At 36.0% G+C, this 72,089-nt stretch overlaps 2 protein-coding genes across 3 annotated transcripts; both read right to left on the bottom strand.

Annotated features, from left to right (window-relative positions):
* Positions 1 to 12,391: 12,391 nt before the first annotated feature.
* Positions 12,392 to 39,487, bottom strand: ywhae1 (tyrosine 3-monooxygenase/tryptophan 5-monooxygenase activation protein, epsilon polypeptide 1). Of its 2 annotated transcripts, XM_059330575.1 has the most exons (7): positions 39,265 to 39,487; positions 28,767 to 28,966; positions 27,373 to 27,479; positions 26,366 to 26,572; positions 24,738 to 24,874; positions 19,706 to 19,757; positions 12,392 to 13,573 (listed from the first exon to the last, which is right to left on the bottom strand). In XM_059330575.1, the coding sequence occupies exons 1-6, from the start codon at positions 39,326 to 39,328 to the stop codon at positions 19,750 to 19,752; spliced, it is 723 nt and encodes a 240-aa protein (XP_059186558.1). In that variant the 5' UTR covers positions 39,329 to 39,487; the 3' UTR covers positions 12,392 to 13,573; positions 19,706 to 19,749. The 2 variants fall into 2 exon arrangements, with proteins under 2 accessions (XP_059186558.1, XP_059186557.1); XM_059330574.1 differs by lacking the exon at positions 19,706 to 19,757 and having other exon boundaries at positions 39,265 to 39,484.
* Positions 39,488 to 42,643: 3,156 nt separating this feature from the next.
* On the bottom strand, positions 42,644 to 60,668 carry crk (v-crk avian sarcoma virus CT10 oncogene homolog). Its single transcript, XM_059330572.1, has 3 exons — positions 60,126 to 60,668; positions 58,236 to 58,822; positions 42,644 to 47,749 (listed from the first exon to the last, which is right to left on the bottom strand). The coding sequence occupies exons 1-3, from the start codon at positions 60,343 to 60,345 to the stop codon at positions 47,612 to 47,614; spliced, it is 945 nt and encodes a 314-aa protein (XP_059186555.1). The 5' UTR covers positions 60,346 to 60,668; the 3' UTR covers positions 42,644 to 47,611.
* Positions 60,669 to 72,089: the final 11,421 nt, after the last annotated feature.

Below are 72,089 nucleotides of genomic sequence, written 5' to 3'. Positions count from 1 at the left end.
TGGAAACATTGCCAAACAAATAGCCAATATTATTCATGTTCATCATATCAACATAAAATAGGGTGACATTAAAGTTTCATTCATGACTTTCCCCTCATGTTTCATGATGTTAATCTGTTTGTCAAACTTTCAAGATTCTACCCATTAAATTATGAAGACAGTAAATAATAACAACAATAATAAAAAAAGTAAAAATAATATATCACATTAGATATCGGTATAAAAGTTGTGTTCGGCTGTATGTAGAACTGGATCACTTACAGAGCTAAGTTCATTTATATAGCATATTTCAGCACGGTGATACATTAGATATCAAAAGCATCCCGACAAAAGGGCAGAAAACACATTTAAAAAAGGACATTAAAATGAAATTAAAACAAAACAAAACCTAACCCTTAAGAAAGACAAAAAAAGAAAAGAAAAAGAAAAAAAGAAAAAAAAAAGGCGAGGACTAACTTAGCTCAAAATGTTCCACACTGTTAGATCTATAGACAAATAAATAAATAAATAAACCAATCCAACCATTAACCCTCTATGGTACGCATTATGATGCCATTTAGGAAAAAAATGTTTTTTTGTCTTAAAATAGACTAAATAATCATAATCTTATACATTTTGTTGTCCGTAGGGAACATTGTACCTGTTTTGCACATTGTAGTGTGCACAATAGAAAGTTTTTAAAATTAATTTAACATTATTTATTTAGTAAACATGTGTAAAAGATTCAGTAGCTTCAACAGGGTACAGTACATAACATTTTAAGGAACTTTTTAAACCGGTTTCTTGTCAGGTTTCTTGAATGTTGCCTTGACAACATTGTGCCATTGAACCAACGACCCATTGAAATGAATGTCTTGTACTTGAAGTGTATGAAACTATCAAAAATGAAGGTTTACTCACCTATCAGTAGGAATATATTCTTTTCCAGATGGAAAAGGGCCAGGAAATGACGATTTTTTTGTGGAACAAAACTGTTTCCTTTGGGAAAAGTCTGCAAAAAAGGGTTTCAATATGGCCTCCTAGAGATCATGTGACAAATTAAAGCATTGCTATTGGTTCCCTATACTCTTCCCTCTTTTTTAAAGTATCCCATCACTCAGAAACATGCATTGTAGAAATTTAACAGGCCAACAATGGGTATGTTGCCTGAGGGCAACACCGTACTATAGAGGGTTAAAAAATTAATATCTGGGAGCCTTATATTGGCCAATATGTTTCCGTGACAGTTAAACATGAACCTATTCTTAGATATAATACATAAGAACACGAAAAATCAATCTTTCTACAAAGGTTATGAGGCTACATAATATTTCTCTATGACAGCAGTGAGTTCTTTAACCTCATTGTAAAGAAACATCCTCATGTTGTGACCTGCAGAGGGCGCTACAGCTGCTGCAGAACCAACTCTCATAGCTGTATAAGGAGAGAAATATATTATATATATGAAACTTACTGTCTCATTGTTTCAGTAAGTCTCTGCTCTATGCATGGACTGCTTCATGTCTCTAATATTCTCTTTTAATGTCACTGACCCATCAACTTCTAACAGACTGTCAGATTACAGATATGACGGTTCAGGGAAATGCTGAAATGTGTTGAAGAACCATGAAGGAGACCAAGAGTCCAAGTTCAAAGTTGAAAGCAAAAAAGACAAAAAATGAGAAGACAGAATAACCAAAAAAACCCCACAGAAGACACAAAATGACAAAAAGACACAAAATGACAAAAAAAGGACAAAAAATAACTAAAAAAAAGACACAACAACAGACATAAAATTACCAAAAAGACCCAAAAAAGACACATAATGACTAAAAAAAAGACACAAAAAGACACATAATAACTAAAAAAAGACACAAAATGACCAAAAAACACAAAAAATGAGAAGACAGAATAACCAAAAAAACCCCACAGAAGACACAAAATGACAAAAAGACACAAAATATCTAAAAAAAACACAACAACAGACACAACATGACCAAAAAAAGACACAGAATAGACACAAATAACCAAAAAAGACACAAAATGACAAAAAAAAGACAACATAACTAAAAAAGACACAACAACAGGCATAAAATTACCAAAAAAGACACAAAAAAGACACAGAATGACTTACAAAGACACGAAGAGACATGAAAAGGATTCGAGAAACAACTGCACAAATTATAATATGGTCCAAAGCAAAATGAGTCCCTTGGTTTCGAAAAGGTGATGTGAGAATAAAACTCCCCACAGCCAGATACTGATTCTATCTAAATCAGGGGTCTCAAACTCGCGGCCCGCGGGCCAATTGTGGCCCTTTTGACGATATTTTGCGGCCCTCGCCTTGATATGAAAGTTTAATGTGAGTTTTTTATGAATGGCGCTTTACCGTGTTGTGTGTGGAAGGTCCCTTTATTGCAGGTTGGAGCTTTGTTTCACTTGTTTCTATGACAACGTTAAAATTATTTAAAAAAAGACACAAAATTACAAAAAAAAAGACACAAAATGACATTCCATAACATTTCCACTTCTTGCGGTAACAACAACACGGCAGATAATAAACGGTCCGGTAGCAGCTGCCTTTCTTTTTGTTGTTTTTATTGGTAATTTTGTGTATTTTTTAAGTATTTGAGTTTTTTTCTGTCATTTTGTGTCTTTTTTTTGTAATTTTGTGTCTTTTTTTGGTAATTTTGTGTCTTTTTTGGTAATTTTGTGTCTTTTTTAAAATAATTTAGTTTTTTTCTGTCATTTGTATCTTTCTTTTTTAGAAATTTTCTATCTTTTTTGGTAATTTTGTGTCTTTTTTAAATTCATTTTGTGTTTTTTCAGTCATTTTGTGCCTTTTTTTAGTCATTTTGTGTCTTTTTTGTAATTGTGTGTCTTTTTTTGGTAATTTTGTGTCTTTTTTAGTCATTTTGTGTCTTTTTTTGTAATTTTGTGTCTTTTTTTGTAATTTTGTCTTTTTTTGTAATTTTGTGTGTTTTTTTAAAGTAATTTAGTGTTTTTTCAGTCATTTTGTGTCTTTTTTTAGTTATTTTGTGTCTTTTTTAAGTAATTTAGTTTTTTTCTGTCATTTGGTGTCTTTTTTTTTGTCATTTTGTGTCTTTTTAAAGTCATTTAGTTTTTCTCTGTCATTTTGTGTCTTTTTTTGGTCATTTTGATACTGCCTCCAGCGGCCCCCAGGTAATTTGAGTTTGAGACCCCTGATCTAAATGATACACAAACAAAAGAAATAGACCCAGAAAACAAAGGTGAAGTGGGAGTCAGTGGACAGGAGGCGGATAAAGTACATGTTAAGTGGTTAAAAGAAAAGAATCACACGTTTCACTCAAACAGTAACCACAGAAAGCCAACTGATGGTGTTGACTCTCTCTTATATAGAGAGCTGAGGGATGACATCACAGGTGCACCAACAGCTCCTGATGACCTCGAGCAAAAATGGGAAAATCTCTGTCAACAGAAGTTTTCTTGTGCTGTTTTTCATGTGTGTGGTTCTAGCTCTGCAAAGATAAGTACAAAGTATTAATATAATATCAGAAATCTCAACAGAAATAGCATTGTTAAGTTAAAATCATGAACACATGAAATGAGGAATTCAACTAACAGGATGCACACAGCATGCACTGTAAAAAAAAAAAAAGTTGTTAAAAAACGGCAGCTGTGGTTGCCAGAACTTTACCGTAATAAATACGGTACAACTTTTTGTATTATTACAGTAAAATTATTTTAGCACTGTTGATTTCACGTTTAAGATTGCCATTTTATTCCATATTTTACCATGAAAAATAAAACGTTTTTCCATCAAAAGAAACGCTATTCTGCCATATAATTGACAAGAAAATACTTTAAAAATGCTGCATGAATTAAATGTGTTTTACCATTAAATATTACAGTATATTTTTGTTAGAGATATGGTTTTTACTACATTTAACAGTGAGAAAAAGTATTTTTTACAGAAAATAAATACAAAAATGATGGCTTGTATATATATATTACAGTATATTTTTTGCTACAAACACGGTGCCAGTGTATTTTACAGTGGGGTAATGTATTTAAAAAATAAATAAAAATGTAAAAAATACTGTTTTGGCTGATATATACATTTACGGTGTTTCATTGTGACTGAAACTGAATTAACCCATTTATCATTTTACGGTCTTTTACTGTCATGGTTTAGCAGTTTTTGACCGTAAAATCTACAGACATTTTTTACAGTGTGGTTGAGGTGAAAAGGCCAGATTTGTTCTGTATGTCCCTCTCAGGCCATTTTCTCATAGACTTTTATACAATCTGACATCTTTTTACAACCCGTGGTGTCGCCCCCTGCTGGACATCAGAACTAATGCAGGTTTTCTGCATTGGCCTCACTTTTCAGGCTCAGAAGTTGCTGCATAGTGACTTGTAAAAATTATCCTAAAAAAATGTTCTCTCACCTGTTTTAGAGAAAATTAAAGAACTTAAAGAAGATTATCCTGGCAAATATTTTTTTCACCTGTTCAATACTAAAACAATGTTCATATCAGGCTGAGAAGCCAGTTCACCAGAACTGTTTGCCTTTCTGGCCTCCACACCAAGGTTATAATAGTTGACGAAAACTCTCGAAATAATAATGAAAACTAGAATTGAAAAAACATTTTGGTTAACTGAAATAACAATAAAAACGAACTTATAAAAAAACGATAACTAACTGAAACTGTATTGTGTGGTAACAAAACTAACAAAAACTAAATAAAATTCATCCTTCGTTTTCATCTTTGTCAACTTTTTTCATACGTAAACCTTTTTGGTTGATATGAAATCTATTTAATCTATCTGGTTTTATGACTTAATAAACTTATTGGGGCTGAGATGGATCAGACAAAGGAAATAAAGGAAACATTTATTGGGACCTTTTTGGATCTGGCACCCAACAAATACCCCATTACAAAAAAACTAAAACTAAAACTATTAAAAACTAAACTAAAACTAAAACTAATAAAAACTAAACTAAAACTAAAACTAATAAAAACTAAACTAAAACTAAAACTAATAAAAACTAAAACTAAAACTATTAAAAACTAAAGTAAAACTAAAACTAATAAAAACTAAAACTAAAACTATTAAAAACTAAACTAAAACTATTAAAAACTAAAACTATGAAAAACTAAACTAAAACTAAAACTATTAAAAACTAACACTAAAACTAATAAAAACTAAAACTAAAACTATTAAAAACTAAAACTATGAAAAACTAAACTAAAACTAAAACTATTAAAAACTAACACTAAAACTAATAAAAACTAAAACTAAAACTATTAAAAACTAAAACTATGAAAAACTAAACTAAAACTAAAACTATTAAAAACTAACACTAAAACTAATAAAAACTAAAACTAAAACTATTAAAAACTAAACTAAAACTATTAAGAACTAAAACTATGAAAAACTAAACTAAAACTAAAACTAATAAAAACTAAAACTAAAACTATTAAAAACTAAACTAAAACTAAAACTAATAACTAAACTAAAACTAAAACTAATAAAAACTAAAACTAAAACTATTAAAAACTAAAACTATTAAAAACTAACACTAAAACTAATAAAAACTAAACCAAAACTAAGCATTTTCCAAAAAATAAAAACTAATTAAAACTAGCAAACTCACTCTAAAAACTAATTAAAACTAACTGAATTTGAAAAAAAAAATCACAATGAATTAAAACTAAATCTAATGAAAAATCCAAAACTATTCTATCCTTGGTTCACACTGACTTACACTAGAGAAAACTCTGATCTGATGTGTTGATCAGCTGCAGTCAGTGACTCTGCAGGCAGGAAATCCTTCTGACTGGCTGCTGCTTGCAGCCTGCTCTCTGTGACGGTCTACTCCACTTTCACCTGTGAGTCTAAATTTAGAGCGGGCATTGAGCTCAGGCTGTTATTATGGATGATGTAACAGTAGCAAAAGTTGCAACTGCTGCAGAGGTTACAAGCAGCTGAAAGGTCACGGCCTTACAGAACGATCAATGAGGCCTGGAAGAAGAAATGGTGCCAGAGATTGGACAACATGTCAAATGATGGTTTCAGTCCTTAACCCAGGGGTGTCAAACTCAAATACACAATGGGCCAAAATGTAAAACTTGAATAAAATCGCGGGCCAACATTGAACAAATAAACCTTTTAATATATACCAAACATGTTTTGCTTTAACATTAAATATGGAACCAGCAACGCTTATAAACATACAATATATAACTAAATAGTGCAGACATGCAAAATCAAATTTCAAATAAAAAACACATCAATGTCATTAATTTATTAAATAAAAAATAAATAAAAATCGTATGCCTCTTTTCTATTTGCATCCTTCTGATATAAATATAGTATAAGTATAAATAAGTATAGTATATAGTATATAGTAAGTATAAATAAGTATTAGCGGTAAATGAGCCGTATAATACCGGCGGGTCAGCTTTTATAGTACAATAATAATATAATAATTTGATATTGGCTCACGGGCCAAATAAAATTACACTGTGGACACCCCTGGGATACGGCCTTACAGAATGATCAATGAGGCCTGGAAGAAGAAATGGAGCCAGAGATTGGACAACATGTCAAATGATGGTTTCAGTCCTTAACCCAGGGGTGTCAAACTCTGGCCCGTGGGCCAAATTTGGCCCGCAGTGTAATTTTATTTGGCCCGCGAGGCAATACCAAATTATTATATTATTATTGTACTATAAAAGCTGACCTGCCAGTATTATACGGCGCATTTACCGCTAATACTAGATTTATTATTGTTATTTTATTTTTAAATGTATCAACCTGTTGAAAAACTTTATTTTGATATTTAAATCAGAAGGATGCAAATAGAAAAGAGGCATACGATTTTTATTTATTTTTTATTTAATAAAATAATGACATTGATGTGTTTTTTATTTGAAATTTGATTTTGCATGTCTGCACTATTTAGTTATATATTGTATGTTTATAAGCGTTGCTGGTTCCATATTTAATGTTAAAGCAAAACATGTTTGGTATATATTAAAAGGTTTATTTGTTCAATGTTGGCCCGCGATTTTATTCAAGTTTTACATTTTGGCCCATTGTGTATTTGAATTTGACACCCCTGGGTTAACCCATAAAAACCCAGAGCCAGTAATCCTTAAAAAGGAAAATGATGGGGGATATACCACAGACCAAGTGGTTCTTATGATATATCTTATTTTAAAATGAATAAACTGGACACCTTTTCCGCTTACAGAAACACAAATCTGCCTTTTTCTTTGCATCTCCACAACATTTATCAAAATTGTGATATTGACAGTGCTGTTTAACAATAAATTATTTTTTAGATTTGTTTTTAAGTAACAAAATAATATTAAATCAATAATAAATAAAAACAAATAACCATCTGCCTTTTTTGTTTTCACCTCCATAACATGTATCAAAATTGTGACTTTAATAGTGCTGTTAGACAACAACTTCCATTTCAGATTTGTTTTTAAGTAACAAAATAATAATAAATCGAGAATAAATAAATATAAATAACACGGCCTTATTGGACGGCTTCTCAATAAGCTACTGTAGCTGTAGAACACAAAAACGTTTGTACTCGAGAAAACATACATGGACATTACTAGAACATAAAATGTTTGTGACACCCATGTCACCGTGCACTCAAAAAAATGATTCTTGGCCCTAATAAACATGAAACAATGTTTTTAAGTAAAATGTAACTGAAAATACAAAATCTAAATTTAAATAAAGAAAAATAAATAAACATTATGTGAATGTACTTAGTATAAACTGAATGTAAACAAATTAAATAAACTTTATGTGACTGATCACGTAAGGCAGCTATGTGCATCACACTCCAGCACAGTAGGTGGCGGTAGTGCTGGAAGGGGTAGAGAAAGACCGACGTTACCCCTTGGATTTTGTTAGGGAAACCCCGCCACCTAACGCGTACGCAGAAAAGAACATGGACATGAACCTAGTCAAGGAGCGGGACTGCTACACTATCAAGTAACAGCATTTTGGTAAGTTTTTCAACCATTTTCCATCCGTTGTGTGACACTACGGCGATATTATTTGATATGTACATCGAATTAAAACGTGTTTGATAATTTACTTAAGCGAATATGATGGTTTTGCTGTATAAGATATTGGTGAATTTAGGTTAGCACATTTATGTGCTAGCTGCCTCGTGTCCTGCTAGTGAACGTTAATGCTAGCTAAGTAGCGCCTATGGTGTTAACCGCGAGCTAGCAGCTACAGCCAGTAGTCATGGTTGTTGTGAAATATATCTGAGACAAAGGAAGGTTAATACAGTGGACATTAATTTTAGGTATTTTCTTTTAATGCCACAACTATCTATTAAGAAATTAACATTAAACTCAAAACTCATGATTGAAATAGCTATTTCTTTAATTTACATATTGATATTGCATTTAGTCCAGCATTATTTTTTGTACATTACTGATGAGTCAATGAAGTATTCATTAATTTATTCTTTTTTATGTATTTTGTCATAGAAATGTATGTACTTTTGCCATAAAGCTAACGCTTTATACACCCGTTCTTATGTGTTAATCTATGATAAATGATGGCGGCAACACACCGTCTGTCTGAGCCGCACAGAAACATTTGTGCATGTCACCAGACTGTCTGACGCTCCATCAGCTGCCTGCACAGAAGCAGCAGCAGCAGAGACAGTCACAGCAGAAACCACACGCATTAAGATTGCATTTGTCTCCCAAACACTATAAATAGAACATATAAATTTATGATTATGCTTAAGTTGCCAACTCAGATTCCAGCAGCAACATCTGCTGTGTGGTAACTCTGTGTTACAGCTCATCTCCTTTGGAAAGCCAGTACACGCATTGAATTTTTTAAATTCACAAGAAACATCTGTGCTTATTTATAATTAACTTAGAGTGTTGTTTCTGAACAGCTCCATGGATTGTATTTTGTGTTCTTATTCTATACTGTGTATCGTGATATATGCAGTCATTTAGGTATTTTTATGTATACAATGCATGTTTATTTATGTATGTATATAATGTCTTTTTTTTTTTTTTTTTACATCTTTGTAATTTGTAATTTGTATTTCACTGAAAGGGATATTTCAGATTTTTTGATGTGGGGTTTATGAGGTATTTTTTGATAGTCAGTGTGTTTTTTTATTATTTTTTATTTTATTTTTTCTTCTTTCTTTGCTGGGACAGTTAGATTGTATAAATTATATGTTGATTGTAATTCAATGATTGTAAATATTGCCTTCTTTTATTGTTATTAGTTTTTCTTTTCTTTCAAAATGAATAACATAATTATAATAATTTATTGTAAATATTGCTTTCCTTATCTTGTTATCTTTTTTTCTGATGCTTGCTTTGGCAATATATACATTGTTACGTCATGCCAATAAAGCCAATTGAATTGAATTGAATTGAATTGAATTGACTTGAATAGTGTTACATATAGTAGATGGGGGTCGGCCCGACGTTGGTAATTTTGTGTCTTTTTTAAAGTAATTTTGTGTTTTTTCAGTCATTTTGTGTCTTTTTTAAGTAATTTAGTTTTTCTCTGTCATTTTGTGTCTTTTTTTTGTCATTTTGTGTCTTTTTTTGGTCATCTCTTTCTTTCTCTCCACAACATTTATCAAAATTGTGAAATTGACAGTACTGTTTAACAATAAATTATTTTTTAGATTTGTTTTTAAGTAACAAAATAATATTAATAATATTTTCTGATGCTTGCTTTGGCAATATATACATTGTTACGTCATGCCAATAAAGCCAATTGAATTGAATTGAATTGAATTGAATTGAATTGAATTGAATAGTGTTACGTATAGTAGTTGGGGGTCGGCCCGACGCTGGAGAAGCAGGCAGGCGGACTGACACAGAGCTAAGGGATGTACTGCTGTGGATGGGGGCAGCAGCTAAACTTAGTTCAGCCAACTAAAAACAAAATGTATCTGGGTGAAAATGCCTTACCAGCAGCACTGGGTGCCACTTCTGCAATGTCGGAAGAAGTATTCAGATCTGTTACTTGAGTAAAAGTACCAATACCACACTGTGAAATTACTCCACTACAAGTAAAAGTCCTGTACTCATTCCTGTGGCGCCCTATAGAAGATTGGAAAATGTTGCCTGGTCTGATGATTCTTGATTTCTGCCGGGACATTCAGATGGTTGGGACAGAATCTGGCTTAAACATGAAAGCATGAATCCATCCTGCCATAGGTCAACGGTTCAGGCTGCTGCTGGTCTACTTTGGGCCTTTAGTACTAATTGAGCATGGTGCAACACCACAGCCTACCTGAGGGTTGTTGCTCACCTTGTCCATGCCTTTATGGATGTGCAGCAGACAAATCTGCAACAACTGTGTGGTGCTCTCATGTTAATATGGACCAAAATCTCTGAGGAATGCTTCCAGTATGTTAGTGAATCAGGGTCCATCCCGCTACTAACAAGGTGTACCTAATAGGGGTGTGCCATATCGTATCGTTCACGATAATATCAGTATATTTTTTTTATGGTTAAAAAAAATGCATATCATGATATTGGCAACATTCCTACTTCTTGATGTAGTGGCGTAAGGTTGACACTTACACAACTGTATATATATATATATATATATATATATAAATAATATACCGAGCTGCCCTCCAAACACACTGCTGCATTATGCCATTCGTTAGCCACGAGCTAACATTAGCTAACAATTAAAGTTGTTTTAATCGCAAAAAGCTACTTACTCTCTGTCGCTAAACACATGCAGCTTTCAAAATAAGAGCACAGTGTGTTAACAGAATCCACCACAGAACTTACAAGAAGACTGTCAAAATAAGATGCCTTAAATAAAACATATTTATTATCCTTTATAAAATGTCATTAAAATATACCCCCGAAACCCTGAAATGGTTATTTTTTATTATTTGCTCATACTCAAGAGTCAAGAGTAATTTTTTTTTGTATTTGGCAACTGTTGAAATTTGCACTTCACACTAAATTTTAGATTTTTATTTATTTATACGGACTAAAAAATCATATTTTCTATATCTTTTTGAGTATTTCGTAATATCGTCAAGAATATCGTTATCGCAAAAAATAGCCTGAAATATCGTGATTTTCTTTTAGGGCCATATCGCCCAGCCCTAGTACCTAATAGAGTGCCAGGGGGTGTACCCTCAGTGATCTTTTATCTAGAAATCTAGTTTCACAAGAATAAAAATCTGTTAAAATCTAAAAGGGCACATTGCCTTGAAATTCACTAGGATGGGCACATTCCATCTCTCCATTTGAGGCCTCCATAGTTTAGAGATCTTGACTTTCCTCTAAAACCACCAACAGAGTTAAGTTTTTCACTTACACAGTGAAGTTATGCAGCAAGAGACCAGCAACTCCTGTGTTCTGCGGGGTAAATTTATCTTTTGTCACTGAAGTCTGGTGGCTTTAAAAAGGAGAGGTAGGATGTCTCTCCATTTTGTCTTAAATGTAAAACAGAACTTGGTGATCTTACTCATTGTTTCTGGTCCTGTGTTAAAATACAAAAATATTGGAGTGATGTCTTGTTTGAAATACAGAAGATTCTGAAGAAAAAGTTTGAACTTAACCCGGTTTCCCTCCTTCTTGGTCTTCCCAGTGATCGTGTGACTGATATATATCAGAAAAAATTGTATAATGTTTTGACATTTTGTGCCAGGAAAAATATTCTTCAGCACTGGATCTCAGATAAGCCCCCCTCAGTGGTGGGATGGCATAGGACAATAACTGAATACATACCTCTGGACTTTCTTACCTGCCTTCTTCACTCCAAAACAAATGCCTTTGAAAGAATATGGAAACCATTTCTTGACTATACTCATGTAAATATTTCTGCTATACTAACAAGAGCATTTGTATAAAAAAAACCCCTGTATTTTTTATGTTTTCTGTACTTATTTAGCTCCCATTGTATTTCGCTCTGTACTACATATTGTACCTGTCACATTTACCGGGAACTGATTATTTTGTTTGGGTCTTTGATTTTTGTATTGGTATGCCCAGCTTGTTGTTGTTGTTTTATATGGTCCTGTCTTCTGTATGTTTGCTTGTAAGAAAAGTGAATAAATACAGTATATAAAAAAAAAAAGGAGACGTAAACGGCTAAAAATATAGCATATACATAAACTGATTTTTTTTTTTTTACACATTTAAAATACATTAAGCCGTTGCCCCCATCCACACAGCTGTAGTGTTCTGTTTTCATATCAGTTTCTCCAAACCTACGATGTACCGACCATCATCTACTGAAGCATATATACTAATTATGGATCAGATTACAACCCCACTTAAAATAAATCTGAACTATCATTTTAACACCGAGCCAAGATAAAAGCTGACAAAGCCATCTAAAAGGAAAGTAAAATAAACACAAGTCGGTTTATAATGTTTAATTTAGATTGTTTAATGTTAATTCCATGCTGTGTTTCAGTCAGAACATTACAGATTCAGTCTGTGGCTTCAGTCAGATATCCAGTAGTACAAATCAGCTCCAAGTTACACATAATGAAGCAAAACAAGTAGAGAAACAAAGGAAACCGCAAAGAAAGAAAACCTCTGAACCCAGAGGAGCTTTAGTAGAACGTAGGGGAGAAGCAGCAGAAAAGAATATGTGTTAACTCATGCAAGCACTGACAATCTGGATTTTTAGGGCTCTCTGTCGAGGAGCCGGGCCAAATTATGTCTTTTACACAAGTGTAAAATCTCCCAAATTATTATTATTATTTTATTAAAACCACCAGCTAGCAATAAGTCAACCTTCAGAGATTCAGCATGTGTGCACAGTTACAGTATTTCAGCACAAAGTACAGTCCAAGGACAACTACAAAAACATGACAACAGAATCACTATGGTGTAAAAGTTAAGCACTTCTTTGCCCCACGTGGATATCCCGAATTTTGCCAACTTCTTCTGAAAACCTAAGTTAACAAAAAGGGCACTTGTAGTTTTCCAAACTGCCCATAAAAAGATAAAATGATTCACATGACATTTCACTAAAAACAGATAAAATAGCTTCCATAAACTAAAGTCAGTCATTATCAGTAATAAAAGTTAATTTCTGTAATTACATTAAGAAAATTCTCAATACATCCAGCAACTGATAAAAATATTGAGGAAAAAGCAAAAATACAATAATGAAAACAAAGATAACATTTGCTTGTACCAGGACGAAAACAAAAACAAAAAAAACAACCCAGGGACTCTCTTTATCTTTGTCTTTCTAACATTGTATTTCCTGTCTCAATTAAGTGCTATTTACTTGAATGATGTAAGGGCTAATATAAAAATAAAAAAGAGAAAAATAAACTTGTTGACTCCTTGGCCCTGCTGGGTCATGGAGCTGCAGAGGTGGAAGAAAGGAAAAGGAGGGGAGAGGAGGAGAAGGAAGGTGATTGGAAGGAAGGGTGGGGCTGGGGAGGGGTGGAGGAGGCTGCAGGTGGAGGGACGAGGAGTGTGAGGAGGTGAAGGGAGGGTCTCAAGTTGTTGGCTGTTGGTGGCATAGTCTCACTGGGCCTCGTCCTCCACGTCTTGCAGTGCCTCTTTGTTCTGTTCTTCACCTGGTGACACAAAATACACCATCAGTGTTTTTCATCTCACTGCTTCGTCACAAACAAGCTTTCAAACACAGTTATTTAAAAAAATTATTTCAATAGAGTAAATGAAGTTCACCGCTATTCCACTAGGGGAAGCGTCACAGATTTTGTACCACCTGGAGCAGGGGTCGGCAACCTTTACTAACCAAAGAGCCATTGTTGGCCAAAAAAAGATAAAAAAATCTCAGAATGGAGCCTCATTTTTTTTGAGCCTTACAATGAAGATAAAACAGCCTTAATTGAAGCCTAATTAGCCTACCAACATTACTTATAGGTCACAATGAGCAGTTATTAATATGGTTTTGTCAGAATGCAGGGAGGACCCAAGTGCAAATAAGAGGCGAGACTCCTGAGAAATATCTCAGGAAAGCTAGCCTGACGAGGGAAACTCAAAGCTAGACTTGAAATTGGCTAAATTTAGAGGTTAGGCGTCAGGCCGCAGACTGTCAAAAGCTATGATGCGCATTTATGTTGACTAAAATGTTTTTAAAAAATGTTTTACTGCTGTTTATAAACCAACTTTTTACAATTGAAGAATACAAATTGATTTGGGCATAGATCAATCATCAATTAAAATTAAAATGTAAAAGAAAAACCATATTATTTTGTATAATTCTTTGGTCATCCTCTAAGCCTCTAAATTTTGCCAATTAGGGCTAAGTATGAAAGTCACAAATTTATGAAATTTAAATTGGCAGATCTAGGAGAAAAAAATCAGAGATTTATGAGATTAAAAGTGTCAAATCTGGGAGAAAAATGGGAGCCGCTGTAGATGGCCTCAAGAGCCACACGTGGCTCCGGAGCCACACGTGGCTCCGGAGCCACAGGTTGCCTATCTCTGACCTAGAGTTCAGACCAACATGGTAAAGAGTCCTTTCTTTATGTTGGAACTATTCTTTGGAACAGGTTACCTGGTTACCCAGATCAGTCAGAAGCAGAAGAAGCTTTAAACAAAACTTGAAAAAATGGATTAGACACCGATCTTAGACTGTTGGCAATTTGTATTTGTCATGTATATTTGAAACTGTAATTTATGTGATTATGTGTCTTATGAATGATTTATGTATATTTGTTTGTTTTTTAACTGATTATTTTTAACTATTTTTATTTTTTATTTTATTTATTCACCTATTTATCTATTTACTTATTTAGATGCTCATCACATCGTTTCTATTTTCTTTCCCGTTGTATTTTAGTTTTTACCAGAACCTGTTGTCTTTTAGACTTTTAATTTTTTATCCTGCCCTGTTCTCTTTTAGTTTTCTATCAAAACCTGTTGTCTTTTAGTCTTTTAGTTTTTAGCTCCAGTGTTCCCTCATGGGGGCCTCCGCACTGGGGTGTGTGTTGGGTCATTCAATATGTGCTGTGTGTGAGTCTGAGTGTGTGTTTGTGTGCGTGCGTGTCTATGTGCGTGTGTGTGTTCATACAGATGTGTATGTGGGGGAGGGAGGGGTGGGTTTTGTCATTTTATTGTCTGTTTTTAATTCTTATTCTTTTTTTTGTAAAGCACTTTGTGTTACATTTCTTTGTATGAAAAGCGCTATATAAATAAAGTTTGATTTGATTTGATTTGATATATATGTGGGTCAGTGACAAATAAGGGTTGGCAAGATGTTGTTGTAACCACAAAAAAAATGATAAATATTAAATACTTTATCTACCTACAGTGTATTTAAGTAGACTTATACATGTAATAATCAAAACATGCCTTTTTTTTTTTTTTTTTTTTAGTATTTCTACATTTACACATTTCGTCAATATTGTGCAGAACATATTCTGAAATTTTTTTTTTTAAAGTTTTGACAAATTATGTAAAATTTGTTATATACACCATAGTATTGCAATGTACAAATGGATTGTATTTTTTTTTCTCATTTTAGTTCACATTTATTTTCTTGTATATTATTTGATTGTCTCCTGCCCTATAGGGACCACAATGGAAATAGGGCTTAGGGCTTTATTGTGTCATCCCTGACTATTTTCATATTTTTATATCAAGAATGGTCAAATAAAATAAATCAATCAATCAATCAATCAATCAATCAATCAATCAATCAATCAATCAATCAATCAATCAATCAATCAATCAATCCTTAATGGTGACTGAGAGGCAGAGAGGACTAATGTTTGGTAAAAAAGAAAAGTTTCATTTAAAACCTCTGGGAAATTCAGACAAGAAAAAACTGGGGCTATTATTTCTGAGAAAAGAACAGAAAACGATGCCTTTTCTACATTTTTTTCTTCAATTTCTATTTGCTGACTTTGCTGTGAGAGGATACATTTTACTGTGGGTGAAGTTTTTCTTTCCTTGCATCGCAAACAATGTTTTCAACATTGAAAAGGCTAAAACAGGTGTTCAGGACTAGGATTCTTACAGTGTTATGGCTGAGGCATGTGTGGAGTAAAGCACATTTTCACATCTCACTTGGTGAATGAAGGATTTATTTCTTTGGTGATTGTTGTAACAGTAAAAAGATTAACCAGAAGGGATTTGGTGGGTTGTGTTCAAGTCCAGTTTGAATGAAAGTGCTGCATCATTGATCAATATAGCTTGTACTGGGGATTTTGCTTCAATGGACTATATTTACCATCAGCACTGATTGGACATCATCATTAATAAGGTGGTGAATTTGAAAAATCATCAGAAGTGAAAGTACCCATTCTGCATCATGAATATATACATAAAGATTATTTTATGGTATTATTACTGATGTCATTTGGGTAAGCAGCCTTGTGCTGTTGAAGCTGGTTAAGGGGGAGCTAATCTTTGCAGTTTGGTAGATTAATTTGCAATCCGTGTTGAGCCTGAAAAGCTTATTATCTGCCATTAATCTGCTAGGCAATTAATAAATATAGCGTCATAAAATGAGGTGGAATATAGATTACAATGTTTGCTTCTTAAATAAAGTAGAATGAAGTATCACGAGAAAATGTACTTGGTTATTTTCAACTGCTGCAGGTGAACAGGATACATGGGAACATTAAAACAGTAAAACATCTTATCAACTGGAATTGAAAGTCAGAATACATGCAATTGTAATTGTCACTAGTGTTTGGTGTTGAGTGAAACGTGGAATTAAATTGTGAATCAGTCACTCCTTCATGTACAGTGAAAAGCTCCAGTGTGGGAACTTAACAGAGAACAAAGTGAAGAAAGAAAACACAAAGAAAACCCTGAAAGAAGTGTTTAAAAAGGTCAGTGGAGCTTTTACACAAAACTTCATACATGCAGACACACCTGACAACTTTAACTTGGTGTTCTTCATACAGAACTCCAAATACTTGAAATATTGGAAAACATTTGCTTTGTTGCCCAGCAACATCTGCTTTTGCTCTCCATGTCCTCACAGGGACTGAAGTCGAGTGATCGAGCAGTCTAACATGCCAATAACATGAAACCTCTGCTCTTTGGTGTACAAACTAAGTTTAACAGACAACTTATGGCACATTTCTACTGCAAGCTACGGCACAGCCCCACTCTACTTGACCTGCTCTTAACCCATTGAAGCCTGGAAAGCGGATACGTCGTTTTGTAGTATTTGTATAAGCTCTCAAATACGTTTTGAATTTCATTTCTATCTGCTACAGAGGCTGAAAAATCTATTATTTAGTAGGACGCGTTGACAATTCTGTTGAATTTCCAGAAAAACTTCAGGTTTTAGGGGCTTATTTTAAAATCACCCTGAGGTTTTACAGCCGTTTTAGGCGTCAATGGGTTATTTGTTTTTTTTTCATTAGCAAAAGTTTTTAGTCCCACCTCGGCTGAGGTTGTGAGCGAGCTGAGCCAACACTAAATGGTGAGGTTAAAACACTGCAGACCACTGACTGGTCAGTCACATCTCTTGTGTCACACCAGAGATTTTAATTCAAGTAGTGCAGCTGTTTCTCTGTTTGGTTGTCGGTGAAATGGTTTGGCGCATGTCATGTTGCTATGGTAATGAGAACCAGTTTTTTTTTTATTCCACAGCCTAGAGAGCTTCGTCATTACGCCACTGTATACGTCTATTCTTTCCCACAAACACTAGCACAAACTTCAGCCATAATAAGTGCAATGGTGGACTACATTGTCTCTCTACAAATGTTGCTCCTGGCAATGAGCCTACATTGGTATCCAAACATGATCGGGACAAAACATTTGTGCTGCTCGACTTGATCACTATGTACAGCAATTATTAAAGCTGAATGCAAGAGGTTAGTTGTAAGCTAACACTAGCCAACTAGGTCTAACAAGCAACCTAGCACAGACTACCTGGTATCGATCACACTGCAATAAAACAAATCTAATAAAATGAATGAATGGATGAATGAATAATTCAGGCCCCAGCCCCTGAAGCAGGTTGGTGGTTTGAGACCAGCTAAGAGTTGGTGTGGCTCTGGAAACAGTTTCCCTGACCAAGAGTTGGTTCTTTGGCTGTTAATACATGAAGAACTGGTTCAAGGTTAGGCACTGGCTCCGAACCGGCCCTACAACTGGCTAAGTCGAAAAGGGGTATTTGTGCAGTTTAAGGCTCCGTTTACATGATGACGGTCTGAACTGAAGAAGCAAAAGTGTCGTCACGTCTTCACTTTTTTTTTTTAATTCCGCGTTTAGACGAGTGTTTTCAGGAGGAAATCTGCTGCGTACGGTGACGCTAAAGTGTGTGAATTAGATTGGGTATCATGCCAGACGGCATCACTTAAAGCCATAAGAGCATCTTTGGGCATGTGGAAGTTTTCACGCCACACATTTTCATCAGCTACTCCTTCCACAAAGTTTTCCACCGTCACTAGATCTCCCAGGTCTCGTCCAAAGCCGTCTGGCTCGCCTCCCACCAATTGGTGCATCCTAAATGTGATGGAGGTAATTCCAGATCCTTCTCTGTTCACTAATACTATCTGTACATATCCTGTACATTTGGTGGAAAGACTCCTGTAAGTTTATTAGAGCTGCCAGAGCAGCTTGAAGGTCCCACCATGGAAATAATCCCACGTTTGTTTATTTCCTGTACTGGAGCATGTATGTGACGTAAACACATACATGATGTGAGCAGATCTGAGCAGAGTTTTACGTCTTGTCAGTGTAGACGACACGCTACGGTGGAGCGGATTACAGTTTTACACTCTGGAGGATGGTTTCAGATTTTTGCGTTTTTAAGCCCCAAAAACACCGTCACTGTCTAAAGGAAAAGGCACTTCCCATAAAATATTTTGTCGTTTTTACCCGCAAGCGCCCTCGTGTAAACGGGGCCTAAAATTCACCATGGCAGTGTTTTTCTGGCAAAAAACCCCCCAAAAAACGTTGAAGCATCAACAGCCATTGCCAGTTGATTCAAACCATCGTCGATTGTCAATTCAACTGAGCATCTGTCCAAGCCTAATACACAAATAAACTGCATTCTCAGTTACGTTTCACCAAAATTTCAGTCGTACATTTAAACATGGTTAACATTATGAATTAAAAAACTACTACTAAGTACTTGGTTAGGTTTAGTAAAAAGATCATCTTTTAACTTAAAATAAGCATGTTTGTCATGCTACATGAAGTTACATAATATAAATAATATTACTTCTTTTATACAGAACACAAACGGCGTAAGTCCTACATTTTTTCCCCCCCGGATCTCCTCCTTGCGCAGACTTTGATTAGAATTTGACTTGCGATACTTTAACATGTGTAAACAGAGAGAAAATATGCTTACATAGTAAAGCAAGAAGAAGAGAATGCAACTTTGGTTTTATGGGAACAGGATTCTTAGGAGACGGGTGAGATGTCACAGCAATTTCACACTCACTATGGTGAGCAGTTGAGAATCTCTCCTACCCAGAGGGGCATTATCACATAAAAAGAGTGAGCTGAGCTGGGCCGTGCAGTAGAAATGAGTCATATGTTACCAGAAGTCAAGCTCAGCTTAACTACCCGACTCTGTTTAAACTGACTGTGGTGGGAAGAGCAAAGATTACAGCCTGTTACTAATAGTTAATACAAAATCCAATACAATGAGTGAGTGTGACGAAGCAACGGGTGAGTGGACTGAATTATTAAACGGTGAGTGAGTTAGTGTTGAGAGGGGGAGAGGCAGCCACACACACAGCAAGGCTTGGGTGAGCAACACTTACAAAGTACAGTTAACATGGGAAATGAACAGTCAGGTTTGTTTCCTTTAGGACTCTACAGCAGAGGGAATGAGAGAGAGACAAGAGAGATGACGAGTCACTGAGAAAGAAAGAAAGGTGCCGCTGGATGCAACACAGCAAATGCAGACTGATAGAATTAATCAATCAAATGGGGCTGAGCGGTTTCTTTATAATCAAAATCATGACTGTTAATGATGTAAGATAAAATCATGGATTTTGCCAAGTTGTTGCTTAAGATTTAGGTTTAGTAGCTATAAAAATAATTGTTTCAGCTTAATGTTTATTCAGTGAGTAGCTGAAATGACAGGAGAGATTTTAACTGTTGCCTTTGTACGGTGGCCCTGAAGTGCAAATCACAACGGCATATTAGAAAACACAACGACAAATAAAAAAACACAACGGCAAATCAGAAACGACAACAACATTAACCAAACCGCCTCGGGCGACATGAGTCGTTGTGTTTTTTTATTTGTCGTTGTGTTTTCTGATTTGTCGTTGTGTTTTCTGATTTGTCGTTGTGTTTTCTGATTTGCCGTTGTGTTTTCTGATTTGTCGTTGTGTTTTCTGATTTGCCGTTGTGTTTTTTGATTTGCCGTTGTGTTTTCTGATTTGTCGTTGTGTTTTCTGATTTGCCGTTGTGTTTTTTGATTTGCCGTTGTGTTTTTTTATTTGTCGTTGTGTTTTCTGATTTGTCGTTGTGTTTTCTGATTTGTCGTTGTGTTTTCTGATTTGTCGTTGTGTTTTCTGATTTGCCGTTGTGTTTTTTGATTTGCCGTTGTGTTTTTTAATTTGTCGTTGTGTTTTCTGATTTGTCGTCGTGTTTTCTGATTTGCCGTCGTGTTTTCTGATTTGCAGTTGTAATTTGCACTTCAGGGCCACCGTGCCTTTGTGCTGTATATATATATAAAGACCAACAGGGTGGTGAGTCTTTCTCTTACATGACAAATATCAGGCAGCTGAGCAGTGGTTGACTACAAATGACAGACAGTTGGTTGACACTGTCTTGTCAGAATCTACCAAGTAAACCCATATAGGCTTTTCAATAAATTTAACTCCACTTTAAAAAAATGGCACATGATTTCTTTCAAATAAAATAAACTCAAGTTCACTTGAGGTGCCATTTTACAGTTACTTTTTAACAAGCAACTGTATTCTTTTATCTGTGGTTTAGTAGTTTAACAGAATGAGATTAAACACAATTTAAAGGATAGAAAGTTCAGCTTAGAATGAATTTCTGCAAGATGGAAAAGGAGGTGATGTTTGTTAGGTAGGATGGTGATGACTTTTTAGCTCTAGAGGGCCAAGTTGAGCTCAGACATGTGTACATGAGTAAGACAGGAACTCTGTAACAGACCAACATGTATCAGGGCATGCACACTGTGAGCAGCATGATCCAGGTCCTGAGAGATTGAGCTCCAGATGTCAGTTTGTCTTAACTTTACACAGTCTTTGACCTTCAACTTGCAGATTTCCTTGTTTAAACAAATCTAAAGATCAAAAAACTTATGATTGCCTTCACTTGGATCAGGTTCATTCTTATGTGACAAGGTCAGCTAATGGTGGTCAGATGATGTTACCATGTCCAAAATCAAATGCCTTAAAGAGAACAGTTATTTATCGTGCTATCAGTTATTGGAATAATTGCCCACTAAATATACGTGAACTGAATAGTAAAGTATCTTTTAATTATTACTTGAGAATGCACTATTTAAATCTGTGAGTAGTGAATGAACATATTTACTGTATGAAAGTGAGAATTAATGTAATAGATATGAATGTAATAACTTATTCGGAATGATTTCTGATGACATATATAATAATGTCTACAATGTTTAATTGTTAAGTGATTTTTGTTTTGTCTTGTGGACCCCAGGAAGACTAGCTCCTCCCACTTTTGGTGACAGCTAATGGGGATCTTTTTAACAATAACAATAACAATAACTTGGATAAGACATCTTGGGCATTACGGCTGAACGATATATCATTTCAGCATCGACATCGCACTGTGGACATGTGCAATAGTGAGATTAATGTAATGTTATCACGCTGTCACCTGACCATTCTCCACCACAGAGCTGCTGGACTATAAAATGAGTTACCTGCTACAAATCAGCCTAGTGTTAAAGCTAAATGAGTTAGCCTACTGCAAACTATTGTTTGGAGCTGCAAAGCTGAAAATCGATCAATAATCTAATAGAGAAAGCTGTTGAATATGACATAATTCAGTCAGATTGGAGGGTTTTAGGATGGATGGAGCTTGTTGCTGCATGGATGCAGGCTCTGCATGCACAGCAGACCAACAATCACAGCTATTCCTGATTCATTTGTCAAAAATCCAAAGTACAAAACAAGCCCCAACCAGCCATCCATGTGCAATACCTCCAAACAAGTGCAATATCTCACATGTATATGGACCATATTTATTTTTCACTGCTGCAATTCTAAGTGTGCACCTTATGTCCTTATGTCTGTTTGTATATTATTTGTATATTATTATTATTATTTCTGAGACATTGTCTCTCGCACTGACTTGGTGGTGTTTATTAATCTCATTGTACCCAGGTACAGTGACAATAAAAGTGATTCTGATTCTGATCACAAACTGAAAATGAGTGAGGAACAGGACAGAAGAATAAGGAAGACCTCTCTTTTAGGTTCAGCAACATGCATTATTAATATGACATGTTTTTTTATTGACTTTAGCTTTGATTGACAGAAGAGTTTTATTTAAATACAATGCTGCTTCCATGTGAGTCGACAAATGTATTAAACTACCTAATTTACCTCCAAAATCTCTTCAGGAACGTAGTCACAGCCCCCCACCTGCTTTTGTGTTTGTGTGTTGAAACTAATGGTAGAGCATAAAAAGTCTAGTGACGTAGGGATGCTTATAGGGGTGTGCCATATCGTATCGTTCACGATAATATCGGTATATTTTTTTTATGGTTTAAAAAATGCATATCATGATATTGGCAACATTCCTACTTCTTGATGTAGTGGTTAAAGTTGTTTTAATCAGAAAAAGCTACTTACTCCCTCTCGCTAAACACATGCAGCTTTCAAAATAAGAGCACGGTGTGTTAGGAAAATCCACCACAGATTTTACAAGAAGACTGTCAAAATAAGATGCCTTAAATAAAACATACAAGAACCTTTATTCTCCTTTACAAATTTCATTAAAATATGCCCCCAAAACCCCTTAATGGTTATTTTTATTATTTGCTCATACTCAAGAGTCAAGAGTAATTTTTTTTGTATTTGGCAACTGTTGAGATTTGCACTTCACACTACATTTTAGATTTTTATTTATTTATACAGACTAAAAAAAAAATCATATTTTCTATATCTTTTTAAGTATTTCCTAATATCGTCAAGAATATCGTTATCGCAAAAATAGCCTGCAATATCGTGATATTCTTTTAGGGCCATATTGCCCAGCCCTAGATGCTTATTTATCTTTTTTTTTTCAATGTTAACCAATCAACTGTTAACAGGTAAGATCCAAGCCTTGCATGCAGGCGGGCTGTGTTTAAAGTGCCTGACAAGCCGCCCAGCTGCAACCATAACCCAATGCATAAAACATCTGATGTTAACACTTAACACTGGGCTTGTCCACTTGACTGGGCTGTTCGTACAAGTGAAAGGCCTCGTGCAGCTGTCTGCTCAGGCAAGCAAGAAACAAACGTGGTGTCTAATGTAACGTTATCTGAAAATAAACTGTGTACTGTATCGCTGAAGCGGAGCTTTTTTGAGCTGAGCTGCGTGCTGAGCTGAGTCTGTCTCACTACCGAGACCTGATGAGAAATAACAGACTGCTAGACACTTTAAAGTTAATGCTGTTGCATACGACTTAAGGTCACTGAAGTTAAATGCCTCTGGAACCAATTATGACTAATTATTTGAGACTGTAAACCAATTGCACTGAAGTCCAATAGAGAAATGTGTAGTGAGCCAAGCTAGAAACTTAGGGGGCCTTCAGACCTCATTTTGTGGTGCTGCAAAAAAGTTAACCCATGCAGTGCATTTTTGCTGTTTATATACATTTTTTAAATTGTATTTATTGTTAGTATCGTTCTATATATTTTATATCCTCCCGTTTATTTTATATTTATGCATTTTTTTTTATACTACACTTCTTTAAATTGATCCTTTTTATGCTTTTCTTGTTGCTTTTTGGGACTTAAACTTATATTTATCTCATCTTATTTCATCTTAGCAGTCGTCACTGCAGGGGAAGCCAAATTAAAAACAAAACAAAAACCGATTCAACTTTTTGTAAACTTCTGAGCAGCCCTGCTGCCACTGGAATGGGGGTATGAGGGTAGAAAATGGATCACAAGCTCTTCCTCCTGCCCAGCTGTCTACATGGATGCTGGTTGGAATAATTATTTGGGGAATTTGAAAGCATATTTCCTGCAACAACCTTCAGCACAGAGTTCAATCCCTCCGTCTTTTCTAGTCTGACTGCTGTGAAAAGAATGAAGCTGCCTTCAAGTCCGGCTGGAATTGTCCCCATTGTAACAACCCTCTGACTGAAAACGTCAATTGTGAAATACAACTTGTGTTTAATTGTGGGGTTGAAGTTAACAACAAATGGGTTATTTGAAGGCTTGATTTCATGTGAACACAGCCAAGCCTGTGGCATTAACAGAAGTCAAAGGGACAAGCTCATTAGATAAACATGATCATTTTGATTTCCTGTGTAGCTGATTGCCACAGGTGTTATTTGAGTAACAGAATATCTTAAAATGTGCTGATAAGTCTAAAATGATCAGTTAAATGTAAGGCTTACTTTTGGCAAAGACTGACACAACAGAACATCAATCAAGCTGCTCACAGTATAAAGACATGTTAGAAATCCAGGATAAAAAGGTTTAAGGCAGGTTACTGGAGTTAGTTAATCAGTGTAACACAACCCAGTCATGGAAAACAAAGTGACAAACAGGTAGATTACAGATACAGTACTTTTCCCTAGAAGATTAGATGAAAGGAGGCAGCATGATATGAGACTTACCCTCTCCCTGCATATCTGAAGTCCATAGTGTCAGGTTGTCACGTAACAACTGCATGATAAGTGTGGAGTCCTTGTAGCTGTCTTCATTCAGTGTGTCCAGTTCTGTGATGGCTTCATCGAATGCAGCCTTTGCCAACCTGAGAAAACACACTTCTGTTTGAATCACTGCCCATTTTAAATCGGATCATAACATGTATTCACACTCAACGTTTGACTGGTATATATATATATATATATATATATATATATATATACATACACACACACACACACACACACACTCTACCGGTCAAAAGTTTTAGAATACACCAACTTTTCCAGTTTTTTATTGAAATTCAAGCAGTTCAAGTCAAATGAACAGCTTGAAAGGGTACAAAGGTAAGTGGTGAACTGCCAGAGGTAAATAAAAAAAGGTAAGCTTAACCAAAACTGAAAAATAATGTACATTTCAGAATTATACAAGTAGGCGTTTTTCAGGGAACAAGAAATGGGTTAACAACTTAACTCTATGGAGTCTTGGGCTATTTTGTCCATTTTTGAATTATTTTCATGTCTTTGTAAGTCATTTTGTGTCTTTTTTTGGTCGTTTTTTGTCTTTTTTTAGTCATTTTGTGTCTTTTGGTGTCTTTTTTTTGTCATTTTGTGTCTTTTTTTTGTCCTTTAGTCCAACATAAAATGTGATTTTGAATCTTTTTTATCTTTCAAAACACTATCATGCTCAATAAAGAATTTGAAATGTTGCAAATGTGCATTCATTTCAGAGTACACTGAGACATTAAACTGCATAATTTTCAATTAAATTCTGGAAAAGTTGGGGTGTTCTAAAACTTTTGACCAGTAGTGTATATATCATATTATTATGTTTTATAAGCTGAGATGGTAACTGTCCCATTAAAATGAGAGGAAAGAGATACTCTTCTACATCACCCATTATGTGTAAGTAACTCTAGTAAGCCATAGCTACATATTTACGGCTTTTAAACTTGCCAATAGTCCTTGAACAGATCAAGTGTAATGATCAGTTACATTAGAAAAAGTAACAAAATACAAGCAAAGAAATTGAGCTTTTGCACACATCAGATGCTGATAAAACACACACAAACACAAAAACATTTTACAATGCAACTGTGAAATCCAAAGTGTATGATAAACAATGAAAATGAAAAAAAAAATGTATTCAGTCTAATGTTCATTTTCCCAATATTTGGAACACTTGAAATAGGTTGTGTATATTGATATATACATTCTGTTTTTTTACATTTAAAAACTAAATTATTTGTGGCTTTTTTGAGTTCTCCCTTCTTCTAGACATGATTGTGCTGTTTCATATGGTGCAGGGCTTATGAAAAACAAGGCCACACTAAGGGAAAAGTCTAAAACACGGGGTTCAGAGGGTTAATGTGGCCAAGTCAGTCGAGTTGTTAATCCTTTCAAGAATCTGTGGCAGGAGTAAGAATCTGCTGATCGATCACCATTACTAACTGCTTACTATTTTACTGATCCAAATTAAGAGAAGCTTAAACTAGTGTGATGTTTATGTCGTAATAGAATAAAACATGAAAAGGTCAAGGTACTTCTTAAAAATTGCAGCGTCAGTACAAACTTCTGCTTACTGCAGAATATGTTACCTGCAAGCGCGGTCAGGAGAGTTTAGGATCTCATAGTAGAAGACGGAGAAGTTGAGGGCGAGGCCTAGGCGGATGGGGTGTGTGGATGGCAGCTCCAACATGGCTAGATCCGTAGCAGTTTTGTAGGCCACCAGGCTGTTCTCTGCTGCCTCCTTTCTGTTGTTGCCGGTGGCAAATTCTGCCAGGTACCTGTGGTAGTCACCCTTCCTGGAATTGGGGGAAACAAAAATAGATGCAAAATTTACTTTTTATAACTAATGGTCACAGCAGCGAGTGGAGCCCAATCCATTATCATTATCATGTCTATTGGGATGTATGGCTGAATCATTAAGGTCACATAAGAATATATATATATATATATATATATATACACACACACACACACACACATATATACACATATATATATATACATACATACATATATAATATTATATATTATGTTATATATAGGGATAATGATAATATATATATTTATGTTTTATTGTATATATATTTTTTTTTCTTTCTCTTTTTCTTATTCTATTTACATTAGTAGTAGTATCGCTTTCTCTGCCTAATAATGATACATAATATTTATTATAATATATTCATACTTAACTACAAGATCTAACACACACACACACACACACACACACACACACACACACACACACACACACACACACACACACACACACACACACACACACACACACACACACACACACACACACACACACACACACACACACACACACACACACACTATCTGTGTTTGTACTGTGCTGGACTGTTATGTTTCTGAAAATGTTCAATAAAAAGAATGTTCAAAAAACAAAAAAACCCAACTAATGGTTACTTTGACAAATCCCCTGACCTTTGATGTCTACCTCTCAATATTCCATATTTAAGCACATGACTATGTCATATAACATTTGAGCACAAAGCTTACTCATCGTTCTGTGCAAGGACAGAGGGTTCATTCATTCATCTAATCATTTGCAATGAGGACACAAAGCTCTTACATTTTGTTGTAGAAGACCTTAGACTCTCCCATGACAGCAGAAGGGAGTAGGTGCCTTTCCAGTGCATCCAGAATGTCACCACAGATCGACTTGAGCTCGTTCTCAACCTGCCACACGAACAAAACAACTCAATGAGGATGATTATTCAATTGAAAAATCATTTTTGATAATTTTCTACCAAAATCATCAGCTGAGAACAAATGACACTTTTCCGCTTTTGCCTGGGTTCAAGTGTCTACGTGAAGTACCGTACTTTCCGCACTATAAGGCGCACCGGAGTATAAGCCGCAGCAGCTAAATTGAATGATGTGTACATATATAAGCCGCACTGGACTATAAGCCGCAGGTGTTTTAATGTTTAATTACCATATGTAAGAGTTCGTGCACAGAGGGGATTGTGGGGAAAGAGATGGCTGCTTGAGGAAGCTTCTTTTACAGCCAGATTGACTGTCTTTAAATTAAAAGCTGCATCATATGCATTTCTACGTTTGTTTTCCATAATGACGGTTTGTGCATGAAAACTTCCTTTGCACAAACTATCTCGCTCTCGTAATGTCGGTCTTGCTCTCGTTCTGTCTCTCGTACCACTCTCGGTTTCACTTTTACTTTTGCGCGCTACCTGTTTCACTCTTTTCCGGCGCGCTGCCAGATTGGCAGGAGCCCGCCGCTCCTCGCGGACTGGTCATAGAGCCCATAGAGTTAAAGTTGGTGGACTGTAACCTGTAAAATCCATAGATTAGCTGCACCGTTATATAAGCCGCAGAATCGAAAAATGGGGAAAAAGGCACGGCTTATAGTCCGAAAATTACAGTAAATGTAGTCATCTGCCCATGTTTGTGAGGGTCAAACATATGACAGTATGACTATGGGCTGTTTGTGCCAACAAATGTGTGACCACGTGTGGCGTTGCCCCTGTCCGGGACTAGATCTGCCCTTTTAAACCCCATGCTATCAACCTGTAACAAATATGTTCCCCCAGGGAGTTAGACAACGACAAAAGAAATGACGGCACAACAGCAGGATTACCCAACTCTGAATCGCATTAGGTCATTGACTGCAGCCCGGCAGCCTCTCCCATCTCTCTGACACACTCTGGCCTCTCCCAGATTAATAGCCAGCTCTTATTTCCCTTCATAAAAGCAAGAGAGTAGAGGATTTGCCAACTATGACTCAGATGCCGTCTGTCCAGTAGCTTGTTCATGGTGTGTATTAATATTATGAGCTAGTGATCTCACATTAGCACAGCAAATCTCACATTCTTCAACATGAGAAACATATTTGGGACGATAGGACATGATGAATCCATGACAGTGCTCCTGACAGACACTGTCTGAATACAAATGCTAAGGTTGTTTATGGGAAGTAATATCCTGAGGCTTTGCGGAGCACTTTACCGTTTGCCTGTATTCCCGGATCATCTTCAGTTTCTCTTCTCCGCCCTTGCTCTCTTCTCTCTGTTCGATACTACTGATTATCCTCCAGGAGGCTCTCCGAGCTCCGATCACATTCTTGTAGGCCACTGATAGTAGGTTCCTCTCTTCTACTGTGAGCTCCACATCCATGCCCGCCACGTTCTTCATTGACACCACCATCTCTGTTGAGGACACACATGCAGCACTTTGTTAACAACTCAGATTTAAACAACTTTATTATATCGAAAAGCATTTTGAAGTTAGCAAAATCTCTTACGAGTGGCCAGTTGCACCGGCGCTACCATAACGGTAAGGTCGGCGCAACCTACCATCGCTAAATTTGCTAATTTATAATTATTGACAATTTTATAAAAACAGTTGCACAAGTGGCCAGTTGCACCGGCGCTACCATCAAGGTAGGGTCGGCCCAACCAACCACTGAACACTGTTTTATAATATCAAAAAAGCATTTTAAATTGAGCAAAAATTGCTATTTTAATAATATAACAAGACATTTTAATCTTACAAAAACATCTTGCCTACCCAGGTCTCTTCACGGACAGCCGGGTGAAATATAGCAATTCTGCTAAGCCTGTTTGTACAACCATCTTCTCATGTCTCATGTTTCATATTGCAATGTTTAATGGCTCTGTACTGTCTGTCCTAAATAAAATTCATTCATTCATTCAGATATTTGACTGACTATATATATTGACTATATGTCTGACCCTAATGTATTAAAGTAAACTTCAATGTAATGGTGTTTTCAAATACTTTAAAATATTATAATTTGACAATATGCATTACAGATTGGAAAGCAAGTGTTTTCATGAAACCACAGGGTTTTTCGGTCAGGTGTAAACTTGCACTATGGATTAAGAGTTGAGGTGTCAGGATGTTTTGCTCAAAGGTAATAATTTACAGCTTATAGAATATCTGAGACAGGTTTAAATGTGAAATAACAGAGGCTGTTAAGGGTACATGTTGCAGCAGCTGCCTTTCAGTACCAAACGTCCACCTAGTCAATGGCAACAATCCAACAAACACACACATGGGCCCGTCACTAAGGACGGGAAGTCAGGTGCAACTCTCGTCCATTGCCCACACCTCAACCTCTCAAAATGGATTTGCTAGTAAAAAGAAAAAATAAAGAAATTTGCAATGGCTGCATCCATTTCAGAAAACAGGGCCCAAAAACCCATTGGGGGATTTGAAAGAAGAATCTTGAAATTGTGTACACGTCACGTTTGACAAAAATTTGAACCAAAACACGAACTCATTGTACTAACCACAACCTATAAAAACACATTAAATTGTAGACTCCTCAGTGCAACTAAGAAGCCATGAAAGACTCTGCTTGGACCAGCAGTCACATGACAAATATTCAGTGGAAATCAGACTAAACTGCAGGTTATTTACACAGAGCAGAGAGGTGAGGACAGGATAGGTTGCAAGTAGGGATGTCTGGATTAAATGGTTTAACAAAAACAGTGGTTACATAATGTTTGACATATGATGCCCTGAATCCAGCAATGTTTACAACCGTATTTATGTTTTCAAGGTTAAGCTTACATGTCTAATTTAATATTTACATATAATCTTTAACCCTTTTTAATCAAATGGCACACATACTGTAATATTTCCCCGACACACCTTTTTACACATTTTCAATTTGAAGTCAGCTAGGCTTATACAGGGCTCCAGAGTGCGACTAATAATTTTTCTAGGTCACACTGGTGCACTTGATGCTGCCCGGGTGAAAACATAAATTTATTTTCGCAAGCGCATCTTCTCATCCCCTCACTTGTGTGTTAGTCCCGCCCACCAGGGATGACGCAGAGACGCAGGGAAGTGGAGCGAGGAGAGTGGAGACGTTTTAGGAGACATTAGACGTCCTTTCCTCTGAAGCGTCACATGAAGCGACGTCCGTTTCTAATGACAGCAGATCACAGCTGGATCAGCTGTCAGTCACTTTAACAGCTGTACACATGCACTAATAATAAGTGTGTTCCCTGTTTAACAAACACCTGCACATGAATAACAACCTTCATTCTGTATTTATACTGTGAACTGTGTCCTGCTCAGGGGCACGGGAATGTGTTCATTGTGTCCGCTGAACACCAGCCAATGTTTTATTAGGTTAAGATGATTAAGTGAAAACGTAAATGATGTCACTCAGATCAAACCTAGACTCAGGAATGATCAGCGGACTTCCGGTTTCGGCTTGATGGAGTAGGCAGCAGAGGAGACGAGAAGAGCTCCGACTAATAATCATTAACTAAATAAGTTTAAGCCTCCAAAAATCAAGAAAACTTAGGCCAACTTCATTTTTAACCACCATGCAACAAACTCCTGATATGACGAAGTGCTTACGCAAAGGGAAACAGCAAGGAAACCAGGTACAGAAAACGATAACTCCATTCACACGAGGCAGCGCAAAAATGGCCGACAGTGCAGCGGCCATTTTTAGGCGGAGGAAACACCTGATAGCACGCCCGAGACCACGCTTTCCCTGCGGATGCTGCGAGAGGAGCTACAGACATCCAGAGAAGTGGTGCTGGCTCAGATAAAGGTTGAAATCGCAACATCGTTTAAAGAAAATAAAACGGACATTGCTTCTCTTCGCGGAGAGACAAAAGCCGACATACGGGCCATACGAGACGAGCTCGCCGGTGAGCTAACACGGATCCACGCGGCACAAGCTGAGGCAGCTAACGAATGTAAAGAGATGGGAACCGTGCTCGGTGAAATGATGGACAGAGTTACTGCACTGGAGAAGTCACAACAATTAACCAGTAAGGAATGCAAGAAAATGCTGGACAAATGCCAGGATCTAGAAAACAGAAGCAGGAGACAAAATTTACGGCTGGTCGGTATTACAGAGGGAGCCGAAGGAAGCAACATGTTCATATTTCTTGCAGATTTTTTACACCGCACTCTAGCCCCGCGGTCGACCAACATGAGAGTCCCCGGGCTATCCTCGTCCGCCTCCACTACTACACGGACAAGCAGAAGATACTGGATCTGGGCAAAACTAAAAGGGCGACTGACATACAAAAGAGACCAGGTGTACATCTTTCCAGACATGAGCCCGGAGGTCAGCAGACAACGCGCCGCTTTCAATCCAGTGAAGAGAAATCTCCGGGAGGCCAACGTTACGTACAGCCTGTTCCTCCCAGCCAGGCTCGCTATCAATATGGAAGGCATTAGACACTCTTTTGATTCCCCGAAAGCTGCTGAAGATTTTTATGACCAGAATATTGCCAAAGTGGACTGATCCCCATAAACGCAAGTAGTAGTAGTGATTTGAGTTTGATATCCTTTATGTTAAAACTTGTGATATCAATAACTACTCAGGACTTATATGGAAACACTTGAAGTGACGGTTTTGTATTTGATTTTTTTTTTTTTGTCTCTCTCTCTCATCTTCCTGTCCATTCTCTACATGGGCTTTGGATACATTCTTAAACCTATAACGTTAATATCATTTTAATAAGAAGACCATTGACACAAGCTATGTTATTATTGTTCTTGAGAGATGAATGAGTCACTTCATTCACAGATTCATGTCTGTTACTACTGTTATTTTCTCCTCTTTTGTGTTAAGTAAAACAAAAACTAGAGTTTGGACGTTTAAATCAGAAATATATTTAAATGGAGTTTAGAGACCAAGTCTATTTTTTCTCTTTTTTTTCTCTACCTCTTTTGAGGTGTGTCAAATAGTAAGGTGCCTTTGGATTTTGACAAGCTGTTTTTTCCCCCACCACTTGTTTGGGAAGGGTCAGGGGGTGGGTTGGCTAGATGTAATGTTAGAAGTGATTACATGTACAAGTCTTGTGGTTTTTGTTTGTTTGCTTTTGCCCCTTTTTTGTTTTTTTGTTTTGTTTTTTTCCCCTTTCTTTCTTCTTTCCTCTTTGTGGATGCAGGACCATACCAGTGGCCATCATAATCTTTTCCAGATTAGACCGTGGATAGGACCCCAAAGAGATCCTTCATGAATGAGGAGGAAGGTGTGGTGAGGTTTGTTACCTGGAACTGCAAAGGGTTGAATGGAGCTGTGAAATGTGGTAATGTACTAGCACATCTGCAGAGATTGGGGGCCAGCGTAGCCTTCTTACAAGAAACATATCTCAAAAATCACACACATAAAAAATTACATAAGAATTGGGTGGGACAGGTGTTTCATTCTAGCTTCAATTCCAAATCACGTGGAACTGCTATTACAATCAATAAAAATATTCCCTTTATTACATCAGACATAATCTCCGATACAAATGGTAGATATATAATAGTAACTGGGGAAATTTATAACATTCCAGTTATTCTAGTGAACGTTTATGCCCCCAGCTTTGATGATGAGAGGTTTATAAGTTCAGTACTAGCTTCTGTACTAGATCTGATCCTAGCTGGTGATTTTAACTTTGTGATGGATCCAGTGCTCAATAGATCATCGAACAAACAACACTCTGTCTAAATCAGCGAAACTGTTACAAATTTTTTTAAAGTCAGTTAATGTAATTGATGCATGGAGATATATGAACCAGAACCGACGAAAATATTCATTTTTCTCTCAGCCACACAAATTCTTCTCCAGGATTGACTACTTCTTCATAGACTCAAAACTACTTACAGCTGTAAAATACATAGACTATGAAGCCATCGTTCTATCAGACCACGCCCCGTTAAGATTGCAACTTAACTTTCCCTGTAGGCACTCTGCCAAAACATGGTGTATGGATAACAGTTTACTAACTAACAAAACCCATGTGGAGTTTATCAGATCGCAAATAGCCCTATATATGGAAACCAACGAGACTCCAGATGTCTCTAAAGATATTTTATGGGAGACCCTAAAAGCATATGTTCGAGTACAGATTATTTCCTACTCCGCTCAGTTAGTCAAAACACAAAATGTGAAAAGGAAAAATATAACGGGACAAATTGCTGATTTGGATAAACAATATGCAGCATCTCCTACTCCTGACCTACTAGCTAAACGGACAAGTCTGCAAACTGAGTTCAGTCTCCTATCAACAGCTGAGACAACTAAATTAATAAATCGCTCCAGGCATAAATACTATGAACATTTACTAAAGCTACTTTTTGGAATACATCCCTGGTCAACTCAACACATCACCCTCAGACACTGGGTGCCCCAGCAGCAACACCCCGCCCTCAGGTGGCTGAGATATAGGAGGTGTTAGGGCTGGGCGATATGGCCCTAAAAGAATATCACGATATTTCAGGTTATTTTTGCGGTAATGATTATTCTTCACGATATTACGAAATACATAAAAAGATATAGAAAATATTTTTTTAGTCTGTATAAATAAATAAAAATCTAAAATGAAGTGTGAAGTGCAAATCTCAACAGTTGCCAAATACAAAAATGTTTACTCTTGACTCTTTAGTATGAGCAAATAATAAAAAAATATCCATTTAGGGGTTTCGGGGGCATATTTTAATGACATTTTGTAAAGGAGAATAAAGGTTCTTGTATGTTTTATTTAAGGCATCTTATTTTGACAGTCTTCTTGTAAGTTCTGTGGTGGATTCTGTTAACACGCCGTGCTCTTATTTTGAAAGCTGCATGTGTTTAGCGACAGAGATTAAGTAGCTTTTTGTGATTAAAACAACTTTAACCACTACATCAAGAAGTAGGAATGTTGCCAATATCATGATATGCATTTTTTTAACCATAAAAAAAATATACCGATATTATCGTGAGCGATACGATATGGCACACCCCTAGTAGGTGTATTGTTTTTTTGTCCTGTCTTGTTACACTCTATCCCTCCTGGTCATTTGTGATATCTTTTATTTTAATTATTGCAAGCAGTGCACGCTTTCCAGATGGTTTCCTATAATATAGTGTCCTGTAGTAATGCATGTCTATTGATCAGCTGTGGCAGGAAGGTTAGGAACAGATTCAGACAGCCTCTCGAGCATTAACAAAATATAATTCGAATGGAGCTTTCAACCTTCAGCAGCACTTAAGAATGTGTGTTTGTCATGAGCTACAACTCTGTACTGTCAGTGTAGTTGTAATGCATTAAGTACCATGCATTTCTCAATAATTATTTTTCTCATACAGCCATATGTTTTCAGTGATCATCAAACATCATATGGTGCTGTTAAGATGAGATTTACAATGTTGAAAGGGCATTAGGAGTCACTAAAGAACAATTAAATCCAACTGTTATACTGTGTGTTTTAATCACTCTGAATTAGATTCAATAAATTAATATCAACGACATTGACATTACTCTTCCATGACGACTGGTTGGGTATTAACTTTTTTTTTAAAAATAAACTGTAAGTTTAATGGTTATGACGTTCAGCCATGATTCTATCTGAATTTGAGAGTGTGGATGATATAAATTTGCTAAAATATGAGTTCTCCCTTAAATTTAAGACCTTTTTAAGACCAGTACGAATGCAATTTTAGACCCAAGTATTAAGTATCAATATGAAGGAAAGAGTCCCAGAAAAACTTGCATTAATATCCTAGAATTAAGTTATTTTTAGGACAAGGCCACTTTGGCTTTTGCAAAGTACGAAAGCCAGAACCAACGGCACAAAAAAATAAAGTGATATAATTCGATTTCTTTTGAAGACAAAACACTGCAATCAATTAGCAGTCTGTCAGTCAAACTATTTAATACTGGAACTGAATAAAAAAAAGTTTGACTTTTCCACAATTTAATTATCATGGTAAGTAAGGAACATCATTTAAGACATGCACAAAAAGATAAATCATTTACTGCATGCTGCTGTTAGAAACTGAGTACTATGAGTTGATAGTCAGCCACCTTCAATAATCAATAAACACACATTAGTCTGGTAAAAACAAAAAGGAAACGGATTGCACTTTCTGAGCAAAACATAACGCCATGCCCCTTTAAGAAACATGACATATTAGCAACAGCTTCAACAAAGAGATAACGACCTCATATTTTGACAGTCTTCTTGTAAATTCAATATTTATTTAATCAGTGGTGTAATTTACTCCTGTACTTAATTATAATTTTGAGGTACTAGTACTTCACTTGAGTAGTTCCATTTCATGTGACTTAATAGTTCTACTTCACTGCATTTTGAGGCAAATATTGCACTTTTACTCCACTAAACTTAGCGGACAGCTTTAGTTACTTTTCAGGAGATTAATCATAAAAACATGATTGATTTAAAGTGAATTAAACCTCCTAACAGCTAGGGCTGGGCGATATATGGATATATTTTTAAATGTGATATGGAATTAGACCATATCGCATATGTCGATATAGTTCAAACATGCACTGTGATCCTTGCTCCAGACAAGCTGCAGCTTTTATTTAAGATATTTTTTTCTTTAAATGTGCACTTTATGGAGCTTTGATTTAAAAAAAGGTACTCCTGTTGTTATACAGTATTTATGTTCACTTAAATCAGTTTTAATAAAACTACTTGTGACATGTCATATTTGGCTTTGACTAAACATTTGCTCTTTGCAATGAAAATATCAGGATATATATTGTATATCGATATTCAGTCTAAATATATCGGGATATGACTTTTGGTCCATATCGCCCAGCCCTAATAACAGCATATTAAGTAGTTAAAAGTGCCCCATCTTGACAACAGTAAAATGCTACTTGAATGCATCAATAAAATAATAATTAGTAATATATCTAACAATCTGAGAGGGGACAAGAGATTTTACTTTAGGTACATTTTGATGGGCGTTTTGAATGCAGGACTTTTTACTTGTAGAGGAGTAATTCTGCAGTGTGGTATTAGTACTTTTACTAAAGAAGGGTCTTCAAAAGTAAAGGAAAATAGGGGAGAGGAAAAAAAAACCATCTCTACAAACATGGTTACCCACACCACCTACAACATTGAACAGACTGCCCGAATGCAGAACATTTAGGGAACAAAATAGCTTCTGAGACACAATCTTTATGTTTTATACCACACATTCTCAGTGAGATTTTATGACAAAGACAAGTACACCGTGTTGTCCACTACAGTAAAAACTCAAACCTTCAACAAGCACTAAAATGTGATAGAAACCATTGGAAATGTGTCATGTGGAGCTCAATTCATTATATACATTTTCCATTGGAGATATGAGCCAACAATCACAAACTTAAGTATCTGGTCTGAAGACTTTTTCCACCACTGAATTTAATCCATACAGGTGAATTGGCTTAAAGCTAAACTGCGATTCATTTTCCACCGGTAACATTTGATAACCTGCTACAGAATAACAATATGAATTTGACTACATTACTGCAAGGTTTCCATTTAGACAGTTAACCATAGATCACTCTGTAAATATATATAAATACACTTGGTCTTAGCGGACAGCTTTAGTTTTCAGGAGATTAATCATAAATAATAACAATAATACATAAGATTTTTATGGCGCTTTTAAAAAAGGTACTCCAAGTCGCTTAACATAACAGAGAATTTAGACACACACAATCACAAAATGCAGAAAAAACAAAAACTAAACAGAGATGGGATGAGATATTATGAGTTCATGTCTTGTAAGCTATTTTAAAAAAGGTGGTTTTTGAGTTGATGGAAATCATGATTGATTTAAGAAAAAATTAAACCTCCTAACAGCATTTTAAGTAGTTAAAAGCGCCCCATCTTGACAACAGTAAAACGCTACTTGAATGCATCAATAAAACAATAATCTAATATATTTGGAATATATTTAACAATCTGAGAGGGGACACTCTCCATAAAGAGTTCCTTTACTTTAGGTACATTTTGAATGCAGGACTTTTACTTGTAGTGGAGTTATTCTACAGTGTATTTTTACAATACTTTTACTAAAGTAGGGGATCTGAAGACTTTTTCCACCACTGAATTAAATCCATAATGATGAATTGGTTTAAAGCTAATCTATGATTCATTTTCCAGCAGCATGTTAACATTTGATAACCTGCTGCAGAATAACAATATGAATTCCATTACATTCCTGCCAGGTTACCATTTAGACAGTAAACCATAGATCACTCTGTAAATATATATAAATACACTCGGTCCAAATCCCGTGAATGAGTCATGGCACATTCACTGACCGTTACTGGGCACCGTAGGACCGGCAGGCAGTAACGGCCGTCTAAAAACAGCCTCTAGCAGGCCTGTAATGGTATGACAGTGTGACGGGAGTGGACCAGAGGGAGGAAGAAGGAGTCATTTTCACCAATCGATCCGTATAGCCTGCTTGCAGGGGAACACCCCACCAGTGAACAGCTGCCCTCCCACTCCCACTCACTGCTAACACACAGGAGCGGGCTAACCTTGCAACTCAGCTAAATTCGTCACCCTGTTAAAATAATCGCCTAACTTATTTTTTTTTTAAGTTTTCCAGGAAACACAAAAAACTTCACCAAAAGTGTAACATATGACATTTATTGATCATTTCACTCAAAAGGGATGTAACAAAGGATGGCTATTGACATAGTAATAACACTGTGTGTAAAATATGTAACTTAAGAGAAATAAATGACATTTTTTGAACATGCCTTTGTGAATTAAGCAAGATATGGTGACACTTTATTTTGAAGGGGTCTACATAAGAGTCACACGAGCCTGTCAGAAACATGACATGACAAGTATCATGAGCATTAATGTTATTTCAAAGTGTCATTAATGTTCATGACATATCCCATGTCATGTTTATGACACGCTCATGTCACTCTTATGTAGCTGCCTTCAAAATACAGTGTTACCATATCTTGCTTAAGTCACAAAGGCATGTTCAAAAAAATCGCCTAAGTCACATTTTATCATGACTTAGGCATAATAAATCCACTTAAGTCACACACTTGACATAGGCCATTATCTTAAAGGGGTTAAATCACATGATCTGATCAACTGAGGATGTAGGAGATTTTACCATAGGTGGCTATGAGGAGATGATTTAGGCAAAAAAAAACAATTTTGACAAAAAATGACATAGGCGATTATTTTAACAGTGTGACGTCATGTAAACTGGCTGGCATTGGTAATTGAATCACATTAAACGTGGAGTATTATTGTGTGTACACAGACAGTACCACGACACTGGGTGTTGCTTAAAAAGTAGCCAGTAACCGGCCCACTAGCTCCAGTGTTGAGCAGCGTGGTGCAGGGCAGGGAGGCAGCTCTGACAGCTCACTCTCCTCTAGTCCGCCATTTTGTTGTGGCCCCCTTCGCTAACGCTAGCAACTGCCAGTCACATCCGCACAAACAGACCTTATGACATTTGCTCTTATTTTAACGTCGCGTGAGTTTCTTCCAACACAGAGCCATGTTGCCATGGCACTAATTACGTTACGTCACTAGTTCCGTTTGCTGAAAGCCAACGGTTGTAATGTAGCCACGTTAGCTCTTCAGTTAGCCGTGGCTAGCATCGAGCTAACCCCGTTATCTGAGAGAGAAAACTCCCTGCGGTGACCGTGTCCCGCTCCGTGCAGAACCCCCGGGAGAGAGGGGACCTTACCGTCATATCGCTCTGCCTGCTCGGCGAGTTTAGCTTGGTACACTAGGTCCTCTCGCTCTCCCATCGTGTGTCGAGATGCAGGTAGACTAGTGTGCTAATCAAAGCGACAAATCTTCAGTGAAGGTCTATCGGCGGTTCCTAGAAACCAACTGGGTGATGAGTGGTTGTTCCGCCCCACCGGCAGGCAGCGATGTGCTGGATGGAGTAAAGATGGCGACCAGCCTCATCCGACTACTGCACATGAATCACCAGCTCTGATACCTCCCCCACTCACTCTACATTAATGGAAGACTCAACTATTTTAATTCAGCTTTTTACAGAATCGTTTATTCAGCTTTATATATACACACACACACACACACACACACACACACATATATATATATATATACAAAAAGCTGAATAAATTATTCTGTAAAAAGCTGTATATATATATATATATATATATATATATACATACAAAAAGCTGAATAAATTATTCTGTAAAAAGCTGGATATATGTATGCATATAACTTGCATATAGAAAAAATAAATTAAACAAAAGAATGGCATTTTGATCATTTAAATTCTTTATTTGTATACAGATTTTATGCATTTTATGCATATATATATTCAGCTTTTTACAGAATAATTTATTCAGCTTTTATATATATATGTATAAAGCTGAATAAATTATTCTGTAAAAAGCTGGATATATATGCATATAACTAAAAAATAAATTAAACAAAAGAATGGCATTTTGATAATTTAAATTCTTTATTTGTATACAGATGTTATGCATTTTATGCATATATATATTCAGCTTTTTACAGAATAATTTATTCAGCTTTATATATATATATATATATATATATATATATAAATATATATATATAAAGCTGAATAAATTATTCTGTAAAAAGCTGAATGCATATAACTTGCATATAGAAAAAATAAATTAAACAAAAGAATGGCATTTTGATCATTTAAATTCTTTATTTGTATACAGATTTTATGCATATATATATTCAGCTTTTTACAGAATAATTTATTCAGCTTTATATATATATATATATATATATATATATAAAGCTGAATAAATTATTCTGTAAAAAGCTGAATATATATATATGCATATAACTTGCATATAGAAAAAATAAATTAAACAAAAGAATGACGTTTTGATCATTTGAATTCTTTATTTGTATACAGATTTTATGCATTTTGTGCATATATATATTCAGCTTTTCACAGAATAATTTATTCAGCTTTATATAGCTGAATATATATATATATATATATATATTATATAGCTATATATATATATATATATATATATATATAAAGCTGAATAAATTATTCTGTAAAAAGCTGAATGCATATAACTTGCATATAGAAAAAATAAATTAAACAAAAGAATGGCATTTTGATCATTTAAATTCTTTATTTGTATACAGATTTTATGCATATATATATTCAGCTTTTTACAGAATAATTTATTCAGCTTTTTATATATATATATATATATAAAGCTGAATAAATTATTCTGTAAAAAGCTGAATATATATATATGCATATAACTTGCATATAGAAAAAATAAATTAAACAAAAGAATGGCATTTTGATCATTTAAATTCTTTATTTGTATACAGATTTTATGCATTTTATGCATATATATATTCAGCTTTTTACAGAATAATTTATTCAGCTTTATATATATATATATATATATATATATATATATATATATATAAAAAGCTGAATAAATTATTCTGTAAAATGCTGAATATATATATGCATATAACTTGCATATAGAAAAAATAAATTAAACAAAAGAATGGCATTTTGATCATTTACATTCTTTATTTGTATACAGATTTTTTACAGTATAATTTAGACAACAACAACAACAAAAATAAATATATATAATAATAGACATGTAGACATGTAATCATACCCATATATAAACTTTCCTACATATGGGAAAAATATTTTAATAAAAGAAGGGTGCTTTGGGGAAATATTTACTTTCCATTTCTGCCATATTTCCTCAAGTTTATTTACTTAAAGCTTCAGGGAGAAAGTGATTATTTCCATTTAGGAAAATGTCATGAATTCCAATACCATTCTCATTTAGAGTAAAAAAATAAAAATATTTTTGAGGGTGTAAAATAAATGGCTAGTTCTTATGTTATTCTATCAAATCATTCTAAGAAATTGTCTTTTCCAGAAAAAATTGTATAACATGTTTTTAATAGTTTCTCTCCCAAAACATTTTTTATCAATGACCTTATATTTACTTTTTGAGCGTCCTTTAATCAAATCAAATATTAATCAAAATATTATAATTTATTGTCACCTGTCATTGTGCGATTATTAACATTTTTTTCACATATATATTTATATATAATAGGAGCCATTTTAAAATATTTATTGTATTTATATACTTCAGAATTTCTGACAAATGTTTCCCCTGCCTATTTCTTTTAAATTAGCATTAAAAAAAGAAGAAAAAGCCAATTCTTTTTTAGCAGTTTCTGTATAAATTAGCTGTGATTTAAATGTTATTTAAATTCCTGAAGTAGTATCCTTATCCTGTATGTTAATAAAGCTGTTTGTGATTGTCAATATGTGAAACAATACTGCTAATTAAATCTTTTCACTGCTTATAGCAAACTACCTGACCATATCTAATAGCAGTTCTCCTGCTGGCTCAAAGCAAAGACTGTAAAACTTGTTTGGTTACATCTCTGCTGTACATCGACACTATAGTTACCCGGCCTCATACAGTGTTTCTAAAAATACCCCATGGTAGTATGAATGGCTATAATTTCTGTAGCCAGGCAACTGCTATGTGCAGTATGAATTAAAAGAGGTTTCTAGTTGTGAATTAACAAGCTTTTGAACAACCTGTTAGCCTTCAGAGCATTTCTGAAGTGATAGCGGTTATGAAATGCTGCTTACCTGACTCAGCAGCACATAAAACAGCCAATGGATTTTTACAAGCGTACAAAAAAAGTCAACACATTTAACAAATCATTTGTCATGGGTTTGACTTTATTTACTAGTATATTAACACATTACATGCTACAGAAAATAAAAAGGTAATTTCAATTGTCTTGAAAGAATATAGTGTTATAATAAAATGGCACATTTTTGATATTAACACAATTTCCACTGGCATTTTGCCACCCCCTTCCTTCAAAATAAAAGGAAATGAATGACTTCATGCAGGGCTACTAAAAAAAAATACTTCTTGGTGGTTTTCATTGGCAACGCAATTTGCAAGATGATTTATGTAGCTAAGCACCTGCCGTGTGCAGTGTGAGTGACAAAGAAAGCTTGATTTGATCATAACTACAGATACAAATGACTGAGTCAAAAGTTGGCAGTACACAAATGTTCCTTTGCTTGGCCAGATTTTCCAAGAAGTCAACCAAATATTCTTAAATAGTAAATTTTATTACATTTGGAAGATGGCCAAGTTGAAAGGGAAACGAGAAAGCGGGACAGAGGTCGTCAGGTAAAGCTATAAAAGATCACAGAAACTAATGTGTGGGAGCAATCAAGAAATTAAACGGAGAGCATATAATGCAGTGTAAAAGCTGTAAGTGCATACTGTTAAAAACCAAATTTCATCTCCTTTAATCTCATAAGCACTGGCAGGATTTCCTTTCAGAAGGCCCCTCCATCTCTCTGAATGCTCTTACAGTGCCACCTAAAGGTGACATGGTGGTGCTGGCCAGAAATATTGTTCCACATGACATCTGAGAGGAAGAGACAGCCAGTTCCCACAGATCAAATTCAAAAGTGGTTCCACTGTGGTGAAGGTCTAAAAACTACACACCCAGTCTGCTTAGATCCAAACCAGTCTGCACTTTGATACACGAGGGTGATGATTGTCAGATGTCAAAAAATAGATTGATTATATCTCAACAGAAAACCACCTCTGGAGGGGGAAAAGGCAATCTTGACTACAACAGGATTTTCAGCTCCATTTGCCTGATCTCTTGGCGTATTAGATATTGACAGAAGGTTAAAAAGGGCGACATAAAAACTCCACGTCGGGCTGTGCATCATAAATGGAAAAAAGGCTTTAAATAAAAGAGTGGCAGAGGATGGAAACTGACACAGGATTAGAAGAACAAAACGGTGCAAGGTGGCAATAAGATTATTAAAAAGGTTAAAAACAAAAAGGGCAGGTATCAAATAAAATACCACTTTCTTGGACATATTTGACAAGATGTGAACAGAGAGCAGTGTGTTATTCTAATGTATATTCAGTGAGCTGAATGCAGAGCACTAATATGAGAAGACAGTACTATCTAACATGGTGGACAGCCTACATTCACTTCATCCATGAACATAAGACACAGAATGAGAACACATGTGGCCTTGTGGGGGGGGGGGGGGGGGGGGGCAACAGATGTGGCCCCTCCTCCAGTCAGTTTATCCATTTTGCACCGTGGCTCCTCCCTCCCCGACATGCAGCAGTAAAAAGTGTACATCGAAATCCTCCCGGACAAAAAAAAACAAAAAAACAACAAAAAGAATCAGCTATGAAGAAAACTACAAAGATAACAAAAAACAAAAATATTTTAGCATGTAATGATAATCACATAGTACATCATTTCATAACAATATGTTCTTTTTTTTTCTTACAAAAGACTACTTGGTCGTGGGTGGATGGGTGGGTGGGGCTGAGGTGAGCCGAGGTGGAGGTGTGGAGAGGTTGAGTGTAGTGTCGCCTTCATCTCCGTCTCAACAACAGTCTTGAAGTGTCTCAGGTTCAGATTACTACATGAAGTTGCTCTTAGCTGCTGGTCTCAACTCAGTTTTGTGTTCTCCATTTGATATTTGGTATGGGGGGGCGGGGGGGGGGGGGGGGGGGGGGTCCTTGGTCTGCTCCTTGAAGAGAACTGTACACCTTTCAGTTGACTTATCACAATAATCCTCTATTTAATCTTCCCAGTGATGAAATGCTGCGGTTGTATTTGAGCCTCATCGCTGCCTGTTTTGGGGTTACCGTAAAATAATGCTGCATTCATATCCAATAAGAACAATGAACATGCAAAACTTTTAACCCATTGAAGCCTGGAAAGCGGATACGTCGTTTTGTAGTATTTGTATAAGCTGTCAAATACTTTTTGAAATTCATTTCTACCTGCTACAGAGGCTGAAAAATCTATTATTTAGTAGAAGCTTTGACACTTCTGTTGAATTTCCAGAAAAACTTCAGGTTTTAGGGGCTGATTTTAAAATCGCCCAGAGGTTTTACAGGGGTTTCAGGCCTCAATGGGTTAAACTAGAAGATACCTTTATGGTCAATGTAGGTAAGATGGTAAACACCGCCAAAGATGTAAATGTTCTCCTTCAAATCCCAACCAACAATATTTTAGGATTATATATATTAGTCTGGACTCCATGAAGACAACTTTAAGAAGAGTTTGGACAAATGGAGCGCACATGTAGAGAGTAGTAAAATATCGCTGCCGTTGCAGGCTGGAGCGATTAACTGTAGCGTTTGTGGCTGATGTTGCAAGTTTGTGCTCAAATTCATCCCTCGCTACATGCTTTGTCAGTGTGAAACAGGCAGATCAGCATTCAAAAGGATAGTCTGGAAATACACAGATTCCCTTTCTTGCTGTGTTAGATGAGATGGTCTATGCAACTTAAATGTTCATGTAGTAAATATAATAGTAGGCGACAGCTTAGCTTAGCAGAAAGCCTGGAAGTAATGGGAAAGAGCTAACCAGGTTCCATTAAATTGTAACTACGCTCACCGGCCACTGTATTAGGTACACCTGTTAACTCATTGAAGCCTGGAAAGCGGATACGTCGTTTTGTAGTATTTGTATAAGCTCTCAAATACGTTTTGAATTTCATTTCTATCTGCTACAGAGGCTGAAAAATCTATTATTTAGTAGAAGCGTTGACACTTCTGTTGAATTTCCAGAAAAACTTCAGGTTTTAGGGGGTGATTTTAAAATCGCCCAGAGGTTTTACAGGCGTTTTAGGCGTCAATGGGTTAAATATCTAATGAGCCAATCACATGGCAGCAACTCAACACATTCAGACATGTAGACCTGGTGAAGACGAGCTGCTGAAGTTCAAAGCAGCATCAGAATGAGGAAGAAAGGTGATTTAAGGGACTTTGAACGTGGCATGGTTGTTGGTGTGAGTATTTCACAAACTGCTGATCACCTGGGATTTACACACACAACCATCACAACATGTATTCTGCAGACTAAAGAAGCATCAAGTGAGCCATTTATGTAAAGTTATAGTATTTCTGCTTTCCAACATGACGACCAGTGGCTTGGTGTTACTGTAGAACAACTCGACCTAAAAATGGAATAGATATTTCCCAGATTTTCTCAATTTCGCATTTGCGAATATAGAAGAATATATGCAAAAAGCATACTTTTATATTGTTTAGGTGATATTTATTGTCATATGTGTGCTAGTGCTCGTTATCAAATTAGACAATGTAAATGTGTATCACTATCTCGATATAGGTTTTCATAATATGATGCCGATGAAAGACGATAAATGATTGTGTTGAATTAGTGTCAAGTCTGTTTTTATGTTTATATATGTAATTTATATATTCTTTTTCTAAATGCATGGAGAGAGGCCATCCACAATGTCATTGTACAGCGTAAAATGACAATAAAGATCTTTCTGATTCATTCTGAACACTACCAACTCTAAGCAATTCTGCTGCTGCTGCTGTCTGGAACAACTCAACCTAAAAATGGAATAGATATTTACCAGATTTTCTCAATTTTGCATTTGCTCAGCTCAAGAATATCTGCCACAAGCACACGTCTCTTTGTACCGTGGTTGAAGCTCTCCTGCATAACTGCATGCACAGCTTGGACAATGGCTACTTTTAGTTCATGCAGCAAAATGCTGATAGATAACAGACCATTTATAATGACAGTAAAATGGCAAATGTAGTGAAGGTAACCCTGTCGAGCATTCCTTTTTCAGGACGTCACAACCTTGAAGCAGATGGGCTAAAGCAGCAGAAGACCACACCAGGTGCCACTTTATAAGTTACACCTAGCTAGCTACTAAAGTGGCCGGTGAGTGTAAACAAAGTTATGAATATTATATCCCATTAATGTTCATAAATACCCATAAATCCTACACACTGGTCTGTTCATTTGTGAGGTTAAGAGGTGCATGTAAGTAGAGCTGCAACAATTATTCGATTCATCGAACAATAATCCATTATTAAATTAATTGTCGACTATTTTTGATAATCGAATAATTGGTTTGAGCAAATTTTTTAAAGACAGTAAGTCCAAATTCTCTGATTTCAGCTTCTTCAATGTGAATATTTCTGGTTTCTTTGTTCCTTTATGACAATAAACTGAATATCTCTTTGGTTTGTGGACAAAACAAGAGATTTGAGGACGTCATCTTGTGGTTTGGGAAACGCTGATTGATATTTTTATACATTTTATTGACCAAACAACTAATCGATTAATGGTTTAAATAATCGACAGATTAATCCATAATGAAAATAATTGTTAGTTGCAGCCCTACGTGTAAGGGAATTTTATAACGTGCACCCAGCTAGGCGAGCAGTTTCTCCCTGCTTCCAGTCTTTATGCTGAGATATTCTTCACATCTACCATTCAGACACAGAGCAGCATCAGTCTAAAGCTTCACAACAACAAAAAGTCTAAAAATGTAAAAACTTCTGATTTTAACAAAGTGTGTACAAAAAAAAAAAAAATCCATTATGGCACAGAAACAAGACAGAACACATGAAATCTGTGTTGTTACCCTTCAACTTGTTACTGTATTCCCATCTGACATGAATGCAGCATGAGTGATCCTACATGGTGACGGATGAAGAAGAAGAGGACGAGTGCTGAGCAGTTATCTACTGGCTCCAACACAGGAAGAGGAAGTGGTTCAACTGTGCGTCTGAGGAGTCTCCCGAGGAGCGAGTGTTGATAACGTGTCCGCCAACAGGAGGATCTAAAGGGTGTTGCCACATCCACAGAACAGGAGATTATTCACTTTACAGTTCCACTGTATAGTAGTATATGACCCACTCTGAAGTCAGTCAGTCGGTCAGAGCAGGTGGTGAAGAAGGGCGGGTATGATTATTCAGAGGGGCAGAGAGGGAGGGTGTGTGCGTTACGAGGGTCCGACCACAGTTTGGTTGCTTGTTTTGTTCTCAGTGATTCTCTGAAACTGTACTTGGTGCAGGTAAAAGCTGGAGCCGATGTGAGGAAAGGGGGAGCAGGTGAACGTGTGGAATGGGAAGGCAGGGAGGCAGGGGGGGAGGGGGAGGGTGAGGAAGGGTCTAATACTAGTGTCCAGGTTGCGGCACGGCTGTCCGCTCTCAGCTGAGTTCATCCTCGGCGTTGTGCTGGTCCAGCAGTTTGACGTGTGTGAAGGGAAAGTGGCCCCGTTTGCCTTTACATTCACCCTCCCACTGGCCGTTCACGTTTATTTTAGTCACCTTCACCATATCGCCCACCTGGGGAGGGAGGGGAGAGAGAAAAGGTTAGAGTACAGTTAGATTGCATAAATTACCGTATTTTCCGGACTATAAGTCGCTCCGGAGTACAAGTCGCACCAGCCATAAAACGCATAATAAAGAAGGAAAAAACATATATAAGTCGCACTGGAGTATAAGTCGCATTTTTGGGGGAAATTTATTTGATAAAATCCAACACCAAGAACAGACATGTCATCTTGAAAGGCAATTTAAAATAAAAATAGAATAGAGGCAACAACAGGCTGAATAATTGTACGGTATGCTTACGTTGCATGACACAACTGAGAACGTGCCTGGTATGTTAACATAACATATTAAGAGTTATTCAGATAACTATAGCATATATAACATGCTAAGAAGTTTACCAAACCATCCGTATCACTCCAAATAACTAAAATCCAATGAAATCTTCATCCTCGGTGTCACTTTTAAACAACTCCGCTAACTCCGGAGGTAGAAGATGCGGCGCTTCTTCTTCTACGTCTCTTACGTCAGACTCATCCTCATCCTCGGCCTAGAGCGCCCTCTTCCGGTTTAGTGTGAAAATAACATGTGAAATGATATACCGGTAATAATGTGTTAATAATTTCACACATAAGTCGCTCCAGAGTATAAGTCGCACCCCCGGCCAAACTATGAAAAAAACTGCGACTTATAGTCCGGAAAATACGGTATATGTTGATTGTAATTCAATGATTGTAAATATTGCTTTCTTTTATTGTTATTAGTTTTTCTTTTCATTTAAAATGAATAACATAATTATAATAATTTATTGTAAATATTGCTTTCCTTATCTTGTTATCTTTTTTTCTGATGCTTGCTTTGGCAATATATACATTGTTACGTCATGCCAATAAAGCCAATTGAATTGAATTGAATTGAATTGAATTGAAAAGGTGTGAGAGAGTTCAGCAGCAAGAGTCGATGAGTTATCCTCAACCGCTCATCCTAACTCGGGATGACATTAGGAGAGAGACGGGGTACAGACTAGGGCTGCACAATTAATCAAATTTTAATCGTGATCATGATTTTGGCCGCCACGATTAAATTAACCTGATCGTCGGCGATATTCCCATTTTAAAATGCGGCTCTCCTGCATATCTAATCAAGCACTTTCTACACCAGTAGTCCACCAACCACCAGGGGGCGAACATATAGTTAACGTTTCATGTAGCTGCCTAAATAAATAACGAGCGAGCGCTAAGCAGGATGTGACGTAGTACTGGACGCCACAACAACACAGGCTATTTGTAAAAGCCGGCGAAGCAGTGTTGTCAACCTCGCAACTTTGTTGCTATATTTAGCGACTTTTCAGACCCCCTTAGCGACTATTTTTCAAAAAAAGCGACTGGCGACAAATCCAGCTACTTCATCTGGTGTTATTGGAGACTCCTTCTTACTCTTCTTAACAAGCCTCGGGGGTCTGCGGCTCGTTAAGAACGAGTCGAAGCGGCACAGTCCTCCTGCAGCAGTCTCTCCCAGCTGCAGAGCCGGAGGGGATGTTAACCCCTTAGCGTCCAGTCTTCAAATTGCTAACAGGCTAACGGTTAGCTCTGTAGCAGTACAGTGTGTATGTGCTGCTTCTGCAGGAGGTGTTCACTTAGCGATCTCTGTTTGTTTACAACAAGCACCAGACACTAAAAAACTGTTCCTATTGTTTGTTTAAAAGTAGTGCAACAAAAATACAGATGTTTTCCCTAACATGATGAATAATCATGATTAATGATCTTGATTACAATATTGATCAAAATAATCGTGATTATCATTTTGGCCATAATCGTGCAGCCCTAGTACAGACTATCACAGGCAGACACAGAGACAGACTAGCATTCATGCTCTCATTCACTCCTACGGGCAATTTAGAGTCACCAATCAAACCTAAGCTGCATGTTTTTGGACTGTGACAGGAAGCAGGAGGACCTGGAGAGAACCCACGCTGAGAGGCTAACCCTAACCACAAAGACTCATTAATATCATGAAAAATAATAAAAGACTCAAATCCACTGACTAATAGAGCCTGACAGATATGACATTTTGGAGAAACATGGCGATTTCAGAGAGAGGGAATTCATCGATAACCGATATAGCGGCCTATATAGTAATTTTTTGATGAAAACAGACATCTTTTATGTGGATTCTGCACAGATTTTTCAGAGCTACTTTCTCAAACATAAAACTTTATGTAATAATATTTAACATTGTTATACATTATACAAACAATATAATACATTGTTAGTCAATTATATAAATGAAAAAAAAGGAATAAAATTGATAGCAATTGACTGAAACTGAACAGCAATGATGATTATTAAGCTGACTAATTTAAAAACATTTTCTAAATCACACCAAGCAACATTTCCTGCATTATAAATTGTGAAAAAAAAGTTTCATAGCGGCACATATCAGACGACATACAATACCGGTCAAAAGTTTTAGAACACCCCAATTTTTCCAGTTTTTTATTGAAATTCAAGCAGTTCAAGTCAAATGAACAGCTTGAAAGGGTACAAAGGTTAAAAAAAGGTAAGCTTAACCAAAACTGAAAAATAATGTTCATTTCAGAATTATACAAGTAGGCCTTTTTCAGGGAACAAGAAATGGGTTAACAACTTAACTCTATGGAGTCTTGGGCTATTTTGTCAATTTTTGAATTCTTTTCATGTGTCTTTTTTTGGTCATTTTGTGTCTTTTTTTAGTCATTTTGTGTCTTTTGGTGTCTTCTTTTGACATTTTGTGTCTTTTTTTGGTCATTTTGTGTCTTTTTTAGTCCTCTAGTCCAACATTAAATGTGATTTAGAATCTTTTTTTTACTTTCAAAACACTATCATGCTCAATAAAGAATTTTAAATGTTGCAAATGTGCATTAATTTCAGAGTACACTGAGAGATTAAACTGCACAATTTTCAATTAAATTCTGGAAAAGTTGGTGTGTTCTAAAACTTTTGACCAGTAGTGTATACCTGTCATATATCTGTTGGGCTCTACTGACTAGTCTAGTGTCCAACAGCTGCATGCTTCATTACGTTTTTACATCACTGTAACATGAATAAGTCTCAGTTTAGGACAAAGGCGAAATTGAAGGCGAACATTGGGTTTTTTTAGTCTTTTTTTTTTTTTTTTTGTCGTTAGTTGGGACCCGACTGTCAGGTGTTAGCAGGTGTGATTCCAGTGGAGCTGCAGTGGGAGAGGAGTGGCTGTTCCTGTGTCACTGAACCTGAGCAAACAACCACCAACAGACAGTTCCAAAGTTCAAGTGGATGTGGGTGGCGACTGAAGCGTCCAAGTAGTGCGATGACCTGTTAGTTAAGATAATCTTGCTTGTGTAAAACCTGGAACTGGCAGTATGACTCAATGGATTCTTTCTATCTTTCTATAGCTGATGCAAGAGAATTAATTTGTAGTATTCTGTTTCAGTAAATATGAATTAATTATATTGTTGAGTAATCCATAGTCTTTTTTGGTTAATCGTTTCTTTGATAACTTTCAGAAAACAGTGAAAAAAAAGCAAAAACTGACATCTTCAAGCAGCTTATTTTGTCCCACCACTAGATGAGAGTTCAAGCTAAAGGAAAAAGATTTTGTGACAGGATGACAGTCTGAAAATAAATTTTATTATATATATATAATTTTATATTATTATTTATTATATATATATATTCAAGGTTTATGATATTTAGTAAATTTAGCTACTTTCTACTTAAAAATATAAATGTAATTTTTAGCCATTAGGGATAAAACAGATAAAAAACTGTTTTTGAAGTAGTTCTTCTCTTCTCTTCTTTTCTTCTTTAACATAAAGCACTCCTATAGCGATGACAGTTGGCTCTTAAAGTTCTGCACTAACTGGATTCCTGTGGTCTAAGTCTAGTACCATCAGGTTGAATGCACTTATTGTAAGTCGCTTTGGACAAAAGCGTCAACTAAATGACATGTAATGTAATGTAAAAGTGTATGTTTTGCATTCACACAAGACTAAATATGTTACTGTAAAAGGATAATGATAATGTATTTTTGTATGTTTCCCAGTCATGATAATCCACAAGCCCCAGAACTGAATAAGGCAACATAAATTAGCCTGACAGGTTGAAATAAAGCGGAGAAAAGTTGTGAATGAATATAAAGTATTTTCCCTCTAAAAGTCCAAAGCACAGAGCAAAAAAACTTCACATTTGACAACCTGCAAGCAGGGAATATTTGGCCTTTTTGCTTGAAACTTGACTATAATATACACTGACTACATCCCTGTAAATAACCTGCACATGTACAGTATGTACATACTAGAATAAAGGCTGGGGGATAAGGCCAAAATATTCTATCCTGATTTAGGTCATTTCATATCTCGATTTTGATATACATCAAGCATGTTTTATGGCTATTGTCTATATGAGATAACTACATGGTAAAGCCTATTTTTGTATGCACTTTGTGTTTTTTATGCACACTGTTCTTTGCACCTTATTTGTTTCATAGCACCAACATTTTTATACTGCATATTCATATTTATTCTGCACTGGAATTCTACTCCTTAATACATACTCCTTCTTTAGACACTTTATTTTTATTTTTACATTACATTTTTTTGTATTTTTATATTTTATTGCTTGAAGTATGCCTAGGTTGTTCTTTTTATTTAATTATTTAATTGTGTTGTTATTGTCTCAGTGTGTAATGCTGCTGCTACACTGTAATTTCCCAGCTTGGGATAAATAAAGTATATCTATCTATCTATCTATCTATGCTCCATACTCAGATGTTAACTCAGCCATGAGGGATTTGCAGGTGTTTCAATTGGTTCTTTTTTTACGTGTTGGTTTGTTTGTTTTCCCCTCCTCTTTTTATATGTATACAATTTATTCATTTAGCATTTATTTTTAATCTTGCACTGACAGGAATGCACTTAATTTTGTTGTACATACGACAATGAGAATAAAAATATTCTGATTCAGAATGTAAATTGTAATCCAAATGATGTAAACTTTGCCTTAACGCAATCTGGCTGCTGGGTTTTGGCATTGCAATTAAAAAAAATATAGAAGAATATAGGCAAAAAGCACATTTTTATATTGTTTAGGTGATATTTATGTGTATCACTATCTCGATATAGGTTTTCATAACAATATGATGCCAATGAAAGACGATAAATGATTGTGTTGAATTAGTGTCAAGTCTGTTTTTATATTTATATATGTAATTTATATATTCTTTTTCTAAATGCATGGAGAGAGGCCATCCACAATGTCATTGTACAGGGTAAAATGACAATAAAGATCTTTCTGATTCATTGTGAACACTATCAACTCTAAGCAATTCTGCTGCTGCTGCTGTCTGTCTGTAGCTAATTTGGATATCATTAATTTAAACTGCTGGCTGCGGGTTGTCTGTGTGTTTTGTGGGTCACTCAGAACATCAGACTGAAATCTGCTTCTGGGATTGGGATTCTTTGAATAAAGGTTCTGGTGTGTCTGCAAAGTGAAAAGCATGCAGAGTCACTATTATGTAACAAGCTACTGCCATTTGACACATGCTGGTCACAGCCATTTGTTGGTGTAGTGCATCACAGGGCTCCCTTTATACAGAGTATAGGGAAAACTACCATAAACACCAAAATTATGCAAATAAATACAGTCAACCGTGAAAACCTAGGGCCTCAAAGTTACCACACAGTTTAATATCTGAACAGTATAGGCTTCAGTCTTTAGGCCCAAGCTGAAACAATTACTCTATAAGTTGCTCCAGGGTTTTTGATTAATTACGGGCAGTCCGTGGCCTAGAGGTAAGGAATCGGGCTTGTAGAGTCGCCGGTTCGAATCCCGGTATTGACAGGTCAAGGACTGAAGTGCCCTTGAGCAATGTGCTGCTCCTTGCATGGTGTGTTCACTTGTGTGGTTGAATTTCCCCATTGTGGGATTAATAAAGTAATCTTCTTCTAATTACCTAGACCAGGCATGTCCAAACTATTCCACAAAGGGCCGTGTGGCTGCAGGTTTTCGTTCCAACCAAGCAGCAGCACACCAGACTTGACTCACTTAATCAACTGATCTCAGTCTTCAGACAGTTGATTGGTCAAACTGTGTGCTTTTGCTTGGTTGAAACGAAAACCTGCAGCCACACGGCCCTTTGTGGAATAGTTTGGACATGCCTGACCTAGACTCTGGTGGCCAGACTCTCATGTGCTGCGCTAACATCACAGTTTATGCTACTGAAAGTATTTTGACATGATTCATGATATAAAGTTATTTTGCATTGTGTTGTCGTTGCTCAGCAGAGTCTGTAGGCTTTTTCTGCTGCAGCCCCCAAACTATGGAATGAGCTACCTTTGCACATCAGACAAGCCTCCTCACTGTCCATTTTTAAAACTCATCTTAAAACCTATTTTTATTCCTTGGCTTTTAACCACACATGAGACCCTGCTCTTGTTTTAGTGTTTTTATGGTCTGCTTTTATTTATTGTTTTTTATATTGTTTTAAAAAGCAATGAATCTATGTATTTTAGTGTTTATTCCTGTTTTATTTATTTTATCGTCTCTTGTTCTGTTTGTTTATGTACAGCACTTTGTTGCGGCTGTGGTTGTTTTAAAGTGCTTTACAAATAAAGTTGAGTTGAGTCACAGAGGAAGAAAATTGGGATTGTTGGAAGCGGGAGCACTATGAACGGGTCATCGGGGCGAAGCGGGATATTTGACGTTGCGCGTAATGTCTAACACACACCTCCCACTTGGTCCGACAGTCATCGAATCACTGTTCACTGCGGCTGCCCTCTCTAACTTGGCTTAGCTTATTGTAAACAAACCAACATGCTAACTGTACAGGTGGTGTCCGCTGCTGATCGCAAATAAACCAGCAGCGCTAATCATCCACAGTGTCTGGTGCTTAATGTAAACAATGGAGGCCGCTAACTGAACACATACTGCTGCAGCACATACACACTGTACTGCTACAGAGCTAACTGTGTAGCCTATTAGCACTGTGCTACTGCGCAGCACTGCTGCTCTAACTATCGTCACCTCCCACCTTGTTCGGTGATGTCGGACTGCACTATTGCTTTAACATTAAATATGGAACCAGCAACGCTTACAAACATACAATATATAACTAAATGGTGCAGACATGCAAAATCAAATTTCAAATAAAAAAACAGTGTCATTAATTTATAAAATAAAAATTAAATAAAAATCGTATGCCCCTTTTCTATTTGCATCCTTCCGATTTAAATGTCAAAATAAACTTTTTCAACAGGTTAATAAATTCTGCCTTTCTTTTCGCCATATTTGGGAAGGGGTAGCTGGGAGACAGCTCTAGCTTGAGGTTGCTATGACGACTGTCACAGAGGAGCGTTTCTGGGTCCTGTCCTGATTGACGCGCCAAAACAACAGCAGGGCATTGTGGGATTTGTAGTATTAGCGGTAAATGCGCCGTATAATACCGGCGGGTCAGCTTTTATAGTACAATAATAATATAAAAATTTGGTATTGCCTCGCGGGCCAAATAAAATTACACTGCGGGACAAATTTGGCCCGCGGGCCAGAGTTTGACACCCCTGGGCTAGTGAGTCAAAACCCCGACCCCCACCTCTCTGTCCTCCTTCAAGACATGCGCACGCATTCACACACTGTCTGTATCAGTCCCGCCCCCAAATTTGGGCTTTTATGGAAAAGAACTGGTCCGGGGGACCCCCTAGCCAGCTATTTTTCCACCCTGGCTGGCTACTCCATGTCCTTAGGAAGGCATGTTGACAGCAATTAAACATGACACGGTAGGATAATAAAGATTCTATATACAGTATGTCCCGACTGTGAAAAATGTTATGTGAGATGTTTGCTCTCATTTAGCTCTCAAAGTGCATAAGATTGATGCATTATACTTATTAATGTACAACATTTTCTCCCAGGGTGGCATTGCCCCCGGACCCCCCCCAGATAATAATAAGTTAATCAGCTATCATCACTATTTGGGAAAACAACAATCTTTGACCAAAATAGTAATTTCAGATGAATATTAATGCAATAAAGGCATTTGACACCAAGTTCCCGCTTCTTCAATGTGAAAATCTGCTGCCTTTGCCTGGTTATTATGATTAAACACTGAATACTATACTGGGGGGGGGGGTGACATTTTATAAAACATATGATAGATCACCATCCTTGTCATTTGCCTGCCTATTTTGCCTCCGGGCTACTGACGTGGATTGATTACAATCATAACCAATACCTTTATCTTTATCAACCATCTGCATGGACTGAAATCTGAGTTTAAGTTCAATGTTATAATGCCGCAATTATATATATATATATATATATATATATATATATATATATATAAATAACCACCTAAAACAGGGATCCAACATTATGGGCTTGAAAATGTTATTAAGTTTGTTTAATTTACTGAAAATAAATCGTGATCTTCACAATCAGAGTTTTTCTGAAGGCAACAAGACAAGGAAACGCGAGCTAATTATTAACTGTCCGGTGGCGCCATGCTGAGTCACTACTGGCCAACTGGAGTGGAGCAAACAAGCACACTCATATACGTCAAAGCCAGACAGGTCTACCACAGGTGGGAGTGCCCGAAACCAACTCATAGAAAAGATCTACCCGTCATATGTAACAGAGCAAACTAAAAAACTACCTCAAGTTTTTCAAGCTGGAGTGATACAAGTCAACCAGCAGCAGCAGAGTTCAGTGGAGCCCAACAGATAGATTGATCGGCTAATATTGGCCTATTAAAGGTCATTGGTGTATGTATGCAGTCTGAAATTTGCTGTTATGAAAACTATTTTTACACAATATAAAATGCAGAAAATGTTGCTTGACGTGACTTAGAAATAGTGTAAATGGACCTACACTTATATAGCGATTTTTACTAGTCTCTTTGCGACCACTCAAAGCGCTTCACACTACAGACTGACTCATTCACCCGTTCACACACACATTCATACTGGTGGCAGAGGCTACCCTAAACGGTGCCACCTGCCACCATTGGGAATTCATTCACATACCGATGAACGCAGCATCAGGAGCAATTTGGGGTTCAGTATCTTGCTCAAGGATACTTCGACATGTAGGCTGCCATGGTCAGGGATCCAACCACCAACCCTCCGATCACTGGGCAGACGCTCTACCAACTGTGCCTAGTGTTCGCTATTCATTTTTTAAATTCTTAACAAAAAAGTGATAATTGACTGAAACTGTAACAATGTTTATTCAGCTATTTATTTTATATCCTATTTATTCATTATTTTCATCATCATTTATAGAAATGGCTGACCAAGTAATGCATTGTTTGTAAAATATACAGTACAGGCCAAAAGTTTGGACACACCGTCTCATTCAATGCGTTTCCTTTATTTTCATGACTACTGACATTGTAGATTCATCAACTATTAATGAACACATGTGGAATTATGTACTTAACAAAAAAGTGTGAAATAACTGAAAACATGTCTTATATTCTAGTAAGCAAAGGGTGGTTACTTTGAGGAATCTAAAATACAAGACATGTTTTCAGTTATTTCATACTTTTTTGTTAAGTACATAATTCCATATGTGTTCATTCATAGTTTTGATGCCTTCAGTGAGAATCTACAATGTAAATAGTCATGAAAATAAAGAAAACGCATTGAATGAGAAGGCGTGTGTCCAATCTTTTGGCCTGTACTGTATAACAATGTTAAATATTATTTTTCACATTATTTTTATGTTTGAGATAGTAGCTCTCTGGTCTATTTTCGACCACCCTAAAACCCATCGACGTATTTCCCCTCGAAAATCTATATCGGCACCAGTCTCAAAAATCCCATTTCAGTCGAACTCTGGAGTTAGGTTCAACTCCACAAAAGACAGATTTGAGGAGGCCATGGATGGATCAGTATCAGTATCTTTAGAGTCCAGCAGAGCAGGAGAGACAAGAGCATACTCAGCCTCTCCTGCCTCCTAGTCTCACTCCTGGCTCAGCTTGACTCCTGGCTTCACAGAGACCAAAAGGAAATGGTCCTGTTCCCAAACACAAACTATTTCCTTCCCCCAGCGACCTGCTCCGTGGGAGCCCTGCTCTCGCTTCCGGACAGTTAAACAGCTCAGCCACTGTGAGCAGGGAGCAGAGTCTAATGGCCGTTTTCATATTGAGGGTACCCGATCAGATAAAAAATCATCTTTCTTTCTAGTCCAGAAAGATGAAGCAAGTAAGTTACCCGTCACTGGTCTGATCTCTGGATAAGAGATATTAATGACCGTATTATCTAGAAAACTAAACGGAGAGCTGGCTGAGCAGTTTCTGACCTCAATTCCTCTTCACCCCGATCAAGAAACACTGAGGAAGAAATATTAAGAAGCACAATGGGAAAGAAGAAGAATGTAAGCTCAGTGTTGATAAGCTTAAACGGCTGCTGCTACATCCTTCTTCGTTAACTATCTCCTTTCCTCCAGCACGTTAGCCAAGAAAAAACACCACACGCATCCATATTTACCTCTAAGGCCAGGGCAGTCTTGTCGTAGGCGTTGGGCACCCTCTTCTGTATGGCCCTGGCATAGACTGGTCCATTCTGGAGGTTTGGGAGAGGGGTGGGCTGGGCATACTGGCTTGGGTCTCCCAGCAGAGGAGCGCCAGACTGGGCTGCAGAGCCGTCAGAGTTCCCTAGCATCCCCATTCCTCCCGGCGGTCCACCAGGAACGCCGGGCCCCGCCACCGAACTTGGAGACGCTGGTCGGTACTTCTCCACGTAGGGCACTGGGATCATCCCCGCCCGGCCTTCAGAGTTCTGGGCATTCCACCATTGCTCCTCCGGCTTCTCCAGAACTCTGAGAATATCGCCCTTCCTAAACGGGAGATCCTCCTCGTCATTGCCGGGGAAATCAAAAAGTGCTCGGACATACTCGTCTTCCAGGCGCGGCGGGGGGCCACCGGGACCGATGCTGATGAATGAGGTGTGTTTAGACTTGTTGATGGGTTCTATTAAAGTGGTGGTGTCCAAGTAGTGGATTTTATAGAACTCTAGCAAAGCAGGGAGAGCATCAAACTCCTGGTCGCCAATACGGAACCTCGGATGGGCCAAACCTGGGGAGAATGAGGGAGGATGGAAGAGGAGTTAGGATAGAAAAGAACTTTATTCCCATTTTCGAAGATACAGAGTTCTACAGGTACATTGGAATTTGTGAGCCAAGGTACGAAAAAACACCTTGTTTTCTTAACCAGTTCACTACCTGCTTTTGCATTTCAGATTGGCAGCCTTTCTATTTATGTAACCAAGCATGATGGTGGTGCTTTCCAGAATGACCAGGAAGGATTTTTGTTTCCTTATTTTGCATTCCTTTCGTCTGCCACATTTACATGGTTCCTTCCAATGAATGGATATGTGAATGGATATGTCTATGTATTTTTTTTTTAAAAGCATGAGGAAATACAACAAAAATTCTAATTGAAAAAAAGACCCAGCAGAGGCAAAGGGCAACAACTGGTCAAAGTCTGATAAAACCTGGCAATATGTCAGACTTTTGAACCTTTACAACTCTCTCTGGGTCAGCTGCTAAATGCACATTTTAAAAGGTGCACCAGAACTCCCACCTCCCACCATGGTGGATTTTAGTGACAGAAACGTGCACCAATCTCTACCATTTACTGAAGCAATGTGTTGCGTAATATCCAGCCAGTTGTCCATTTGAGCATTGCTGTAAGGTCAGAAACCATGGCCAGGTATTGTGACAGCCCAACATTAAATTAAGGGCAGTCTGTGGCCTAGAGGTTACGAATCGGGCTTGCAACCGGAGAGTCGCCGGTTCGAATCCCAGTACTGACAGGTCTAGGACTGAAGTGCCCTTGAGCAAGGCACAGCTCCCCGGGTGCAGTAATGTGCTGCCCACTGCTCCTTGCATGGTGTGTTCACTTGTGTGTAAAAAAGGATGGGTTAAATGCAGAGGTTGAATTTCCCCATTGTGGGATTAATAAAGTACTCTTAAAAAAAAAAAGTCTGATAAAACCTGGCAATATGTCAGACTTTTGAACCTTTACAACTCTCTCTGGGTCAGCTGCTAAATGCACATTTTAAAAGGTGCACCAGAACTCCCACCATGGTGCATTTTAGTGACAGAAACGTGCACCAATCTCTACCATTTACTGAAGCAATGTGTTGCGTAATATCCAGCCAGTTGTCCATTTGAGCATTACTGTAAGGTCAGAAACCATGGCCAGGTATTGTGACAGCCCAACATTCAATGGACACATGTTTTAATGTGCCTGGCCTGCTCAATTCTCCATGCAAAAGAGTAGAAAAGGCACTATTGCGCATCTCCTTTGGTGCAAGTCATGCAAGAATGGTCACCTCAGTATGCCCATGATAGCACCTCGAGCCCTGTGGTCTTACCTGGACCGGATTGTCGGTTGTTGCTGATGCTGTTAATTATGTAATGCGAGACTTTGGAGTTCTCTGATACGGAGAGCACGTAGTCCCCGGGGCTGGTGATGGAGTCCCGGACTAGAAACACGCCGTGCCGCTGCCCCTGCAGCAGAGACACAGCCTCCTGCCTGCTCAACCGACCCCAGTACCAGCTGCCACGGTCCTCCGCGTCAAAATTTCCGGCCATGATCACCACTCCAAAGCCGAGGCTTCACCCGGGCCTTCCCTTCTCTCCCTCCCGTTATCCACAAGCAGAGCCTTCAACTCATACAAAAACTTTAGCGCCTAGAGCACGTTTAGTAAACAGGCGACCTCCGCAGCTGGCCGTCTGGACATCAATTTTCCGATATAGAACCGCGAGCACCAAATAAAAACAACTCTTATTGGGTTTATGACCGGAAGTGAGCCCTATTTATCATATAAGGGGTTTTTAGCGACAGAATTCCTGCTACAATCCAGCGACCGATGACAACTAACTTCAAAAACTGAAATGGCGGATACGGGAAAACAAAAAAAGACCCCACTCACCGGATGTGACGTAGTAATTATGTGCAGCAGACGTAAAGTGACAAGTTAGTCGTAATATAACACAGACAACTTCCGGGACGAGAAATCGTTTTTCTAACTTTCTTAGTGTCTCATACATATTCACCAAAAAAGATGTTCTTTGTTATTTTACTCATTGTAACAAATCTTTTTTTTTATTTTTATTTTTATTTTTTTAATTATTTTTATTAACGGAGAAACAAAGAAAAGAACAGTGGATTACTTATTAGGAGCCATAATATGAAAACAAAACACTAAAACACAATTCTAGACAACAAAGACTCAGGATCATATTTACAAATTAGACAATGTACACACAAATAACATACAAAGAATAATATAAAGGATAACCACAACAACAAAAAATGAAAACAACGATACACCAGTACAAAGCCACAAGGTGAAAACAGACAGACGACCAAAAAAAAAAAAAAAACACACACACAACAACATAAATTTAGCCCAAACAGAAATATAGAGAGACTGGTAATATACATAGATTCCAGGATAAAAAGAGAATCATATGAAACGTTAATTAAATTCAAAGTAAGTAATTGTAACAAATCTTGTTGGATTTGTAACCAATTTCTTAATTCTCTCTTGTAAGTTCTTTATACACAAACACAGATTTCTCAAAGCTAAACCAGATTTTAAGGTGTTTCTACTTGAATTCAACTATCTTCTTAAGTCTCTCAGAATTGTAAAAGACACAAAACTATTTCTTCAATATTATGACAGTTTATGATAACTATATGATTTTTAAAAAATCATTATCAGTGAATGCAGACTTTATGTACTTCGTATTCTCTGCGTGACCAATGTACCTCTTTTTCTTGTTTTTAAAATATTTTTTAAATTTATTTTTTACAACTATTTCTCCTGATTGGTTCTTTGTTTCATGACATTTGTTTCTTGTAATCCCTTTTTGTCTGACTTTTTTCAATAAACAAAAAGAAAATAAACAGAAAGCAAAACATAGACAACTTCCTGTTCGAATAGCGTCACATTATAATGCAAATTATACACATTTATAATAACCAGTGGTGGAAAAGGTATTCAAATACATTACTTAAGTAAAAAAAACCATGCTGTGAAATTACTCCACTACAAGTAAAAGTCCAACATTCAAAAACTAAAATAATTAAAAAAGTAAAATAACATATTTCTTTATAAATAAAATAAATAAATAATTAAATTTCAGCAACAAGTGTAGAGCAAAAATAGAAAGAAGCATCACTAAAATAACAATAAATAGAAACAAGTAATATTAACGAGATATATGGGCTATAACAGTTTTAACAATTTAAGCAAGAAAAAATATAGAAAAAGTATTAACACTTTAAATAATAAGAAATGTAAAATTAGGACACTGATTTACACTGATGAGTCTGTCTATATTGTATATATTGTAATTAAAGTATCAAAAGTAAAAGTATCGTAAAAATATTCGTCATACACTCAGATTGTTTTATATATTTTTATTTTTATATATTTAATATATTTTTTAGATTATTAATGATTAATATATGTAAGCAGCGTTGTAATTTTCTCAAGGTAGGGTCATTTTAACTACTTAATATACTTTTATGAGGTTAAATTAAAAAAGTCTTATCACTTTAAATATATCATGTTGTAATACTAAATCTCGACCTAAAAAAAAGTATAAATATAAATGTAGAGTAAAAAGTACAATATTGCCTCAGAATGTAGTGGAGTAGAAGTATGTAATTACATTAAAAAAAGTTCAAATTGTACTTAAGTAGAGTACTTGAGTTAATGTACTTACATTTTACCACAGATAATAACAAGATAAAGTCTAAATATGGCATTTGGCAAACATGTTATTCTAAACATTCGCTTACCATAAAATTATTACGCCTATATTTACTTTATTAGAAGTTCTAAGCTCTTATTTTGTAGTAGATATCGCTTCCGGTTCATGTTGACTCTGTTTGACTTGACGGGCCTGTCCTTCACGTTGGTGGCTTGTTGTGAAACCTAAAGCATCTTGCTTCATTATTGCACCAGATAAGCAGCGGTGCTGTAATTACCATGCGGACTAAATTTACGTTTTGCTCCAACGCGCAATTTAAAAGCTCTCAAAAACTATATTCAGCCCAGATAATAGCGGACTGGTTGCAATTTGTAATCTTGACCACTAGATGTCAGCCAAATACTGTAAGAAATCCTCACTCATTCTAATATCTATGCTGTCATCCATAATCTCTCCTCTCAATAAATGTTAAAATTCACAAATTACAAGATTGAACTCAAAAGCCTTACTTTATTATTACTATTATTATTAAAGTACTTGTAATAAAATGCAAATTCAAAGAACTTTATTTCTGTTAGGAACTTCACATGTGGAGGATAAAAAGTATATATATATATATATATATATATATATATATATATATATATATATATATATATTTATTAGAAAGTTATTAATAAATAAACTTTCAAGTCATTAACAACATGTCATCAATTGAATGTTGTAAATCATCAAGGCTGCAGTTATTAAGGTTAGTGGGTCATCAATATACAGTTATTAACGTATCAATCCAATCATAAATAACTGTTACAAGATTGAAAAACAACAACAAACTCAAAAACCTTACTTTATTATTACTATTATTATTAAAGTACTTGTAATAAAATGCAAATACAAAGAACTTTATTTCTGTTAGGAACTTCACATGTGGAGGATAAAAAGTATATATATATATATATATATATATATATATATATATATAATATATATATATTAGAAAGTTATTAATAAATAAACTTTCAAGTCATTAACAACATGTCATCAATTGAATGTTGTAAATCATCAAGGCTGCAGTTATTAAGGTTAGTGGGCCATCAATATACAGTTATTAATGTATCAATCCAATCATTAATAACTGTTACAAGATTGAAAAACAACAACAACAAACTCAAAAACCTTACTTTATTATTACTATTATTATTAAAGTACTTGTTATAAAATGCAAATACAAAGAACTTTATTTCTGTTAGGAACTTCACATGTGGAGGATAAAAAGTATATATATATATATATATATATATATATGTATGTGTGTGTATATATGTGTTTTAATTGCACTTGTCTCATATCGATATTCCCACACATGCAGTGTCAGTTATTCTGTATGAGGGGAAACAACAGTACACATTTCCAAATCTTTCCAGATGGCACAGATTTGATGCCAAGCAGGGCAAATTATCTGTTTCCTCATTGCAATTTGACTGGACAGTTTCCAAGTACTGTAACTTGGTCTTATACATCAAGAGTTGGCAGAAGAAAAATATTTCTGAGGAAGATAGTGACTGTGGTCATCATGATTAATGTGGATTATCTTCAACAGCACACATTTTAAAGCACAATTTAGTTTTTTGATTAAACACTGGGTGCAGGTTTGATGGCTTGTAACTGTTAATTAATGACTTACTAACATTTATAACTATGGCCTTGATAGTTTATAACAGTTATTAATGATTGGATTGATATGTTAATAACTGTTTTTATAATTGATGACCCACTAACCTTAATAACTGCAGCCTTGAGGATTTACAATGTTGAACTGTTTATTAATGACTTACTAACATTTATAACTGCAGACTTTATAGTTTATAACTGTATACTAACACCATCCTGACATTTGTAATCACAGACTCAAAGGTTTCTAGTTGTTAATGACTTGAACGTTTATAAGTGTTATTAATAACTTTCTAACCTTTATAACTGCAGACTTAATAGTTTATAACTATTTATTGACGACCTACTAACATTTATAACTGCAGACTTTATAGTTTATAACTGTTTATTAATGAGTTACTAACATTTATAACTGCAGACTTTATAGTTTATAACTGTTTATTAATGATTTACTAACATTTATAACGCAGACTTAATAGTTTATAACTATTTATTAATGACCTACTAACATTTATAACTGCAGACTTCATGGTTTATAACTGTTTATTAATGACTTACTAACATTTATAACTGCAGACTTTATAGTTTATAACTGTTTATTAATGAGTTACTAACATTTATAACGGCAGACTTTATAGTTTATAAGTTTTTATTAATGTGTTACTAACATTTATAACTGCAGACTTAATAGTTTATAACTGTTTATTAATGAGTTACTAACATTTATAACTGCAGACCTTATAGTTTATAACTGTTCATTAATTACTTACTAACATTTATAACTGCAGACTTCATGGTTTATAACTGTTTATTAATGAGTTACTAACATTTATAACTGCAGACCTTATAGTTTATAACTGTTTATTAATTACTTACTAACATTTATAACTGCAGACTTTATAGTTTATAACTGTTTATTAATGAGTTACTAACATTTATAACGGCAGACTTTATAGTTTATAAGTTTTTATTAATGTGTTACTAACATTTATAACTGCAGACTTAATAGTTTATAACTATTTATTAATGACCTACTAACATTTATAACTGCAGACTTTATAGTTTATAACTGTTTATTAATGAGTTACTAACATTTATAACTGCAGACTTTATAGTTTATAACTGTATATTAATGTGTTACTAACATTTATAACCGCAGACTTCATGGTTTATAACTGTTTATTAATGAGTTACTAACATTTATAACTGCAGACTTTATAGTTTATAAGTTTTTATTAATGTGTTACTAACATTTATAACCGCAGACTTTATAGTTTATAACTGTTTATTAATGAGTTACTAACATTTATAACGGCAGACTTTATAGTTTATAAGTTTTTATTAATGTGTTACTAACATTTATAACTGCAGACTTAATAGTTTATAACTATTTATTAATGACCAACTAACATTTATAACTGCAGACTTTATAGTTTATAACTGTTTATTGACACCATCCTGACATTTGTAATCACAGACTCAAAGGTTTCTAGTCGTTGTTAATGACTTGAAAGTGGATAAGTGTTATTAATAAATTTCTAACCTTCATAACTGCAGACTTAATAGTTTATTACTATTTATTGATGACCTACTAACATTTATAACTGCAGACTTTATAGTTTATAACTGTTTATTAACACCATCCTGACATTTGTAATCACAGACTCAAAGGTTTCTAGTTGTTGCTAATGACTTGAAAATGTATAAGTGTTATTGATAAATTTCGAACCTTCATAACTGCAGACGTTGATGATTCACAACAGTTAATTGATGACTTACTAAGAGTTATTGCTGAAGACTTCCTGTTTATTACAATTATGAATAACTTTGTAATCTTTATAAATGCTGAATCCTCTTTTCGGTATGAACAGTCGCTAGCAGCAGCTGAGCAGGTGGATGCTGATGGATGCTTCTCTGCAGCTCTCTTGGCTCTGGATGTAGCTGACGCCTACAATCCAAACTTCTGCTGAGCATAACAGATCTCAGGCACTCATAATACACACACGTATTAAAATGCAGGGTTTGTTTTATGTTTCGTAGAATTTATTGGGATCCATGGCATAACAGAAAAGTATACAATCTCATGTGTAAATGAATGCACAGAGCATTCTTTTCAATGGATCACCTTGATAATGTGGCATGAAAAAAGCCATTGGGAGAGACAGAAGAAGATACTGTATAGAGAATAATACAGAGGTATTCTGCCCTACAGAGTCTAACTGCAGTAACTACGCAAAGAGTAATACTGAGAGAAACTGCTTTAAAGATTTTTAACGTTTTTCGGTTATCGGTAGTTAAGTGATAACGATGTAATTTTTATGCTCAAAAATCATGACGATTTATTTGACCTTTGACCCCAAAAATGTAGTTACTGCACTCTGGTTCTGCATTGCTGTAAAAGGTTCTAATAGTAATGCAAAACCAGAGTGCAGTAACTACAACGTTGTTGTCTTCTTTCAGCTTTTATATTTATGTTTTTTAAGTGTTTAACAACTCTATTCAAAGATTTGTCCATTTTTGTCTTAATATACTTTTATCTCACCTTTCTTACTTAATCACAATCTGAATAATACTAATTTCCCTATCAAATAAACTTGATAGTAATTGTAATGATAATTTCTATTCTTCTTCTTCTTTATTAGACTTCCCTAATAAACACAATGAAGAAATACAAGGCTACACTGTATCACAGTCAAAGCCAACCGTCTGGTTTTATGTTTAAATTCATATAAATATCCAAAGCGCACACTGCAAAAAAAGAAAAGTTGGGTGAACTCAAAATCTCAAGGCAACAAACTTCGATAAAATTTTAAGTTGGACAATTAAACTAAATATTTTAAGTTTTGTTTTTGAGTTTGCGACCACAATTTTGAGTTAGCATTGATATGCTAATGGCTACTCTTGTAGCTGTAACAAGCAGCGCCGCTAGCATCAGTTAGCCGCTAGCCTCAGTTAGCCGCTAGCATCAGTTAGCCGCTAGCATCAGTTAGCCGCTAGCATCAGTTAGCTGCTAGCTTTCGCTAATGACTGAATTTCCCAACAAAGAAATAAGAGTTATCAGAACTATTGTCCCTTGTTGTGAACCCCAACTTAAAGATATAAGTAACAACAACTCTCCAACTTGTTTTTGAGCAGACAACTGGCTTCCTTTGTTGTGCTAACTTACATTATTGCCCTAAATGTCAATAATTTATATTTCCAAGTTTTACCAACTTAAATCACTGTTTTAGGCCAAAAAAAATACAAGTTGGCTTTTTTGCAGTGCAATTACTGCGGTCTGCTTTGGTTTTGAGTTGGATGTTGTAGTTACTGCAATTTTTATATCATTATTTCTCTGTTTTATCTTGTGACAAAATTTTAGATACCATTTTTTCTTTAATTCAGACATCAAGGAGATCATTTTCAGCTATAACTCAGTTTCAGCCAAAAATGTAGTAACTGCAGTTAGGCTTTATAGGGCAGAATACTGTAGATTGAGAAATTTATATTGAAGAAAGACTCATGGACAGAGAAAAAGGCCCAAGGCTACAGACTCATGCCTTCAGATTCACATCACCATGTTTCTTTTTACATAATACATCAGCGACACATACAGGACACGGCATCTTCACGTCTACTGGTCACTGAAAGGATTCATAATCTGCATGATGGCGAGCCAGGAGGAAACCACACTACAACAGACACATGGCTTCAACTCTCAATTACACATTATCTTTATATTCAAGCATTTTCCCGTTAACACATTTTGCAGCCGTGTTGCAAACGCACTTAAGGCGAGACACTACAGGCAGAAACATCCTTTATTCATGCACTGGTAGATTTGGAGGTTTTGGGCTTTTTTTCTCCCATAACATGTCTTCTTTCAGATTAGTGGAAATATCCAAAACAATTTGTATATTTTACTATATTTTGTAGATTTCTCCTGCACAATATTATGTGTTTTACATGTTCTATATTGTTGTTGCAATGAATTAGATTCAATATTTTGTCCTCAGATAGTCATTTCCATTAAAATATAATGAAATATTTTAAGGCCGTTTTCTCAAAATGAGTTTTCTTATAAATCTCAACTTCAGCTCCACTTACAGACACCAAACTGACCAGTATTATTCCTAACTATATTCTGATTTTTTTTTTTTTTTAGCTCCCAAAATTTTTATGAAAATGTCTTTTGACAGAATTTTCTGATTTATGAAATGATAAAAGGAGATGTCCCAATTTCCTTTTGTATACAACTTTGCATTTAACGTATCAGCAAAATAAAGTAATAACTTTGAAATTTGCTTCATCCAATGTTCAGATGTATGTCCTGGAAATATATGCAAATTAGGACATATTTAATGAGCTAACTCCTTATTTGCATATCTAAACTTAACATTTTAAAAAAAACTTGTAATGCAAAAAATAATATAATATATATCTTAATGTAAATAACAAACAGGGGAAAGTTCAAGGTAATATCTATAAGTTAAAAAAAAAAAGTTACCCTATTCACCTGTAGTGTCTCCCCTTAATTCTAAGGATTGAAAACTTTTGAGGCAATTTTGAGAAATGTTCTCGGGTAGAATCAGATCATAATGCAGCAATGGTTAATCAGTTTAAGATCAAACTGCAGTGACGAAAGGTTTAAAATGAAAAGTGTGCATCCATGCTACTAGACCAATCTAATTGCAGTTGTGATCTCTTTGCTTTGATTTCCCGTGACCTTAACATTAAAGCAGACATGGCTTCAGCACATTACAAACATGTACGCACGACTCTGATCTCCACTGTCCAACTCTCTCTCTCTCTCTCTCTCTCTCTCTCTCTCTCTCTCTCTCTCTCTCTCTCTCTCTCTCTCTCTCTCTCTCTCTCTCTCTCTCTCTCTGCAGTCAGGAGTCCTGTTACAGCAGATAACCACAATAAACCTGAGAATAGAGGTTATACAGTGCAAAAAAGGTGTGTCTAAAAACAAGATAAAAACACTAAATCTGAGAAATGATCTTGCTGCATGGACAGATAATTTCACTTGACAAGATTTCTTAAATCAAGATTGTTAAATCTACACTGTAAAAAAGGTTTGTAGAAATAACAGTAAATCTCAAATACATCAGAAATAGGGCATAAAATGAAAAATTGTATATTACCGTATGAGACACTTTTAATTACCGTAAATCAAAGAAAATCGCAAAACTTTTACTTTTTTTCTGTCATAAACTGGAAGAAACACACAGTTTTGCTGTAAAATATAACATTTTCATGCAAAATTTATGGAGAAATACCATGATGTGTGAATGAATGACACAATAACCCTAAAAATAACAGGATTATTCAGACTAAATTACAGTTTTTGCTGATATTTACATTTAAATTTAGAATAGAAAATCCACTCACTGTAATTTTTACGGTGAAGTTCTGGCAACCACAGCTGCCGGTATTTTACCGTAAATAAAACAGATTATTTTTTACAGTGTAGAAATAAGCATGTTGAACCCTTAAAGAAGAAATTAACTCTTAAAACGAGATAAATTAAAGCTCTAAGCAGCGACGAACTGGCCCGAGCAGAGTGGACTGTGAATTATTTGTTTCATACCAAGATAAAAAAAACTTTAGATTAAGAAGAGTTAGATAATTTATCTTGTTTTAAGAGTTAATTTCTTATTTTAGGCGTTCAACATGCTTATTTCTAGATTTAACGATCTTAATTTAAGAAATCTTGTCAAGAGAAATTATCTGTCCATGCAGCAAGATCATTTCCCTCAGATTTAGTGTTTTTATCTTGTTTTTAGACACACCTTTTTTTTAGTGTAAGACTGCACAAGAGTTTGAAGTCACATGCAGTGAGGCAGTTTGACCCTGAGCACTGACTGAACATGCTGCACACCAATCAATATTTCACACACAATGGCTGTTAACTACTGCGGTTTTTCTTCATTCACTGTGTATGCAATGATGCACTCAGCTGATCTGCCCATTCAGCATCACAACCTGTCTGGCTCTCCATTTAAAGGGTTCATTGTACTGATTGATTCCACAGGGTCAATGCAATAACAGCTTATGATTATAAAGGTGGCTTAAAGGGACGTTTCTCTTTGTAATCAGCTCCAAATGCAAAACCGCTGAAGTTCTGCAGGCTAGTTTGTATTGATGAGGTGAGAATGGGAACTAACTGCTGTATGGAGAGCTTTCAGGTGGCATGCACACTCACTGGCCACTTTATTAGGTACACCTATATAATCTAATGTGATCCAATATAACATCTCCATCCATACAGCAAGGTTATAATAGTTTTGTTTTTTTCATTAGTTTTAATTTTGTTGTCAATTTTTGTTTTCAAATTCAGTTAGTTTTAATTCGTTTTTAGAGTGAGTTTGCTAGTTTAAATTAGTTTCTATTTATTTTTTAAAATGCTTAGTGTTTATTATTTTTTGTTAGTTTTTTTTGTAATGGGGTATTTGTTGGGTGCCAGATTAAATAAAGTCACAATAAATGCTTCTTTAGTTCGTCGTTTCGTTTCTCCAAATCACTCGTCTCCCTTACACCAAGACTTCTAAATTCTTCATAGGGTTTTTTTTATTTATTTATTTTCCTTATTTCTTAAATTCTTAAAGCAATGTGTCTCATAAATAATCTCTATGCAGTAGGCTATCAGAGGCTTTTATCATGTGTCCATTCTAAGCTCCATGTTGTCTGATGTGTGTTGTGTCGACTATTTATGTATTGAATTGAATTGAATTGAATTGAATTGAATTGAATTGAAATTTTGGAGCTTTCCTCCAAACTTCTGTCTGGTGTGAGGGGCGGAGTAGGCCTGAAAAAAACATCTGCGTTCAACCAGGAGAGCAGGAAGTCAATGTTCATGTCCTGCTGGAGGTCAGAAGCTGTTTTCATAACCCTATAACACTATCCTTTTCTAATGACCGCTCACAAGTAGTTTCCATGCCTAAGCAATGTTATTAAAGCAGCATATTTTGATGAATATTATTTGAATTCCAATGCATATGAACCCTTTTATGAGAATACTGGGGTAGGCAGTTTTCTGGATAGGCAAAAAAAAAAAAAGAAAGAAAAGAAAAACCCAGCCAGACTCTCTCAGATCTCTGGCTTCAAAATGGTAATTTGAGCTTTTTTCTCATGTTTGTCCTATGGGGGCAAATACATGCTATTTTGCTGGTTTCCAGCAAGGCTGTTGCTTCTGTATTATGGAGCTCTGCAGTGTCAGTGTTGCTGCTGATTACTGATATATCACAGACTGACAAAAAATAAATCCCTTCTAGCATTTTGTATTTTGAAAATCCAGCCTCCTGCTGCAGCTCTCCTGCTTCATATAGTTGACTTGTACTTGTGCTGTCAGTCATTTCAATCAACCCATGATTGTGTTGTTTTCTGTGCCTGTAAAGCCCTTTGTGTTGACAGACTGTGATTTGAAGCTCTGGTTTGCTACAGAAACATGAACAGCAACACTTTCTCTTCATTTCTGAAAAGCTTTGACTCTCTTTTAGCCTTGAGAAGTCTGTTTTCGATTTTTTTTTTGGGGTTGTTTTGCTTTTTAGCAATGGCAGTATGAAGACAACTGCTTACAGAACTGAAGGTGGGGCTCCGTTCATTCCTATGAAAGTTGTTCAGTGGTGAATAAAACCAAAACAGTTTGACTTACATGTATAAAATTACCTCTACATATCTTCCGCTCTGTGGGGCCCAAAGTGAAGCACATTACAGACGATTCAAAACTCAACTAACTCCAACGGGGATAAAATAATTCATTATGCTGAAAAAAATGTATTTGCTGATGTACAGATGTTCCCTTTCCCAAAGTCTATGCCTTTATGAACAAATGAGCCATTGTTGGCTTAAACAAAAGAGTAAAAATGTCGGGATGGAGCCACAAACCTTATTTTGAGCCTTAAAATGAAGATAAAACAGCATTTTAAACATTTTAAATAGGTCATAATTTTTAATTT

This window comes from Centropristis striata, chromosome 4, assembly GCF_030273125.1.
Source record: "Centropristis striata isolate RG_2023a ecotype Rhode Island chromosome 4, C.striata_1.0, whole genome shotgun sequence".
In the NCBI taxonomy this organism is placed as follows: domain Eukaryota; kingdom Metazoa; phylum Chordata; class Actinopteri; order Perciformes; family Serranidae; genus Centropristis; species Centropristis striata.
Note: the sequence above shows the minus strand (reverse complement) of the source record. Positions and strands in the feature narration are given on the sequence as shown.

Coding starts and splice junctions, on each gene's coding strand:
- ywhae1 (XM_059330574.1), bottom strand. CDS start 39,328: ATGGGAGAGCGAGAGGACCTAGTGTACCAAGCTAAACTCGCCGAGCAG. Junction 27,480..28,766: donor TCCGGGAATACAGGCAAACG/GTAAAGTGCTCC, acceptor TTCGTGTGGCAG/GTTGAGAACGAGCTCAAGTC. Junction 13,574..24,737: donor TTCAGATATGCAGGGAGAGG/GTAAGTCTCATA, acceptor TTGTGTCACCAG/GTGAAGAACAGAACAAAGAG.
- crk (XM_059330572.1), bottom strand. CDS start 60,345: ATGGCCGGAAATTTTGACGCGGAGGACCGTGGCAGCTGGTACTGGGGT. Junction 58,823..60,125: donor CAACCGACAATCCGGTCCAG/GTAAGACCACAG, acceptor CATTCTCCCCAG/GTTTGGCCCATCCGAGGTTC. Junction 47,750..58,235: donor AGACTGCCCTGGCCTTAGAG/GTAAATATGGAT, acceptor CTCCCTCCCCAG/GTGGGCGATATGGTGAAGGT.